Source organism: Narcine bancroftii, chromosome 9 (assembly GCF_036971445.1).
Source record: "Narcine bancroftii isolate sNarBan1 chromosome 9, sNarBan1.hap1, whole genome shotgun sequence".
NCBI lineage: Eukaryota > Metazoa > Chordata > Chondrichthyes > Torpediniformes > Narcinidae > Narcine > Narcine bancroftii.
The window spans coordinates 16,957,441-17,018,388 of record NC_091477.1 but is presented as its reverse complement, the minus strand read 5'-3'; the positions used below and the strand labels follow the sequence as shown (position 1 = coordinate 17,018,388).

Sequence of the window (60,948 nt, the reverse complement as noted above, 5' to 3'; positions counted from 1 at the left end):
GATCATAATTAGGCATCCATTGTATCAAACTAGTAAGTTTTACCAATTTAATTTTCATACCAGTTTTTCTATGTGTATTTTAGTTCTAGATGTATTTGTTTGAATGTTATGCAGTAAAACTGCTGTGTTTCAGCCTAACTAAAACTAATCTACAATAACATCATTATTTTAAAGAAATGGGTCATTGTTTGAAGGTGACCATTATCATGTGTTATATTCAGAGCCAGCTCTTCAGCGCTTGACGTCCTGCTTTGCGGAAACTGCCAAAATGTTTGGCCTGGAAGTCAGCCTGAAGAAAACTGAGGTCCTCCATCAGCCAGCTCCCCACCATGACTACCAGCCCCCCCACATCTCCATCGGGCACACAAAACTCAAAACGGTCAACCAGTTTACCTATCTCGGCTGCACCATTTCATCAGATGCAAGGATCGACAATGAGATAGACAACAGACTCGCCAAGGCAAATAGCGCCTTTGGAAGACTACACAAAAGAGTCTGGAAAAACAACCAACTGAAAAACCTCACAAAGATAAGCGTATACAGAGCCGTTGTCATACCCACACTCCTGTTCGGCTCCGAATCATGGGTCCTCTACCGGCACCACCTACGGCTCCTAGAACGCTTCCACCAGCGTTGTCTCCGCTCCATCCTCAACATCCATTGGAGCGCTCACACCCCTAACGTCGAGGTACTCGAGATGGCAGAGGTCGACAGCATCGAGTCCACGCTGCTGAAGATCCAGCTGCGCTGGATGGGTCACGTCTCCAGAATGGAGGACCATCGCCTTCCCAAGATCGTATTATATGGCGAGCTCTCCACTGGCCACCGTGACAGAGGTGCACCAAAGAAAAGGTACAAGGACTGCCTAAAGAAATCTCTTGGTGCCTGCCACATTGACCACCGCCAGTGGGCTGATAACGCCTCAAACCGTGCATCTTGGCGCCTCACAGTTTGGCGGGCAGCAGCCTCCTTTGAAGAAGACCGCAGAGCCCACCTCACTGACAAAAGGCAAAGGAGGAAAAACCCAACACCCAACCCCAACCAACCAATTTTCCCTTGCAACCGCTGCAATCGTGTCTGCCTGTCCCGCATCGGACTGGTCAGCCACAAACGAGCCTGCAGCTGACGTGGACTTTTTTACCCCCTCCATAAATCTTCGTCCGCGAAGCCAAGCCAAAGATTGGACCTTAAATCAATAAAGCGAGAAAATTAACAATGACAGATGTTATTTGGCTGTTCATCTGCTGATAATTCTTGACTGAAATTGACTGCTTTGCATCAGTCAATAAGTTAATAAGCCAATTTGTCATTAATTGAATGGACCTTCAAATTTAGATTCTAGATTAAGAACTTGTATGTAGGTAAATTTTGACAGATACATGGTCAGTTTGTGGAGGGAAAAAAAAGCATACTTATAATCAGGATTTGTAAAGATACCAGAACAGATGCAATTATTTAAAAATATTTGTTTCTCAGCCAATCCATCAATTCATTAATTTCTTCATTACCCAAGTATGATGCAGGTTATTTGATTATGAACCTATATTACAATCACAAGGTGTAATAATACAATATTTAATCTGAAAGGTAGGTTATTAACTTAGATGTCACTTGGAGTTGCATTTACAGTTCATATCTACGGAATACAAAATGGACATAGAAGTGAAGAATTTCAAGGATTATGCTAAAACAATGAAGCAACACTTATTTTTTTATTTTTGAATGAAATGCAGGTCAGCAAAAAAATTTAACTGGCTGGTGTGGGGTGGATCCTTACAAGCTTTTAAATCATTTCTGTGGAAGACTATGTCAGTTTTGGTCAGAGAGCCACATGCTATGCCGAGCCTTTCTAATCAGCTGTGAACCACTTCCAAGCAGAAGATTGCATTTGGGAGAACAGCTGCATGAAAGACATCTGAGGGATGTCTTTCTGGTTATTGGAAAATATTCCATCAATATTTCTTCACCCATAAAAGCCACAACAGATGCCTATCCTTTTATCCAGGATACAGAACACCAGCAACCTCCAAAAGCTGGCACTTTTTTCGGTAATAAAAACACCCGACTGCCTCACCCCACCCCAAGTCCCCCACCCCATCTGTCACCACCCCCATCTGTCACTACCCCATCTAACTCCAACACAGCACAGGGGTGCAGGCTTCCAAGCCCAGAGTTAACTCGCGGCGGCAGCTGGCGTTGGCTCACTGTGGGAGCAATGGCTGTCTTTGTTACCCACAAACCCCCATGTAGCTGGACCTGATCTACCAGTGCCAGAATGGTTCCAGCTGCATGAGGGATTATGGATAAGGAAGATAGCCATTGCTCCTGCATTTGGCCAACTGCTAACCACTGCCTGCTTCTCTCCCACCAGGTGCTCGGGGCCGGGAGTCACCTTTCCACCAAAAGTAAGAGAGGGCGGGATCGTGGACGGCAGGGCGGCAAAGGCAGGGATAGGGGTCTGAGCAGCCAGTTTTATTTTGAAGTTTTATTTTAAAATATAAAAAAAACATGCCAGTGATATTATGTTCTTTTATGGTCTTTTTTTCCTTATTCATTTAACACCCCGCACCCCCTGTTTTGTGCGATTTTGAAACATTGTATTTGCTTAAAGGGACCACCATTTTAAAATGATTCTGAAATCTGGAAGATTCCAAACAATGGCAGGTGTCCATTCTCAATGATCCTGGATAAAAGGTTAGGAACCTGTACCACAAATATGAAGCTCCCTCTTTTATGTACTTAAAGGAGGTGACATTATTGTCAGGCCAGCACTGTTTTATTTTTTTCCAGACCTTTCTCTTTTCTGATCTTTCCTGTCTATTTCTCCCTCTCACTTACTCCCTCTGCCCTCTCATGCCTTAACTGTTTTCCATCCCCCTCTTTTAATTGACATTTCCTGCAGAACAAAAAAATAAGCCCAGTTTAAATCAAATGATATTTGAAATATTAACCCCTTTAACATGAAAAGGGTGATATCAATCAAATGATTTTGTGAGGCTTTAACTCTTTCATTTAGAACTTCAGACAGAAATGCAAGCACAATTGCAGAGGAGAAAATGGACCGAAGTGGAACTTTGAAGGACATTAAGCTTAACCTTTCAACAAAATACTCAAAAGTAACAATAAAAGAATATTGAAGCAAATTTAATCTGGAAATAAAAATTAAATAATAAATGTAGCTTGCTATCATTTTTAAACAGATTACTGGTTTTAAAAAACTGTCTGTCATAGTGACTGACACAAAGTTCTCTCGACCACTTGCCTTGCAGTGATAAGGCTGTAGTGAGTGCTTTTCCCTTCATTTGTATGCGCTGTGTACACTTTCATCAGAATCTTCATTAGGCCACCAAAGCCAACCTAAAAAATATTAGAAGCCAGTTACTGAGCAGAATAATTAAGGAGCGATATAAGGTTAGTGCAGGCTTCACTAAGGTACCCATGTATAGCTAACGAAAACATTTCTGAATCTATTCATCTGTGCAGCAATAATAGTCATTGCTGCAATGAGCTTTTAATACACTGATAAAAGAGCATTTATTGTACATCTAGCCATTACTAAGACCTACAAATTGTAAAATATAATTCACATTTATTATCTCTGAAAAATTATATTACCTCTTCACAGCTTTAATTATCTTAACATGTTAAACACTGATTAATCTGCCAAGACCAAAGGCCTTATATTTACAAATAATTGAAGATGTTGTTGATGGACATGCACACAGGGTGTTACATTGGACATGCTAGGAGCAGGAGCCAAGTTTAATTGCAAGGCCAGGTTGCATTCTTTTATTTTGCTGTCCTTCTGGCAGCTAGATGGAAAAAAAAAGTGGTAGAAACCCGCGGCTGGGGATTGTGGATGTGAGTTTCCATCATCTGGAAAAATTTGCATCTTGACGAGGTAAAAATGGTGAATGTGATTTACTTTGATGAGTTTTTTTTGGGGGTAGAGAAAGATGGGAAGTATTTTTAAATTAATTTTTCAGAATGTGGACTTTGTTGTCTTCATTACTCATCTGTAATTACCCTTGAGAGGTAATGCTGGGCCACTTTCTTAAATTGCTGTTATCCATATGGTGAAGGCACTCCCACAATATTATTGGGTAGGGAATTAGATTCTGCAGTGAGACACAATTACAGTAAAATCCATGGTATCCAGTACTTAATAGGGATTGTGGATGCTGGATGTGCAAATTTTCTGGTTGACTGAGACACACAATGCCTAACTGATACATCTGCATTAGGAATAAACAGTTTAAAAGACAAAAGACAGCGTAAATTGTAAAGTATTTAGAAAAAAAATCAGTATTGTAGTCCTTAATTATGTAGTTTATTTTAATCAGGTAATTCCCATAACTTACAAAATTTAAATTTAAATTCAAACCGCTGCATAAACCATGCCACCATCATAATCAATATCTCTCCCCAAGTTTACGGATAAAGCCTGACTAATATACGTACTTAATACTAATAAATATAAAGATTCTTAATAAAAATTAAGATAAAGAAACAAAAACCCTTAAACTACTTGTTAAAAACTTTAAATTTGACTAAAACAAGTAAAAACAAGTTTTAAAAAAATGTTGCTTTAACACTCAAAACTATTTTAATCTGTATTAAAAGATGAAATCTCCCAAAGTCAAAATGAATCTGATGTAGATGGTTTGTGTGAACTTTCCAGTTCAAGTGCCAGTGAATTGTCTCAATTTTATACTCTAATTCTGGGTTCCATGATGAATAAAAGGCTCACCGTGGAACAGCTGTCTGCTAGCTCAGGATTTATGTATTTTTACAGAAATATTAAACTTGCTGGCAATTATCCAGGAAATTAGACCCATTATTTTTATGGCTAAATCATTTTGATGACTCATCTATTAGCAGGGGCTGAGCCTTTCCAATATACAGTAAATAGTGAGACAATAATTGAACACCATTTAAAACATGTTTATTACTTTCTACCATTTTTGCACATTAATATTATTATGGATGAAAGATGAAAATCAATTAAATGTAATGTATGTGCTATTGTATTGTGGGATATTGCTTGCATTTATATTGTGGATTTGGCAGTTATGCCATATGCATTGACGTGATTAAGCAAAATATAAATATTTCCATTAAGTGAAGGAAAATTGAAATAGCTAAAACATTTTTAATGCCCATCATGGCAATAACTTGTATTACCTCTATAATTTTGATTACCGTATATATTCATTAAAAGTTGATACCATGTAAAAGTACTTTAGGCCAAAAAAATATGGAATCTTCCATATATCTCATGTAAAAGTTGAACCTAGTCTCTTACCATGTCCAGGAAGCCTGCAGGCTGGAGTTCCTGATGCCTCAGTTGCGAACTCATGGTTCAGCCAGCTATCCTCCCATTGGAGATCCCGACGACACCAACATTGACTGAAACCTCATCACCAGTCGCCTGCCCATTGGAGCTCCCAATGCCTTGAATGGGGACTGTTGTCGTGGCCCCAGCTGATTGGAACTTGCGCCATCTCCGACAATGCAGATACTGGTACTTACCTCGTCCTGAGCCTCCTCCCCCCCACCTTGTGCTTTGATGTGCAGACACTGTATTACATTAATTCATTGAGTTTTTGTTCTTTATTCGTTTAGAGATCATTTGGAGTTCTGACACTGATCCTACTGATATGGTATTTGGGATTCTAGTGTGAATTTCAGCCCCTCAAAAGTAATATCCATGATAGTTGACCCCATAAATTTATCATCAAAAATGGTCTACAAAATTTGACTGTTTTACATGAGTACTGTATAACAGCTCTAACTGCCAAAATATTTGGCCTGGAAGTCAGCCTGAAGAAAACTGAAAACAGCTCCCCACCATGACTACCAGCCCCCCCCCCACATCTCCATCAGGCACACAAAACTCAAAACGGTCAACCAGTTTACCTATCTCGGCTGCACCATTTAATCGGATGCAAGGATCGACAACGAGATAGACAACAGACTCGCCAAGGCAAATAGCGCCTTTGGAAGACTACTCAAAAGAGTCTGGAAAAACATCCAACTGAAAAACCTCACAAAGATTAGCGTATACAGAGCCGTTGTCATACCAACACTCCTGTTTGGCTCCGAATCATAGGTCCTCTACTGGCATCACCTACGGCTCCTAGAACGCTTCCACCAGCGTTGTCTCCGCTCCAACCTCAACATTCATTGGAGCGACTTCATCTCCAACATCGAAGTACTCGAGATGGCTGCTGAAGACCCAACTGCGCTGGGTAGGTCACATCTCCAGAATGGAGGTCCATTGCCTTCCCAAGATCGTGTTATATGGCGAGCTCTCCACTGGCCACCGAGACAGAGGTGCACCAAAGAAGAGGTACAAGGACTGCCTAAAGAAATCTCTTGGTGCCTGCCACATTGACCACCGCCAGTGGGCTGATATCACCTCAAACCGTGCATCTTGGCGCCTCACAATTCGGCCGGCCGCAACCTCCTTTGAAGAAGACCACAGAGCCCACCTCACTGACAAAAGACAAAGGAGGAAAAACCCAACACCCAACCCCAACTCACCAATTTTCCCTTGCAACCGCTGCAACTGTGTCTGCTTGTCCCGCATCGGACTTGTGAGCCACAAACGAGCCTGCAGCTGCCGTGGACATTACCCCTCCATAAATCTTCGTCCGCGAAGCCAAGCCAAAGGAGTATATACAGTATGGGACTTAGATTTCTAAGTACATTTATATGATGGTGACTTTTTTTGATTTGCATAGAGTCAGAAATAATTAGTTTATCAGTTGATGCTAATATAAAGCTGACAACACATCATTTAAAATGTGGACATGACTCAGAAGATATTACAAAGAATCAGTTCATTTAAATACCGTACTATCTTTGCAGTTCTGATGAAGTTCACACATATTTATTTCTCATAGCCTATTGAGTATTTTTTTAAAAATCTGTTTATAAGTAGTTACTTCCATCTGAATGTTATTGTTATTCAACATTATTGTAATTGTTGTTGCCATAAATGAAAAAAAGTGTTCTGTAAGTGGGGGCTATTATATAAAAATGGAAAGTTCATAAGTGGAGTGAAACACGAAAGTCAGCAGGCTGCTGTAGAAAAAAAGAAAAAAATCAGCAGGTCTGACAGCATCTATAAGAGGTAAAGATATCTACCCAATATTTCAGGCTTGAGCCCTTCTTCAATGCAAAAGTAAAAGTAGGGAGATGCCTAAATAAAAAGGCTGGGGGAGAGGGGAAGAAAGGGCAGGGGGAAGAACACGGGCTAATGGATGAAAGGTGATAATCGGACATGGATTGGACAGGAGAGGAAAGATGAGAAATGATCGGGTGGTGGGGGGGGGAGAGGGTGGCTCTGTGAATGCAGATCTGGAGGAAAGAAGGCAGAGTGAATTGTGTCTGGTGGTGGGATCATATCATAGGTAGTGAAACTGGTGGAGGATGATATGTTGGATGTGGAGGCTGGTGGGGTGGTAGTGGTACTTGTTGTGCATGGGGGCAGAGGGAGGCCAGGGAAGATGTGCAGTTGAGGGCTGAGTTGATGGTAGTAGGGGGAAAGCCATGTTTTTTGAAGGAGGAGGAAAGCTTGGATGATCCCACATGGAAGCCCTTGTCCTGGGAACAGATGCGATTTAGACAGAGGAATTGCGAGAAAGGAATAGAATCTTAACAGGGGACAGGGTGTGGCTTAGTTGAGGTAGCTGTGGGAGATGGTGGGTTTGGAGAAAATATCTGATGATAGTTTGTTTCCCAAGATGGAAACAGACAGATGAAGATAAGCAGCATTTGTGAAGAAAAACATTTCAGATCTTTCACCAGAACAAGAAAATGGTAGCGATGTCATAGATTTAGATCAAGTACACTGTTGATAGATGTGAAGAGATAGGTGGGAAAGGGAGAAAAAAGGTGAATAAATGGTTAAAAGGGAAGGCCTCCGAAATGGTGGGACACTCAAATAATGATTGGGCATGGAAAAGATGTTGGTAATTGAGCAACTACAGAAGCCAATTTCCATTACAGTATTTGCATTGTTCTTCAGTTTTAATGTTACTGACATTTCCACACCAATACTACTCCATCCAATCCATCCAACAAGAACATTGATTTTCATGATAATCCAACAATTAATTTAGTACCATTCAGTTCATAAATTACTGAAATTATTTCTGCTAGCAATTACCAATCCTGCTCCATCCATGAGTCACTGTAATTACCATGACCATAACATTAATTTGATATTCTAACGACTAGTTCCCATCCACTTATGAGTTACTATTAATTACCAGAGCTTTACCAACCTTGAATTACTGTGATTGCTACTAATTACCAATCCCATACCATCCATTACTGACATTCCAACTGATAGTAAATGCAAATACTACTCCATCCAGAATCTCGGTACTTATCATAGCTCATCCAATTATAAACAACTACAATTCTTTCAACACTATTTATTTATCTCTCTATTTATTTATTTATGTAGTATTGGCTGAAAACTTGCAGCCATAAGAGCAGCACCTTCAGGCAATGTGCAAGTAATTATGATAAAAACATAAAAATGCCATTCTTGCAGCATCTGTAGGAGGTAAAGATATATTATGATGGGGAGGAGGGAGGGGAGAGAAGCAGTAACGTAATTCTATATGAAGATTGTTAATTGGTATCAGTTTACTTGTTGGTCTGAAAATCAACAATCACAAGTCTGTTTCCTTTAGATTTTAATTAAATGTTAGAGGTTTTGTTAAAAAGTGTTTTTCTTTCAGCTTCTTTTTAATTTGCATAATCAACTATATTTTTATTTCTAGTTATTCTTTTTCTGTATCAGATTTTATTAAATGGTTTTAAGATAATTCATTCACACCCTTTGTAACGTTTATTTCACCATGTTTCACACTGATTATTCACTCCATTAATTTTGTTTTTTATATGAATATAGAACAGCGAGCAATGCAACACGAGAGCATGCCCTTTGATCCCTGATATCTGCAGTGAACATAATGCCCAAATTAAACTAAAACTCTATTGTTTACAGATTATACATATTCTCTACACATTCTTTTATCCATCCAGATACTTCTTAAATGCTACTAACTGCATTTCCTTCCACTGACAGCCCCATCTAAGCATCTATCATTTCTGTATTAAATATAATGGCCTCGCACATCTCCTTTCTGCCTCTCACTTTCACCCTATATCCTATAGTGTGTGATACTTTTACTTCACGTAAAAGATTCCTAATGATCTATGGCTCTCATAACTTTATAAATTTATATCACATCTCTCCATTGCCTCCAATGCTTCAGAGAAAACAACCCCAGTTTTCCCAACCTCTTCTATAGCTCATATCTTCTAATCCAAGCAACATCCTGATAAAGTTATTGTTTATCCTTTCCAAAGCCTCCACTTCCTTCTATACAGGGGCAACCAGGATTGCACAAAGGACTCCAAATGTGACCTACCCAAAGTTTTATGTCACTGCAACAAGCTCGAGCTACTTAATGTTAAACTCAGTGGCCTGTCGAATGAAGGCAAGCATGTCATACTCCTTCTTTACCACCCCATCTACTTATGTGGCCACTTTCAAAGAAATATAGACCTGGAACCCCAGATCCCTCTGCACATCAATGCTTTAAAGCATCCTGTCATGAATTATATACTTTCCTCTTAAATTTGACCTCCCAAGTGAAAAACCTTACTATTGTTGGGTCAATATCCTGGAACTCTCTCCCTGAGAGCATTATAGGAATACTCAATTCTCAAGGACATCAGTGGTTCAAGAAGGCATCATTGAGCATGGAAGGCTGAGGGGAGACCTGATAGAAATATAAACTTATGAGAAAGATAGAGATAGAGATTTTTAAAAATCAAAATGTCAAATATTAGAGGATTTAGGTTAAAGATAAGAGTGGAACCGTAAAGGAGATTTGTGAGGCAAGTTTTTGCACAGAGAATAGTAGATGTCTGGAATGTGCTGTCAGGAGAGGTGGTACCAACAAATACAATAGCAATGTTTATGAGGCATTTAGGCAAGCACAGGAAAAAAAGCATGGAATAGAGAGATATAGACCATGTGCAGGCAAATGGGATTAGTTTAATTTAGCATCATGATCAACACAGACATGGTGGGCTTTAAGGCCAGTTCAGTATTTCTATAAAGTAGTTTGAGAAATGCTTTATACTTTTAAAGGCATTTGTGTAGATATTAATTTTACTCAGCTTCAGTTTGGATTCAATTTCCGAGGCCATTTGGAAAGTAAATTTTGTACCAGGTAGTGGTTGATCATGGTACACTGGAATAATGACAGAAACAAATTCATTCTGTTGTTTTTTTTCCTTAATGCTAGCAAATGAGAGTAGGGAAGAGACAGTGGCAAGCTCTTCTCATGAAAGGTGTGGTAAATAATAAAATGAATGATCAAAAGTGGAAGTTTATATTGATTAATATGTTATGAAATAAAGAGCAACTGTAAATTAGATCTGAAATTGATAGTCATTTTAAGATTATTTCCCTTCAGGTAATTAAATTCATTTATGCATATTTGCAAATAGCTAGAATTATTAAAAATCTTAAATAAGGTTAAGCAAAGGGCCAAGCTTTTAATTATGGACAGAACATTGTTATATGCTTCAATTATCATAATTACAACTGTGATCCATTTTACTTGGTGATCGAAGTGCCCCTTTTAACAGAAGTACTTTCTGAGATTTACTTTTGAATGCGTTGTTGAAGGGCAGCAGAGCATGACAGCCTTTAGCTAGTTCTGCAACAGTAGGAAAAAGGTTGCTATAGTGACTAAGGGGACTGAAATTAATTTTTGATTGAAATTACATCCAACACATTTTCTCATTTACTAGAATTGTTAAAAACTCATGTATTTATCCAATCTATTTGTGAGGCCTTTTCCTTGCATTTCACTATTTACATTGGGTAGAATTTTAAAAGGAGACCAGATGTGTGTTGACTGGAACAAAGCTTTTTCACTTTTGGGATCTTAGTTCAGTTGCAATTCACAGTACATTCCACAATTGCTTCAACAACAAATATTAAAAGTAAAATAAATCTGAGACAGTCAACATGGAAATTCAAGGATAGTTTGTATCCTACAGTGAATGTATGTTTGCATAAATACAGATATTAATCTGCATTTAATAATTCTTCGATCTTCTTCAACATATCTCATTGTTTCTTTGAAACATTTTCCTGATCTCCTTTCTTTTGCATATTAAAAAATCAAAGGATTTGATTTATATTGATCTATTATCCATTTAACATATCTGGTTAGACACAATAGGTTTCTTGGCAAAAAGAACTATAAATGTCTGTCAATTTTGACTGCAGCAAAATAAATAGCAGAGGCCTTTACCAAAAATTAATGTTAATGGTTCAATTCCACCTGATAATTCAATGCATTGTGATCACACACAGACATTTAAAAAAAACATCTGGATGAGCACTTGAATGAGCAATTGCTGGTAAGTGGGGTTGCAACGAGTCCCCTGGTTACCACAGGGTTCCAGTTCTGAGAATTGTTTATAACCTGAACTGTTCAGGATTTGTAAATGAGCAAAAAAAAAGAGAATTACAGAAACAGGCATGATGGGAAAACAAGCTGCTGCCAGCTGGCCTCACTGTCTCAATTACCGAGTCTCTCAGCCCTGCAATTATTGTAGCTCGGTGGAGGTGTGGAAAGGAGGCACATGAATGATCGGTTTCCACCTGGCATAAGATTCCTGTCAGCAAATCCATCCCTCGGATCTCCCAAGCTCTTATTTGTTTGTAGATGTCCTTTAGTCCGTTGTTCATAACTCGAGGAAGACCTTTAGTATAAATAGGTATCAGGTTGTTGTCATAGACATAACGGACTGAATGGCTGGTTTCTGTTCTCTATGACTGGTTTCAGCTCTGGAAAAAGCTTTGTGGTGTACCTTAGTACTTGCTCCTGAACTTGTAGCATTTCTTGCAGAACTGCAATACACGCAGCATTTTGTCGTGCGTATGCACCAGCTTTCTTTTATAGCCTAGTCCAAGAACATTTTAATGTAAGTTCTTTGTTGTAGGAGAATTAACCCTACTCTCTGGTGAATTGATACTTGCACTAACTTTGCTTACTTGCTTTGGCTACAGCATAATGATGTTTTTTTTTTCCTCTCTCTCACGTGCCAGATCCACTTCCATTCATTCAAGGCACGGTTAGCGTAGCAGCGCAACAGTGCCAGTGACTCGGAGTAGAATCTGGTGCTTTTCCTAAGAACATTCTTCCTGTGTCGGCGTAGAATTCCTCCAGGTGCTCCGGTTTCCTCTAAAATGCCAGGGGGTCTAAGTTAATTTGGATGCAATTGGGCGGCACATGCTTAATTAGCCGGAATTGCTTTCTACTGTGCTTTTTAAAAAAAAGTCATGAACAATGTTCTTTTGCTTATTGTAATTGTGTACCTTTATCATTGTTCTTTTTGTGCTCTTCTTCCATTGCCTGTATAGATTACATATTCTCTGTTCTTGAAAGGCAAAAAAAAATAGATTCTTGAATTAAATTTATAGATACAGTACAGAAACAGGCCCTTCCAGCCAATGAGTCTGCACAACCCAGATACAACCGTGTGACCAATTGGCTTACTAACGCTGGGAGAACGTGTAAAATTCCTTTCAAGCAGCAGTGGACTTGAACCTGAATCACTGGCGCTGTAGTGGTGAGTAGAGTTTATGAAGCCAAGATGAAACTTATGTTCTTCAGATGCAAGTCCAAATGAATAGAAATCACTATGGAGGAGTGTTGAGGATTGGTGATTTGAGCAATTGCTGAAGCTAGCCGGACAGTTGGTAGGTTCTGCCCCTTGGTGAAGTTACTGACCTGGATTGCCAGAATTGGGCTATTAATCTTATTGGGATTCTACCAATCTTGAGAGTCGAAGAACCCCATAGAAGTTCTTTTGGAGACCTGATCTAAGCACAACTTAATGTATTCAACTTATTCAACATTGTGGCACCCTAATTAGTGAGAAGCACCCTTTTACAAGAAAATGTTGTCCAAATCACATCTATCCATCTCCATCCTGTTTCAAATGATCAAATGTTTTGAAACCTGTTGTGCCATCTGTGCATAAGATAGAATATAATTGTAAATATGTTTACTTTCAGCATACTGGCAAAACTCTTGAATTACATTATTTATTCTGTCTGGCAGTTTATTTTCTGTGTTTGTGTAATTTGAAAATGTCTTGCTATGGATTTTTCCCAACAAGGACGAATCTAGAACAATTATAGTAAACTATAAAATGTATTGATGCCATTCTTAAATCAAAATGGACCTGCTTCACAAAGTTCATGAAGGATCATCATTTTGCAAAAAAAAGTACCTGCACTTTAATGTTTCATTGGTCTTTTAAAATCTGTAGACAGCATAATATAATAAAATACCTCTCAGATCACCAGCAGGAAATTTCTCTTGTTCAGACCTTATAACTGTTTATAAATAATAATTTAGCTTCATCTAGATTACATGTGTATTATACAATTGAAGATGATCAAAATGTTTAGTGGGGAATTTAAACAGTAACTGGCTTGAAGGCTGATATCTCATTAAATTGCATAGTCATGTGGTTGTTTATTCTCCAGAGTATGAACAAACCAGGAGAGCTCTTTGTAGTAAACAACCATACTCAGTTGAGCCCCTGATCTGAGAGATTGAATTCCTCATCCAGAAGGTGATCACTAACCTGGCAATTAAGATGTATGTCAGAAAATGTTAGTGAACAAGTTGGAAACCTCACAGGAACACAACTTAACCATGTCAAGTCAAAAGGATGGACAATGATTCCAGCAATTGGGTGAGAGCAATTTCAAGCAGACTCCAGGAAAGTCTGCTTCCTGGCAAAAAAATGCAACCAGGCTTGGAAAGCTGGGTATTGTGATAACAAGCAAGGAGTGTATGTGGCACAAATGTAGATATTATAACATGAACAAATGTTAAAAATAGCAGGAAATAATAACAAATGAGATGTAGCTTTTTGCAGATATCAGTAAATTATCCTTCTGGTGCCAATGGGATTGGATACCTACATAACACGAGTTAATTTTTAACTTCTTGGAGACCTGCTCAGTTTTTCCAGTATTTTTGTGTTTTTACTACAATTACAATGTCTGCAGACTTTTGTGTTTAATTTCCCTCATCATTTAATGAAATTTTAATCATTTTAATTTAGCATTTAAAATGAGCTATCAGTTCTTCAGAAATTTTTGGAAGGTATGTTTTAATATACACGTTAAGAAAAAGATTGGCAATTAAAATATTAAGGCAAATAATTTATTGTATTTCTGTAACTTTGAAATGTTTTCAAACCATGCATTATGGAATGTTCTGTCTATGGGCTTACAGATAATTGCACCTGACAGAGCTCATATTTGATAAAGCTTGTAAGATTGCTACAGCAATGGAACTGATAAAAATGCAAGGGAATCCCTTTTGCTGCAGCAGGCATATATCAATATTGCTAACAGAGGGCAGTATTGATGTCATCTTCTTTATCAAACCTTGCCCATGTGGCCACAAGAGGGAGTCTTGTTGGGAAACCTCAGATCAGATGTAAATGTGATGAAATGATATTTGAGTAGGCGACTAAAGCATAACTAGGACTTTCATGCTCCAGTTGTGCAGAAGTCATTAAATTTTTGGTCAACTCATTACTGGAAAGATGTGGAAACTATGGAGAGGATGCAGACAAGATTTACCAGGCTACTGTCTGAATTGGAAAATAAGTCTTATGAGGCAAGGTTAGCAGAGCTAGGGCTTTTCTCTTTGGAGAGAAGATGGATGCAAGGTGACTTATCAGAGGTCTTCAAGATTCTGAGTGGCATAGATAGCAATACAGGCTAGACAAAGGAGGTATAGTGGATGTTGCATTTTGGATTTCTAAAGGCCCCTGACTAGATCCCACACATGAGGCTGCTTAACAAGATGAGAGCCCATGGAATTACGGGACAGATAGTAGCATTGGTAGAGCATTGGCTGATTGGCAGGAAATGGAGATTGGAAATAAGGGATCCGATTCTGGTTGGCAACGGTTACCAGTGGCATTCTGCAGGGGTCAGTGTTGGGGCCATTTTTAAAAATGTTTTATGTTAATGATTTGTATTGAGGTATAAATGGTTTTGTGGCTAAATTTGCAGATGATTCCAAGTTAAATGGAGAGCTGGGTAGTGATGAGAAAATGGAGGGGCTGCCAGAGAAATGTACATAGATTAGGAGAATTTACAAATGAAGTACAATGTTAGAAAATGTTTGGTCATGCACATTGGTAGAAAGAATAAAAGGGCAGACTAACTTTTGGATGAGGAAAAAATTCAGAGGTGCCAAATGTGGCAAAGGGACTTGGGAGTCCTCATGAAAGATACCCTAAAGGTTAACCTCCAGGTTGAGTCAATGGTGATGAAGGTGGATGCAAGATTGGCATTCATATCTAGAGGAATTGGATATAAGAACAGGGATGTGATGTTAAAGTTTTGTAAGTAATGGGAGACCTCACTTGGAGTATAGAGTACAGTTTTTGACTCCTTATTTAAGAAAGAATGTGCCAGCTTTGGAGATTTTTCAGAGAAGACTCTCAAGAATAATTCCTGAAATGAAGGGATTAGCATATGAGGAACATTTGTCGGCCTTTGGGCTGTACTCCTTGGAGTTCAGAAGAATGAGGGGAGATCTTATAGAAGCATTTTGAATGTTGAAAGGCCTGAACTGAGTAGATATGGTAAGTTTTTCCCCATGGTAGGGAAGTCAGGGACAAGAGAGCACAACTTCAGGATTGAACGGTGCGCATTTAAAACAGAGATGCAAAGGAATTTCTTTAGCCAGAGAATGGTGAACCTCTGTACTTTGCTACTATAGGTGGCTGTGGAGGCCAAGTCATTGGATGTATTTTAAGACAGAGAATGACTGGTATTTGAATAGTCAGATATCAAAGGTAATGCAGAGAAGGCAGGGGATTGGGGCTGAGTAGGAGGATGGATCAGCTCATGATGGAATGGTTGAATGGTGGATGAACTTGATGGGCTGAATGGCTTATTTCTGCTTCTTTATGATCCTTGAAGAAATTTCAAGTAAGGTTTCTGAACATGAGAGAGACGAGAAGGCTCAGATGTTTGTGTGGAGTGATGAAGATAATATCAAAATGAGCAAAATACAAACAGGTCCAAAACAAAAACTCTAATCGTATGGTTACATTCAAAGAAAACCAAAAGAATTTTAAGAAAAATTCCAGAATAATAAACAAATGAGATGAAGTGAGAACAAGTATATGCACAGGCATCTTCGCTCTGTGGATCAACAGAATGAAGGCCATCATCCTCGTCTGAGGGATAGCCATGACAACGAATACAAGAGAGGAACTTGAAAAATAATATAATCAACCAAAGAAATTAATAATTTATAATCCACCACAGCAGTTCTGCTTAAATGAGAGAAGCAAAAAATTATTAATATCATAAATGCAATTAATTATATTTAAATGAAACTGATGTTAAATGCAGTGTGCAAGTGGCCTATAGCTACGTTGCACTGCCAAGCACACAAAAATTGACAGAATCTTGTTGGAAGCAGCTACAATTGGAATAAGTGATGGACAGAACAAATTGATATGCTTTATAAATACTTATTATGTATTCAGTCCTTATTTTGTATTCTCATCCATTCTCAATTGTATGCATTATCATCCAACTAAATTAAATCTTATTTACCTCAATCACATCTTATCCATGTTTTAAAAAAAAATGGACTCCAGGAGATTGATGCAGTTGAACTTGCTTTGTTGACTACACTGAATTCAAATAAAAATGATTATTTTGGAGCTGTTTGTAGAATTTGTAGCTCAGTTTTATTGATATAAAACATTTTTTGTTGAAAATAGTTTTAATTTTATTGAAATTAATTTGTTAAGTGAATGATTTGCAGGATATGGATGTTGACAGAAATTTGCCTTGAACTTAGAGAAATAATGATTTTGAGAACAATTGTGCCAAAATCAAATGTTGGCAATTCAGCATTAACACCATCTGCTTGTGCGAATGGATTATTTTCCACAAATAGAATCATTTATGTAATGGGGAAAAAAAATAAATAAACACTAATCTTTATGGAAGAATTGATAATTTCCTGAGTAAAAACATTCTTCACTTCTGTTTTATTTTAAGAAAATCTTCCCTCAACCTCATTTATTCCATTTTCATGAACATAAAATCCTTTGTTCCTCAAACTATTTCTCCTCTGCACTCAATTAGGGCCTTCCTATATTCTTACAGCATTGTCACAAGAACTTATTTGTGGTCTAACCAGAGCTCTAAAAGGGTTAAAACATAACTTTCTTGCACTTGTATCCATTACCTTTTGCTGTGGAATCCAGTTATACTATGCTAACATTTCTTTCAAGATATTCTGCTGTCCTCAAAGATCTATGTACATAAACCGAAGGTCTCTTTAGCTCTGCATGCTTTACACAGCTGTATCATAAAGTCTACATCACCTATCTCAATTCCTTCTCCAAGCGAGTATCACCTCATACCTCTCTTCATTAAATTGTATTTGCCATTTCTACAGCCCTGTTATAAACGCCAGTGTTCAAGTATGTAAGAGAAGGTATTGCAATTTATTTTTGTCATGAGCCTTTTTGAATAGCAAAGGCATACTGTGAAATGTAGGGGTGAGATTTTGTGTTGTGCTTTAGCTTCTGTCTCCTGCCACTGTTGTCTCAAGAGACGACTGGCTGGGCCCTGTGGATAGAGTCTGCTCCTCGCTACCTTGTCTGAAAAGCTCCCAGAGACTCAACTGAAAATTGGGATTCTGATCTTGCTTGTGTTTAACCTTTCCTTTCCTGAATCTGTGAAGATGTCTGGTAATCCTGTCTCCTTTGAGACAGGATCAGTGAAAACCAAATTTTACAACACAAAATAATTTTGTCAAAAGAATAATTTCCCACCAGCATTACATTTCTTCTGATATATTTTTTACCAATGCCATCATTACCATTGGGAAAGTAAAATATGAGTATGACATAAAGGGCAGATCAGCTCCACAGAGCAACATCACCCAATTGCAGTGCAAATGTCATGGAGTTCCACACAAATATGGAATATCAGAACATTAGAGATGGCATATAATTATTTATGATAGTACAGAAAGTGGCTATTCAAATTCATTATCTCAGCAGAACAATTCCGTCTCCCCCTGTCAACCTGCAACATATTCTCTCTCACATGTCCATCAATGCCCCTTTGATTTTTTTTGCCTCTTCCTTTCGATGGGAGCTATTTGCAGTTGGCAGTTAACCGGCATGACTTTGGGAACAAAAAATTGAGTAGCTGGAGGAACTCCTCAAAATCATGGTGAGAATGTATGAAGTTTACAGATTGTAAGATTAATATGTCATGAAAACCTTTCCAAAACAGCAATCCCTTTTGTTCATTTTGTGGGTATAATTGGGATTTTCCTGAGTGTGTGGTGGCTGTGAAATACAGATTAACAAATTTGCTCTTCCAGGATACTCATATTTTACTTTCCCAATGGTAATGATGGCATTGGTAAAAAATATATCAGAAGAAATGTAATGCTGGTGGGAAATTATTCTTTTGACAAAATTATTTTGTGTTGTAAAATTTGGTTTTCACTGATCCCTCCCATGGGTATGTAACCAATTCTCATATCATTGTCTTGACCATTGGCAGGCCATCTCTCCAGTAAATTCCATACTATGCTGGTCTCCTGTCTAACATTAGCACAATATTTTTGGTATCTTTCACTTGAGCTATCTCTTTCCTATCCTTCAGAATGGTACCAAACAAATACAGTAGGTATTTTTGCAGTTTGCTTATAGCGTACTTTATGTTCTAATATTTTCAGAACATGTAGTCCATTAATATTTGACATCACCTATATCCATGGAGTAGGTGAATCACATGACAATTTTCCACCCTTTCCATTCTTCCCATGATGCTACTCTACCTACAATGCTGGAGACCCCACTTTGAACCTAACTGTGGGTGCTGTTCACAGAGTTTGCACATTATCCCTGACTGTGTGTTTCCTTTTGGGTGCTCTGGTTTCCTCCCAAGCTGAAAAGAAATATTGGTAGGTTAATTGATGACCATAAATTTCTGGGTTATTGGCATAAAGAGAGCCACGTGTGATAAAGAATATATTGCCGTAAGACAAGAAAATAAGGAGAGTGGGTGGATCCAATACAATTGCTCCCCTGGAAGCTGAAAAGCCTCCATTATTGTTATATGCTTGTTTGAGATTGTGAAACTACTGTCTGGAAATTCTTGAGTGAATATCATTCATCAGTGAAGCAAAAAGCATTATCAGCAAACTGTGCCTGCCTCTTATCTTTCAATCAATGGAAGCAAATCTTGTCTTTCTGTGGTGATGTGACGAAACCAAGTTCTGCAAAGGAAACATACAGAGAAAGCTGACAGTTTTTACTGAACAAATAACAAACAATGTTAATTGAATAAAAACCATTCAAAGGCTACAAAGTTTAATTCCTGTTAAAAACAAATATCTATGCTTGCATACAAATTTATAACAGGCTTACAAAACTTAAATCACGAATAATATACATGAATGGTAACATTTTATTACACAGTGTTTAGCCATATTTTCATTTGTATTTTGTGTTGTAGAATTTGGTTTTCACTGATCCCTCCCATGGGTATGTAACCAATTCTCATATCATTGTCTTGACCATTGGCAGGCCATCTCTCCAGTAAATTCCATACTATGCTGGTCTCTTTGGTGTGTGCAGAAGCTCCTGTTACTGACCTCACTCTCAGCCGCAGCAACAACAACCAGGCAGCAGTTCCTCTAAAACAAAAGTACAGAAAAATAATCTATTTCTTTAAATTTAATGTATTTATGATTGTACTGTTCAGAAAGGGTTCCTGGTGACAACAATACATCTGATTCATGGTGGCCACTTGGAATACAATGTAATACAGATTTGTCTGGATGCAGAAATTTGATCTAACTTTCATTCAATTTGTTCAATGGGATACTTTTTCCCAACTTGAATTAATGGTCTGGTGCACTGACCTCTACCTTGCTGATGCCAGTCAGCAGCTCTTGGACACCTCCTCCTATTGTGTCCTCCCACAGGACCCCACCAGCACACATCAAGCCACTGTCTCCAATCTCATCACCTCTGGTCACCGCCCCTCCATGGCTGCTAACCTCATTATCTCCCACCCCTGCACTACCTTCTACCCAAGATACACAAACCCAACCATTCGGGTAAACCTATTGCTCCTGCCCCACAGAACTAGATTCATTCTACCTTGACTCTATCCTTTCTCCCTGGTCTAATCTCTCCCCACCTGCATCCGCAACATCTCACATGCCCTCTATCTCTTCAACGACTTAGATTCTCTGAACCAGACCGCCTCATCTTCACAATGGGCGCCCAATCATTTTATCCCCCATACAGAAGGTCTGGAATTCTTCCTGGACTAAAGACCTGACCAGTCACCCTCTATCACCACCCTCCTCTGCCTGGCAGAACTTGTCCTCATTCTAAATAATTTCTCTTTTAACTCATCCCACTTCCTCCAAATCAAAGGAGTAGCCATAGGTATCTGCATAGGTCTCAGGTATGCCTGCCTATTTGTGGGCTTTGTGGAGCAATCCATGCTGCAAGCCAACACAGGCAAGAGCCCTCAACTCTTCCTCCAGTACATCGGGGCTGCCTCATGCACCCACGATAAGCTTGTCAACTTCATCCACTTCGTGGACAACTTCCACCCTGATCTCAAACTCACCTGGTCTATCTCTGGCAACTTCCTTCCCTTCCTGGATCTCTCTGTCTCCATCTTGTGAGATAAGCTGGCCACTGACATATACTACAAGCCCTCAGATTCCCACAACTACCTGGGCTACACTTTCTCACACCCTGTCCCCGGCAAGGGTTCAATCTCCTTCTCTCAATTTCTCCATCTCCGCTGCATCTGTTCCTAAGATGAGGTCTTCTAGTCTAGATCTTCCAAAATGACTACCTTCTTTCACAATTGTGGCTTTCCCTCCATCACCATCAACTTAGCCCTCACCCACATCTCCTCCATCTCCTGCTCATCTGCCCTGGCCCCTTCTGCCCCCAGATGCAACAAAGATAGAATCCGCCTCATCCTCACCTACCACTCCATTAGCCTCCACATCCAACACATTATCTGCCAGAATTTCCTGCACTTGCAACAGAATCACCACCACCACCAGACAAATATTTCATTCTCCTCCCCTCTTGCCTTTCTGCATGGACCACTCCCTCAGCAATTCCCTCGTGCACTCATCCCTCCCCTGGCATCTTCCTCTATGTCTGCAGGAGGTGCAACATTTGTGCCCACCTCCTCCCTCACCACAGTCCCAGCCCCAAACAGGCCTTTCAAGTGAAGCAACACTTCATTTGTACATCCAGAGGACTTATTTACTGCATCCAGTGCACCCTTTGCGGCATTCTCTAAATCTGAGAGACCGGTCGCCGACTGGGAGCTTGGGACCTCTGCTCTGTTCACAACCACAGTGACCTCCCAGTGGCCAACCATTTCAATTCTGTCACACCCCCATTCTTGCATATCTGACCATGGCCTTATGTACTATCCCACCCTGACCACCTGCAGACTGGAGGAACAACACCTTATTTTTCGTCTGGGCACTCTCCAGCCAGATGGCATTAACATTGACTTTACTACCTTCCACTAAACCTGATTGTCTTTTCTTTCCTCTCCCACTATTCGTGTCTCTCAAGTTCATCCATTCTTCCAACCCTCCCTCCTCCCCCCCCTCCCCCATTGCTGCTGTCTGTTCTCTCTTTTCTCTACCTATCAATTCCTGTCTTCACCAGCCCCCCACCACCCTGACTCTTTTGTTTGGATACCTGCCGGCATTTTCTTATACCTTGATGAAGGGCTCAAGCCCAAAATGTGGGTTATGTATCTTTACCTTGGCAACATAAAGGACACTATTTAACCTGCATTGTATTTTTTTTAAAAAAATTGAATTAATTTATTGATTCTTCACGTTAAAAGGAATTATTTTTTTTCTGGAGTTATGCCAATGTTTTCTCTGCATTTCTCTCTCAAAATGCTCACCTTGAAGAGCGTCTGCTCCTCTCTGACAGCATTTTCATTTGTCACTTTGACCTTGTTTATACTCAATAGTTTCTGCGTCCCTTCTAAAAATGTTGAACAAATTTCTCTTCAACAGCCACATTTCTGAATCATTTTGACCTCCACCCATGCAGATATTTCCCCTGTTTTAGTAAAAACACAATACTGGAGAAACTTAGCAGGTCAGTGTACTTTCTATAGCAAAGGTAAAGATACAGTATTCTGTTCATTCAACCCTCTTCTTTGAAAATTAAGCACAATTATCTTATTTTTCTTTTTTCTAGTTCAGATGAATAGACATTAATCTGAAACATTAACTGTCTCTCAGCACTGCGCACTTCCAGCATATTCTATTTTTATTTCAGATTTCCAGTAACTGCAGTATTTTGTTTTCAACCAATGCCTGCTCAGCTCGTACACAAGATGATTCAACAGAAGAAGTTGTAAGGCTGGCCAGATGTGAGGAGCAACCCCACTGAAAATTATCTTTGATATTACTAATTCTAACTTCTCAAAAAATTTCAAGTTTTAAAAAAAAAAGTATTTGTTGCGAGAACAAATCCTGTCATGTTTGAAATCATTATTTCTGCATACCTTTGCATGGTCATTATGGGACATTGATCCCTGAAAAATCCCCCTGTGCTTTATGATTAAATATTAAGGATTGATAGATCTCAGTTAAATAATGGGTATTAACTGCATGGGTGAATTTTGTTACTTTTTTTGTTTGGTTTGACAGAAATTGTCAGAAAGAAATTCAACAAGAAAATCTGCAGAGGCTGTGATGGTCATTTAATGAACAAAAGTGTTGGAAAAACTCAGCAAGTCACACAGCATTTTTTTTGACAAAGGTACATAACCAACATTTTGGACGTGCACCCTTTGTCAAGGAAATGAGCAAAGAGCAAACAGGTCCTTGAATAAAATAATGGGGGAGATGCAAGGGGAGGAACACAAATCCACAGGCAAGAGGTCACAGGTAAATTCATACAGTTCTGGGGTGGGAATGGTTAAACCATGATTGACTGCCACTATGAATTCTCAATTGGGACAATTAGCTATCAACCCAAAGGAAGTAACATCTTGACTTCATATACATGATGGCAGTCTTTGGATCAATTTGGTCTCTTAAACAAAATGACAAGATTAATTAATCAAGCTGTTGTATTTATGGAAGGCACGAGGCAATAATCTGAATGACTGATATTATTCCACAATTGAGGCTGATTTTCTAATTTATGGTTGAATACATTATACAGGTCAGTTCAACATTGGTTTCAATGATGCGAGATAAGGGATTTACAAAATTGTCATTCATAGTCCATGAAGGAAAAGATGAAAAAAATTATTGGGGTGATTTAAGTTCATACATTAATTTTTTTTGCCATATGTTCTGGTTTCATCTTGAGCCTGTCAGTAGGAGGTTGGAAAAACAGCATCTGATGAAGTTATAATCCCAGAACTCTCTTTGCAGTTATTTATTAGTGTCCAAAGCATGAGGAACTTTTCAATGTTAAAGTACTGCACTCAACTATTATAAGAAAAACAACCCTCAAGATTGAAGACATGCTTGAATTGTTTTGTTATTGAAGCACCTGTGACCTGGCTGTACCTTTACCATGGCCTAGTCCCTCATTTGTTACATGGCTTCAGCGAAAGTGCTCACGGAGATTGATTTGCACCTTGCTTTTCTGAAGCCATTATAGTCATGACTTGTATTAAGTAGAGGTTCTCTTTTGGCATGATGAATAAAATGAGTGAGTTGGTAAAATGGAACTGGTTGGCCTCTGCTCAAGGTGGAAGTAGAAACCCCTCAGACCATCCTGATGGAAACATTAAGATCATTTATATTGTGATAGATTACATCATATTTCATATAATGTATAGAAATGTTTTTGGAAGACTTAGATTGGGGATTTTAGTGTAGGTCAGAAACAAACACAAACACTTCGTGAGTTCTGTGTTCAGCCTGTTGAAAAGCCTTGTGGTCCATACAAGAGGAAATAGCTGGCTAGAGTGTTTCACTTGAAATAAAGGAAACAAAAAGGGACTCTGTGGTGATCTGCAGGAAGAGGTTATCATTTCGAGAAGACACTGAAGTGGCTGATCAAAGGGAATCAGTTTGTGCGTGTCCAATCAGCAATGAATCTCTCTCTCTGAAACCAATGAGAACGTTTCTGAGTGGTAACCAATTGCTTTTAAACACCAGAGCTTGGTGAAAATTCATAAATGTTAAATTCTGTGCACAGTATAAGAATTGCCTGATACTGGTGAACTTGGAGGTGTGAGTTGGACTGTGAATCAAAGAACTTTTCTGAACTTGTACACATTACATACCCATGCACTTAGAATTAGAAGGGGGTTAAGTTAATAGTAATAAGTTAAAGTTTGATCCTGTTTTTATGTTTTAAAAAAAAAATTAAAATTTATTTTGTTTAAGTAACCATTTGTCTTGATGAATTTCTATTGCTGCTGGGTTTTGGAGTCCTCTGGGCCTGTAACAACATCCTGTTGGAACCAGGGGAATAGTGAAAATGGCAGAGGCATCAGAGCAGTCATGATTACTGGACCAGAAGAGCAGAGATAGTCGGAAGAAAGGTGGATAGATAGAATATGATCACAGCGGCATGGTTAGTGTAGTGGTCAACACAACTCCGTTACAGTGCCAGTGATCAGAACTAGGGTTTCAATCCCATGCAGTCTCCATGGAATTTGTATGTCCTCCCCTTGTCTGCATGGGTTTCCTCAAGGGACTCTGGTTTCCTCCCACCATTCAATTGGATGTAAATTGGGCAATGTGGGCTCATGTGCCAAAATTGCCTGTTACCATGTTGTATGTCTAATTTAAAAAAATTAATAAAATTGTGAATCATGGAGGAAGGCCAGACTGAAACAAGGGCAGTCAACCTTGTGGACTTTGAGCAGAAACTAGAGGTGGGCTGAGTCACTATTAAGGTATTCGCTCTGAGTGAAATCAAGAAGTTCACTGATTTCTTCCTGTGTGTAGCTCTATGACAGAAGAACTCTTTCTTCCTGAAGTTAAACAAGAAACTCTGCAGATGTTGTACTTGTCATTTACACTCAAATGGCAGAGAAACCCAGTCAGTCACACAGCATTCTTTATGTAGCAAAGATAAATGACCAATGTTTCAGGCCTGAGCCTTTTGTTTTGATATGAGCGAAAAGCTGGAAGATGATTGAGTAAAAATGATGAAGCAAGGAGCAATGGGAGGAGCTTGCGCCCACAGGGTGGATATGGGTGGGAGGGGACAAAGAAAAATGGTGAGATGTGATGGGGAGATGTTAGCGCTCTAAATGGAGAGGGAAGGTGGTGGGGAGCTGGAGGAAATGAAACAAGGGATGGGAAGAGCAAGAGACAGACTAGGGGTTTAACACAAACTGGATAATGCCATCCAGTTGGAGAGTGCCCAATCGGAATATTAAGGATTGATCCTCCAATTTGGGGGAGGCCTTGGTTCGGCAGTGAATGAGGCCATGGATAGTCATGTCAGTGTGGGAATGGGGTGAGGAGTTGAAATGGTTGGCCACTGGGAGATCCCTGCTATTGCAGCAGAGTGAAGGTACTCACCAAACTATCTCCTAGTCTCTGTCCAGTCTCTCTGATGTAGATGAGGCCATAATGGAGGCACTGGATGTGGTAGATGACCCCTGCAGATTCACAATTGAAAAGTGTTGCTTCACTGGGAAGGACCGACTGTTTCCATTATGTTGTGGACATGCATAGCACTTCCTTGGGTCACAGGGGTAGGTGGCAAGGGGGCATTTAGGGGAAGGGATATTTCTTTCTTCATGAATCTTCAAGAAGATTGCTCACTCCCAAAATGTTGCACCTTTGGCAGATTTCACAGGAACATGAATCAAATTGTATTTGCATGGTAGGACAATCTTGTCTTCTTAAATTCTATGCTCAATTCAAGTAATTCCTGTTGGCACACAGTTTGAGAAGATCCCTCCCATCCCTGAAATATATGAACAATTCTTGATAGAATTATTCAATCTCTGAAGATCATAGCCTCTTCCCTGCTAAGTAAGTATGAGGAAAACCAGTAGAGTTCGATCGATTACAATCATCAAACTTAACACACGTAGTCTACAAAATCAGCTCCCAGGGACTGTTCGTCTTTTTTGTATACACCAAATATCCTTTAAAGGATCTCAGTGTTTCAGCTTTTCTTTTTGATACAAGGAAATAAACCTTTTAAATAAGTTCAAAAGACAAACATAGACTTACAAAACATTGTATTTTTAATTGGCCTCTATTTACTCTGTAAAGTTCAAATTTCAAGTTTATTGCCTTTTTTTTCATGCTTTGCCCATTACAAAATTATTGGAAAAAAAATTAATGATACAGCCAGAGCCATTTCTGGCCCATGCTGCCCAATGGGACCCAATTTTCTCCTGTTGGTCAGGATTCCTCCCAAATATTTTGGAGGGTGGGAGAAAAGCTGAGCAACTGGAGAAAACCCATGTAGGTCTGTGGCACCCAAAATGCTTCTATTGCAGTATTCATGATGGTTAATTGGTCACGATGGTGCATTTGGGTGTTGTGGGCTCATGGGCCAAAAGGGCCTTTATGGTTGAATACATTATATAGGTCAGTTCAACATTGGTTTCAATGATGCGTGATAAAGCACTTTAAAAAAAAAAGTCATTAATCAGAATTGTTTCTTAAGGAATTCATAAAACAACTTGACACCAGAGGAGAAAAAAAGTACTAAAGACCTCAATATTATGCATAATGGCAACAAAAATCAGTATCCTTTTGAAACCACATAGAAACAAGTCCTTTGAAACACTAACAATGCACTGACCTTTAAGCAATCATTTAAACTAATTCTAATATCATTCTGTTCTTTTCACATTCTCATCAATTCTCCCAGGTTCTACTATGCACCAAGGAAACCTGCAGTGGCCATTTACCAACCCACACATTTTTGGGGTGTGAAAAGAAGCCAGGGGATGCATGCACTCACAGAATGAACCTGAAAACTCCACGCAGTTGGCCACAGACATCAGGTTCAAGCAGTTCAGCAGCAAACTCAGCCGGTCCTGCCATGAACTCCAGGACCACTTGAGCTTCAATTCACGGTAATGTTGAAACATTCTTCTTTGGCTTGGCTTTGCGGATGAAGATTTATGGAGGGGTATGTCCACGTCTGCTGCAGGCTCGTTGGTGACTGACAAGTCCGATGCGGGACAGGCAGGCACGGTTGCAGCGGTTGCAAGGGAAAATTGGTGGGTTGGGGTTGGGTGTTGGGTTAAAACACCAGCAACTACCCAATAGGCTGGAAATTTGCCCTGTTCTGTTGGCAAAAAGCAGAATGAATCAGAATTTGTGATTTTATTCTCCTCAGATTAATAATTAAAATTGATGTAAATGGGTCATTGTCAAGTAATTTTTACTCATGAATAACTTGTGGAACGATGCCCACTTTGTTTCACCATGATCTGAAAGCTCAAAACCTCATTGAATAATTTTATTCCAAATATAACCAAGGAATTAATTTCCAGAGGCGGGGTCAGAGTGACCACTTTAAAATCAAGGCATTATTTGATTGGCAAGGTGCCATGGACCCTAATGTAATAGAGGTCAATATGAATCAGCGTAAAAGTTTTAACCAACTAGAGTCAGTTGTAGGTGGTGGTTGTTTTTAGAGGCCAGTCCTTTCTGTCCTGTGACAACCTGACAGTTCTTCAGAGGAATGGCCTGCACTCATCCATGCTTCATCAGTGAATTTCTGTACAGGTGTTCCTCAACCTATGATGGGGTTACATCCTGGCAAACCCAGCGCCTTAAAAAAAAATCCTAAGCCAAATAAAAAAATCGCACCTACCAATTTTTTAATAATTAAATTTTGAATACCTTTATTCCACACTGGGGAAAAAATAATGTACACAGCTGAAAGCACACTGGGCATGAAGAACGTTTGAAGCATTGAACAAAAATTAATTGCTGGATGGTGGGGATGCTAAAACAATAGGGTCATCAATTTCACTCTCTTCTGATGATGTTCGAGAACAGCTCATTGAATGCACTATGTCATCGGCACTGGTGCATTGACACTTGTTAATGGTTTAACAGGCATAGTCTTCAGGAAGATATCAATTTTTGACTGGATGGATTCTTTCTTCTTTTCATTGCATCTTCTTTTCATCCTGTATCTGTCTGTCAGCTCTTGCAAATCTCTCGTAATTGGCGTCCATTTCTTCTAACATCCGTACACCACTATTGATAGTAATGAAGTGCCTCAGCCAGTTTCTTTGCTGTGAACTTTATTGCTCTATAACTTCTGCTTCCTCTGCCTCATTTTCTTCACTGCAAGCATGGTCGAGTCAGCATTGCGAAAGAGTATGCTGTACAATACTTTCGTGTGATGCTGCCATTCGCCCAGCGTCGGGGGAGAGAATAGCATACCGCATATCGTCAGCGCAGGAACAGATCAGAATTCGAAATTGAAAGTACGGATTTGAACCATTGTAACTTCAAAAAATCATAAGTTGGACTATCGTAAGTAGAGGATCACCTGTAATAAGGTCAGGTGGGTATGTTTGCTAATAAATGTTCCATTCCATTTGCTCACTTGCACCGCTTCGGGAAATCTTCCAAGCTGTCTTCAACAAGACCTAATCCCATAATCTTGGTCTTAACATTTCAATGGCATTTTCACCAGCAAATCCCTTGCCATCAACTGAGGGAAATAAGGGACCACTATTGATCTAAAACTACGTGAAATAATGACATGAAGGCAGAGAATTTCCTGTTAACTGACACATTTCTTGACTTCTCAAAGGCTTTGCATGATTTACGATGTATTAGGAGTGCGATTAAAAATTCATTTTGCTTCGAAGAGTATACTCGCAGGGCTTTCACAACATGACAGTCTTTGACCTGTTCCTGCAGACCCTTTGTGTTGCCTGTCCAGTAAGTTTTTAGTTAAACTGGGCATTTAGTTGGCACCCCCCTCTGGGATGCAAAACATTCACTCAGGCTATCATTCATACAATTTAGCTGCAATGTGTAAAAGGACTTGTTGCATTTCTTTCTTTGCCAGAACTCCCTACACTTGTAACCACTTCTACAAAAGAAGGCAAGGAAGAAGAAGAAAGGAAACACTACTATCTCCCAGGCTTCTCCAAGTTTCTTGTCTGTCTGGAAGCAGACTAATCGTCATTGGTTTAAAGCTTGGAAAATCCTAACCATGAGTATGCCTTAAACACTGCAATTAAAATTGGAGGCTTATCACTACCTTTTCAAGGTCAACTAGCAAAAGACAATAAATGCTGGTCTTGTGAGTGGTGCATACGTTCCAAAAGTGATTAAATAAAACATAGCAAGCTGCTTTTCTTTTGATTTGGAGGGTACAAAGCCCAACAGATAATATTAATTTGATCTTTTGTTGAAAACTCAAAACAAAAGAAACTTGGAAAGATTTCATTTAGAATATGTGCTAAAGCCCCTGGAATGTTAGAACTCTTTTATTTGCCACTTAAATTGATTATAAGTCTAGAATTTTGACTCCAACTGCAAATTGTTCTTGCACCAGTAAGCAAAATGCAACATTGTTAACTTTCATGAACAGTCAACACATAATTGTTTCAGTGTATTCTTTTGCATTTTAACTGTTTGTGGAATTAATGGATATTTTTCTTCAATCAGTTTATGCATATGCATAATGCAATCGTAAACTAATTTCAAAGACATTGGGGGGGAAAAAATCAAAGTTTTTGTTTCCTTCTCCCAAGAGTATATAAAATTTGTTTAATTGTCGAAATTGAAACATGATTAGCAAGCAAGATAAAATAAGGAATAATATTTATAAGAAACACATTGTAATTTTGTGTTGATTTCTGATTGGATTGAATTCAAGTTGAATTTTGTCTTTGTTGTGGCTTTCTTTCTAATAAAGGGTGCTGGAGGAACATTTCACTGCCTGTCTCAGTCTGTTACTGAACAGTGACAGCCTTCCAAGATTGCATTGGCCAAACAGATAAAGGTTGATGTAATTGGAAACATTTGTTCAGAAGGGAGATAACCGCTGACTTTGTGCAAATTGGGCTGTATTTTACATATCTTTATGTGTTTCTAAGTATAGAACTCTCGATGAAGCAGATTTTTTTCATTCTCTGCTAAAAATATGCATTGAGGTTATGTAAAAAAAAATCTTTACATTCAATACTCTGTGTGTTGGACCATTAGATTTCCCATTGCCCTGACAGTTCTTGGCTGGTATATTCATTTTATCAATTCAAAGGCAAATCCAAAGGTGGGATTCTAATTAAACTGAATGATTATTCTGCTACATTGTTAAATGTGAATTATTTGATTTCCTAATATTAAAGGAGAATATTATTACCTGCATAGAGAGAGTGGGTGGTCCAATTGGTCCTTTTCATGAAAGGATTCAGAAAGTAGAACAACTGATAAGAGTAAAGCTTTGAGGTTTATTTAAAATACTTGAAGTGTAAAATGAGATTTCAGGGTTATAATCGATTCTGTTTATCAATTGGCGTTGATAAGAGAAAGAACATCATCAAACACCATTGTTCTGGAGTCACCTGGGCAACAGCTTTGAGTACAGTTAAATGCAAACATTTTATGATTGTTGTTAGGAATACCTTGCTCTTTCCTATCCTAGGCTGTAATAATTCATGCTTATCTACTCAGCATTGAACTTAGTGTAATGATACTTGCTTGCCTCTGACCTGGCACTCCTGAAAGCCATGGATCTCAGCATACACTGATACATCAGGTAAACAAGAAGTCTCCATCTGTTGAAAAACTGAATAAGTACACAAAGAAGGAGCTGGGTGTCTGGAATGCCTTGGCGGGGATGGTGGTGGAGGCTGAAACATGTAGGATGTTTAAGAGACTCTTAGACAGGCACATGGTTGGAAGAGAAGGGAGGGTTTAGTATATTTTTAAAAGTAAGATATGGGCCAGCACAGCAAAGGCTGAAGGGCCTGCACTGCACTGTTGTGTTCTATGTTCCCATGCAGTTTTTTTTTATCGGGGTTGGGGGTGTTGGTGTGGGAAGGTGAGATCTTAATTAGATAGGCAGGGGGATCATGATGCCCAACTTATTCATACCCATTATTTCAATAACAGGCAACATGCAAACTTTCAAAGAGTTGAATTCTAGAAATGAAAAGGGAGTAACTGTCCTTGATATCAAGGGAACATTTGACTGGATATAACTTAAAGGAGCCCTGGTAAATATAAAGTCAACAGACATAAGGAAAACACTCCAGTAGTTGAAGTGTGCTAGTTAGAGGGCATTCATCCCAGTTGCAGGATGTCACCATGGGAATTCCTCAGGGATGTAATTCCAATTGGTCCAATTGGTTTCAGCTTCTTCCTCAATGGATTCTGTTCATCACCCTGTAAGTACACATGGATATTTGCTTCTATTACAAGCTCCTGTTTCTCTTTGGGGGTTTGGTGCAGGCTGCAAACATTCACAGGTTTCACAACATGCACAGAATGACACTGTTGAGTATTGACTATAAACAAAGTGATGCTCTGACAGAAGAACCAAGAACATGGCTGTTTATTCAGGGAAAAAAAAAACAGATTGTGAGAGAAAATCATGTGATTATGAATCATGTAATTTGGAATTGACTTTCCAGAATTGTGGGGGTTAAGTTAATTAAGGTGTTATATTATCAGTAGTTATTAATAAATACCAGAAATTTAACCAGTAAAGCAACATGCTGCACCATTATGAATGTGGACAGTCCCCCCTCCCCACTTACAATCACCATCATCTGAGAGGTCTTACTTTTAAGTTTAAAAGCAGTGTTATTAAGATCTAAAATTGTAGATTCCTCTTTGATCTTGCATTCACTTCATTCACCATCTTCCCCTTGAATAGGGCAAACAGCTCTTTTCTGCCTCCAATCTGAGTCAGCCATTTGAAATAATTTATAATCGGCATAATTTTCAATTGCATGTCAGTGGTAATAGACAATTTCATTAGTTACAGTAGGGTTACAGTTATGACGGAGTTTCACTTCAGTGAGGTTTCAGCTTGAAAGTAGATATAAATTCACAGTGATGATACATTTCAGGTGGGAACATGCAAACTTGGAAACTACTGTCTGGGTTGCTGTTATTGCAACTGGCTAACTGAAGATTGACATGAAACACCACATACAAACAGATCTTTTGGATGCACAGCATGTGGCAGATTTAATCAAATACACACCTCCTCCCACCCTCCCCATGTAATTGCCTCTCTTTTTGTGTAAGTTACATTTACAGAAGCTTTTGGTTTTCTAATATATTTCTGGTGAATATCAGGACTTTGGGGCCTTCAACTAGTTAATAGCTGCGCAGAGTCCTTTCATGGAGATGTTATCAATCACTTCAAAGAGATTTGACCACAACCCTCGCAACAACCTCTCAGGTCCCCTGATGCACCAAATACTGTGTGTTGAACCATCAAACTCTTAACAAGTTTGCACAACTAGATTTACCCTTCCAAACATTCACCAAAAACTTGCAAGTAACTGATGGAATGATTTGATGAGGTATGGATGGAAGGATCCCATACCTTTCTGGGCTGAAAATCACAAACCCTAATAAAGTTGCAATAAACAATTTTTTTTTTGTCTCCAGCAGTAAGAAAATGTTACATTTCTTACTCAATTAAAATTAACAAAATTATTAGAAATTTGTATGTATCCAATTAAAATCCAATCTGACCTGACCACTTAAATTTGGAGGTAAAACACAGGATACTGTTGACACCGTGGTGAAATGAAAAAAAACACAATTGCTGGAGAAACTCAGCAGGTCAATCAGAGCCTTGATGTAACAAAGATAAAGATGCATCACCCATGTTTTGGGCTTGAGCCCCTTCATCAAGGTGCAGAAAATATTCAGACACGTTGATGAAAGGCTCAAGCCCGAAACGTTGATGATGCATCTTTACCTCTGTTACATCAAGGCACTGTTTGACCTGCTGAGTTTCTCCAGCATTTGTGTTTTTTTTTTCTTCACTTATATTTGGATCTGATTGAGCCTAGGGACTTGAGGTTTGGATAGAAATGTGACTGTATAATGATTAAGATGACTGACCTTTTGTCTGTGATTACCTGGACTGTGTCCACAACATTTTGCAGGATTTTCCTCTCAGGGGTATTGGTGTTCCTATACCAGACCATGATGCAGTCGGTCAACACACTTTCCACCACACATCAGTGGAAATTTTCCAGGGTTTCTGTTGCCATACCAAAGCTCTGCAAACTCCTAAGGAAGTGCCATGAGTGTTGGGACCAGGAAAGATCCCCTGAAATAGCGACTCCCAAGAGCTTAAATTTGCTTATCCTTTCTACCTCTGATCCCCCAATGATCACTGGATTGTACACCCATCATCTCCATGGTTTTGGTGACATTGAGTGCAATTTGTTTTGGTGCACCATTCAGCCAAGTTTTCAATCTCCTTCCTGTATGCTGATTCAATGCCTCTTTTTATACAACCCACTACTGTGGTATCATCAGTGAATTTGTAAATGATGTTATTGTCATACTGAGCCTCACAGACAGAGGTGTATAGTGAGCAGGGCAGTGAGCTAAGAAAGCAGCCCTGTGGTGCTCTGGTACTGATGGAGATTGTAGAGGAGATGTTCTTACCAATCGTCACTGATTGTGGTCTGGAGTTGAGGAAATCCAGGATACAATTACACAGCGGGGTTATGAGGCCCAGATCTTGGAGTTTGCTGACAAATTTTTAGAGGTTAATAGTGTTGAATGCTGAAGTATAGTCAATAAATATGCATGTATGAACACTATCCAGGTGTTCCAGGGCTTTTAATAGAGCGGTGAGATGGCATCCACTGTAGATCTGTTGCGACAGTAGGTAATTGGAACTGATGCATGTCGTCGCTCAGATAGGAGCTTTAGCTGCATTTCCTAAGTAGTACCATTATGTCCTTGGCATTGCTGAATTCTGATAGTATCAATACTGAAATAAGTAGCAAATGAATCAAAATGTGTTATGCTCCCAGTATGTTCTTTAAAATAAAGTTATTATTATTGACAAGCTCAGAGCAATTCTATCTCTGAAAGGCAGCAAGGTGACATAAAATATCAACAGCCCAACTGATACCTAGGTACAAGAAAGCCTGAGTGTTTCATTTAGAGAAACTGACATTCAATTTATTTTCCATTTCCTATCTGTCACAAGCACAATCTGCCGTACTGATTCGGACTAAATTCTAAGTGATGTTCATTTGATACCTCAGACATACCAAAGCTAACGAACAGATTAACTTGAAAGAAAGATAAAGGTCGCGAGATTTAACAGGTAATGATATCTCTACACATGTAACCTTAATGGGCATTGCTGATGTATCAAGGAATTACAGGTTGAGTACCCCTTATCCGAAATGCCTGGGACCAGAAATGATTTGGATTTTGGATTTTTTTTTTTCAGAATTTGGAACAATGTGTACTAAAGTAGGATCAGCCGAATACCTGCATCAGCAGTTAATTGACAACAACAAACTACAGCAGACTTTTTGAGTGCCAACGTGATACCACAAAATTCACATGAAAATGATGTTTAGTGCTTAACAAAAACAAGCTTGATCTCTCCTTACAAAAGATAAATGCAGCACCAAATACAGTACTAGAAATTCTGCTGGATGGCCTTTCCTCCAGTCATCTGCTTCATTGACAATCTGTTTTGTCTGAGAAATCTCTCTTTGATTTGACAAACTGATATGATTTCTTGTTCTGTTCTGAATGCACGCTGCTCTAGTCCTTCAACGAGTCCATCACATTTTCACCACGTCATCTATAGGCACTTTTTCTGCAGTGTTAACAAAGTCATCTTTATCAAGATCACCTTGATTCAGAACTATTTCAGTTAATTCACCATTGGCCAGTGAATGAACAACTGGAGCCTCATTATCGACTTCTTCAATACCCACTTGCAGCTAAATGACAGACTCTGAAGGACTATTTTTTGGCATATGGAAGGAGAATTGACAACATTTCTTTTCTCACTTGACTTACAGAATCCTTCAAAATCACCATCTTCTTCTTCATCATCACTGAACATAGTTGGAGGCCAGAGGTTGTGCCAGGCACGTACCTTCAGTGTCTTTAGTCACTGTGTTCCAAGTGTTGGAAACCATATATACTGTGATCCTTTCTGCTATACTTTAAGAAACCTGCTACACCCAAGCCTCTCTTCATTGCTGCCAGCATGCTGTTCAAGAAAGTGTTTTTTATATTCATTCTTCATTGATCTAAGGATACCTTGATCACATGTCTGAATTAGTGAAATCACATTTTGGGGAAAATGCATGACATAAACATGATTTTTGATGAGAATTTCAGCTGGAGGGTGAGCAGAACAGTTGTCGAGGAATAACAGAATCTTGCAGTTGTCATCCGTCCCGCTTCCCTGCAGCGAGCATGACCCACTGCTACAAAATGTTTGTGAAACCACTCAGAAAATATGTCCCTGGAGATCCATGCCTTTTTGTTGGCATACTGGTAAGAAATTCACTCCTTTAAAACCATGTATGTGTGCCTGCTGCATTAACACATCCCAGCACAGTTATTCTGTCCTTGGCATCCTAAATTCATCCAGGGGCTGTCTCATCAGCTGAAGTCAGTGCCATTCTGGGATAATATTGCCAAAACAGTGATTTTCATTAGCATTATAGATTTGTTCTGGCTTTGTGACCAGCAGATGCTTTATCACCACACATCTTTAAAAATTTAATGCTGTGTCTTAAATTTATTCAACCAGCCTGTTGTACCTTCAATTTTCAGTTAATCATGATAGCACTTTGCTTATGATCTGCAAACCATTAAGTGTTCACTGTGATGCTGACAGATCCACTCCTTTAATGCACGATCGAGATCTTCACTTTTAGCTTTGTGCAGTGTTTTTTCTATTTTTCAATTACATCTGTTCATCACTTTTAACATAGAACCTCAACAGTGTATCCTTCTGTTTCTTCAGGTCATAAATGGTGATCATTCCAATACCATTCTCTTCTGTAAGACATTTCACACTTTCACCACTGTCCAGTTTCTCCACCAGCTTGATGTTCTATGCTATAGATAAACATAAACACTTCCTCTTTACCTTATCCCTGTTACCCATAGGGGTATCTTGCAGGCCTTTTTGACATTTTCAACAATATCTTTGTACCACAGAGCTCTGTTGTTACCAAACTGGAGCGTCAGAGCCCCACATGGGCAAGTGAGGTCAGGGGTGGAATTTTTTTTCCACTTGTGATATCATATGGGTGCTCAAAAAGTTTCAGAGTTTGGATCATTTTGGATTTTGGGTATTTGGATAAGGGGTACTCAACCTGTATTTACAATACCCAGACTGACAAGGTGTGATGCAGGTGGTTAACTGTATTTATCCACATTTGGATGGAGGAGTTTTGTCAGCCATTGAATTTCATCCATTGAATCTATTTTGTAAAATAATGACTTGCACGAGTTAGGTACCTGGTGAAGTTTTCTACAGGCCAGGGAGAGAAAGCAGAAAATTAGGTAGAAATTCATCCTCTGCTACATGCACTAATGATTTAACGCAGTCACTGTTGCATGTTGTACTCAGCATCTGACATTCAGATACATTCAAATCAATGTTACTCTGTATATGGAGCAAGCAAATGAAGATAACATTTTAAAAACTAATCACTTTTTTTTTACTTTTGAGAATTTTCAATCAACATGCTGTCAAAACGAGCAATAATAAAAAAGTAAAATATCAATATCAATAATATTAACAAAAATAAAAATATAAATATTGACAGCATGTTGATATTAAAGAAGTGCTGGAAGTAATATTCAGTTTCCTTATTAAACTGTATGTGCAGAAATCCAAAAGTTTTTATCAGTTTGGGAAATAATTCTAACTTGCTGAGGACAAGAACATTGGCGGAGTTGTGGACAGAGGAGAAGGCTGGCAAAGGATACAGCAAGATATTCTGAAGATCAACTGGAAATCTGGACAAAATGACTGATGGAGTTTAATCTGTACATGAATGAGGTGATGCATTTAGGATTGAATGCAAGAGGAAAGAATATGAAAGGAGCCTTAGGACTGTTAATGGACAGAAACAAAAAAGTCTGCAGATACTGTGATTGTAGTTTAAAAAAAAAACACACGAAAATGCTGGAGGAACTCAGCCGGTCTTTCAGTATCTATAGGGGATGAAGGTATATCACTGATGTTTCAGGCCTGAGGCCTTCTTCAAGGAATAAGCAGAATGAGCAAAAACAGGAAATCTTAGAATACAGATGGTGCTGGCTGGGGAGGAATCCAGACCAACAAAGAGTGTTCATTGGATATGATAAGGGGAAAGGTCAGAATTATTTGTCTGTGTAAAAGGAGACAGGGAAAAAGGGAGAGTCAGAGCTGGGAGAAGGCAACAGGGGAAGAAGTGACGGGAAGGGTTTTACACAAGCCAGAGAAGTCACTATTAATGGGGACAGACATGTCAGCAAGGGAATGGGATGGGGAATTGAACTCCACATGCGACTCTACTTGTTACTTTGTTTTGTCTACCATGTATACTCATCATCCCTTTTCCAGGCCATGTAAGTCAGAAGCTTTCAAATCGCCCAATGATCTTGCCCTACTCAATATTGTAACAGTTCTATAAGCATATGACATACCTGAACACTTCCAGTTAAAGCCTCTTTTATATCTCCAAATTTAATAGCTTCACCAGTGGCTGTCATGCTTTTTGCATGCAGGACCTCAGCATGCATTGCAAGTCAGTGACTCATCCAGTTGTAACTCTGTCAAATATGCTTTTGTTCAGAAATATCTTCCAGATCTAAATCATGACTGGTGTTATGTTCCTTATTTGGATGAATAGTTTGGCATAGTATTAATAAAAAATCTCATACAAAAAAATAGCTGCCAAACTATTCCTCTATCTTTTTTTGATTTTCATGGACCCTCTGTGCAGTTTAAGTGATTTCTATTTCTTTTCAGGTATTGTACTCTTCTTCTTCAGGCACATTAATTGGTTCTGATAATGCATCATGCATTAATTGTATCACTCACCCAGAAGCTCCTTCAGACTCTTCCAATTTTCATTAATTTCCAATGCAAATTATAAAACACAAATTGGAAAATCAAATATCCAGCCAAACTGATCTTGCCTCATTTGTTTCAAAAATGACTAACCACTAAAGACCTGACAAATAGGGCAGAAATAATTTTCACAGTCACTCAACTATTAAATTTACAGATGGTTAATAATAGATTAAAATCAAATTTTGGTACCTCAGTTCAATGCTGAGTGTCATGTGTGTAAGAAAATGCAGTGTCTCTCCTGTTCTATGCTTTATGGTTCTGACTTTAATAAGATTACTTCAAGTAAGTATGTAGTGAGACCAGAAAACTTATCTCTGCATTGAATTCTCAGAGTTTTCTTTGATTGAGGCAATAGAATTGATTTTGGAGTTTCTTAACCATGCAGCATGTGTGATCTGCAGCTCCATTTGAAGGAATCCTGGTCAAAATGAGACCTATGGGATCTTGGAGGTGTTTATGATGACTACCGAGAGAGAAATGAAGCATCAATAGGGTTGAGATAATATACTGAATGTCTTGAATGTGTGGATTAATAATCCAAACTGGTCTGAAAAATTGAGAATGTTTTTGAGTGCCCTGAATCCTCCTTGAGCAGCTTTATCTTTCTTAGCCTAGTTCAATGTACTGCTCATTACACTCCCTCGCACACAACAGCATAATAGGTTCTGCCTGTCAATAAATAGGAAATGATCATTGACCTCAGGAGAAGGAGCAGAGTCCACACCCCTGTCCATATTAATGGTGCTGAAGATTCAAGACTTTCAAATTCTCAGGAATAAATAAATAATCTCCAATAATCTGACCTGGGACAAGCATATTGATTTGACGATCAAAAAAGCACACCAATGCTACAGTTAACAGGACACTGTTAAAGCACCAATGACTGGGGTTTGAATCCAGTGCATCTGTAGGAGTTTGTACATTTTCCCCATAACCTTCATGGGATTGCTCTCGGTGCTCTGGTTCCTTCCCACCCTTCAAAAAGGGTTTGTGGGCCAGAAGTGCCTGTTACAGAGCTATATTTTTCAATTTAAATTGAAACGCCTCTAATTAAAACCCTAAGGAAGTCTAGTCTGTCTTCCCTGCCCCTCAACATCTTTCCAGGCACACACATAAAAATCAGACTTGCTGCATGCATCACAGCATGGTATGGGAGCTACTCATCTCAAAGTCGGAAAAAACTACAGAAGGTAGTGAATATAGCTCAGAACATAATGAAAACTTTCCTCCCTCCATGGACTCCATCTACATCTCCCCACTGCTAAGAAATGCAGCCAATGTACTGAAAGGCCCATCCCACCCTCGACATATTGTTTTCTCCCTCCTCCCATCGCGGAGAAGGCTTAAGAAGGTCAAAGCATGCACCAACAGGCTTGAAGACAGTTTTCCCCGCAGCCATCAGGCTCTTGAATTTACCTCATTACTGTGTTCTTATGCCTTCCTTGCCTAGTGCTTATTGATTTTTCTTTTCATTGTAATCGTAATCTCTGTAAATTGTACTCTTGAATGGCTGTATGTCATGCTCGAGATTGCATGATGCTCTGCTAGCAGAAGAACCCTTCTCACTATACCAGATATTTTGTGACTTTAAAAAAAAACTTAAAGAGAAGTGCAGCTCTGCCAACATTCAAGGTACTGCTCGCATCTAGGAAAATGATAGCTGCTTCGTTTGTATTCCATCAATCATATCAAGCATTAATTTCTTCCATTTTGGGATGTGCACCATCTATCAAATGCATTGCAGTGACTCCCCAAAGTCTCTCATTAAAAAAAAAGATGAGGTGATGAGGTGAGCTGACATCAATAGTCTTGTGGAGGTGGGATGGGGAGGAGAGTGGCGACACAGAAAATAATGCGCCCATCTCCTCTCATGGGATATCGATGGAGGGAATTTGCAGACAGCTGATGACAGAATTACAAGTGTTTTCAACACACAAATTGATTTAATCAATTGTAGAGATATGAAAGGATGAGTATAGAGGCTGCCTCAGCTAATTAATATCACTTCTTCTGTCCTTCAAGATCTTCATGTATACATGACTAGTGATTGGACATGCATCGAGATGGCCGCTCAGAGAATCTAATTTCTTTGCAGGGTGCACTGTCACAGAAAGTAGACTTGAGGACCTGTGTAACTACATGCACTTTCATGGATCTAGTTAGACTCTGATGGAATTTAACAGGCCAGAAATATACAGGAGCCAATTCTTGAAGCAGAGAGTGTTTTAGAGGATGCATTTCTCTCTCATCATGTGAGCTGGACATTAATGCTGGACACTGAATCTCAGGCACTGTCACGAACAAAGGAAATGGGAGAGGTGAATCATAATCCAAGCCTAGTACAGACAGGTATGCCATGCCCTGCAATGACAGAGGGGATAGCAGCATGTGAGTCATTTGTCTTGAGTAGGATCTCTCAAACCTGTGGTCAGAGAACAACTGATGGTCCACAAGTTTGTTAGACGTGGCCCATGGTTATAGGGCAAAGACAAATATTACTGATATAATAAACATTTAATATTAAGATGCAAGGTTGAAAAATTTTTGATGAACAAAGAAAGCCTTCCAAAACATTTCCCACCAAAACATAACTAAAATATCATGGGTGGTCTGGGAAGGGGTTCAAGCTCACCACCACACCCTGATTCTCTGGTAGGTAAAGGAAGACTTAAGGTTGTTTGGCGGGGGGCGGGGGCGGGTGAAAGAAAATTGAGAACCACTGATCTGGAGGCAAATGTATGAAGGTGGCTTGATGTATAGGTCTCAAATGATTCCTAAATGTTAGTAACACGATAATAAAAAAATAAATTAGACATACAACCGGTAAACAGGAGTCTGTGCCCCAATTTATGCCCCATTAACCTACACTCCTTGTACATTTTGAATTGTGGGAGGAAACTTGAGCCCCTGGAGAAAACCTATGCAGACACTGGGAGAATGTACAAGCTTCTTACAGACAGTAGCTGCTATCAGGTGGAGTCACCTGGAGAATGCGGCTCTGGAGTAGGCTGTGGGTGTCTGCTAAGGGATGTTTAGGTGGCAGCGCTAAAAGAGGTGTTCTGGCACCTGAAAGGTCTGACGCGGGGAGAGGGGCCGCAGAGCAAACGCCGGCTCCTCAGTCTGGGCAGGGGTAGCCACCTGACAGCCTGCCTCGCCGCTGCCCCACAGCCCCCGGTGGGGGACTACGAGTTTCAACTGTCCATTGTGTTCGGCGCTGATGTGGGGGCTGAGTTGCCTGAACCTGTGCTGAACTGCACTACTTTAAAACCAAATTTTCAAACAATCCAGCGTGGCTGCTTTTGGAGAGGTCAGCGTCCAATTGCTGAAACGTGATGGAAATCTGTGACCTTGTTTTTCGTGCTGAAGCGAATCCATGGAGGTTGGCATTTCCCTTCCACTGTCTTCTCCCAGCCCCGTAGTCACCCGCCAGGGGACTGTCAGGCAGCGAGGAGTTGGATCACCAGTTGACTATCATCAGCCTGCCCCCTGCTAGGCACCTGAAAGCTGCTGGGAGCTTTGCCTGGTGCTGCTTTCAGGTGCAACAGGAGATTCTTGGAGCAGGATATTACTACAGGAGAAGGGTTAGGTAGGTAAATCTCCATGCTGGGTTCTCCACTTTCAGCTGTATAGGAGTACAATAGGTGGCTTTACAGTCAGATATTGTGGCCACCTGAAAGTGGCTAGTGAGGGACTTGAGCCCCTGTCTGGACACAATTGCTGGCACTGTAAAGGTACTGTGCTAACCTCCACGCCAACAGCGCTGCCCAAATAATGGCAAGGTAATGTAGATTTCCAATGCCACCATTCTGCCACCTGAAGAAGCATGGCCAGGCAGAGTGAGAGAGTGAGAAAAGGGTGGTGCTGCTGTGATGGCCACGCTGCCTCAGACCTGCAGTGAGTGGAGACACAGTGCTCCCGCGGGGCCCAACTCCCCAATCTGACTGCCGTCAGCTCGACACAGGCTTTAAACGGCATGTTAATGGAGTTGATGGTGGTTTTATTTAAAAATTATGTGACTGCCATGTCTATGTTTGGTGGCAGCCACAAGGGGTTGCAGACTTCATGGAAGCACCACGGGACAGTGACCATGGCAGCAGACCAGTGAGAGATTCTGTGACTACTAAACCCACAGGCAGTGGGCTGTTGGCAACTCAAGGCAAAGAACCCGCGCACGCTGTGGGCTGCTGGCAACTGAGGTTGAGGTATTCATACAGGGTCCACACCAAGGAGGGGGGTGGGAATCGTGGGCATTTCCCCCCAACCCATATGGTCACGGCTATCACTTGCCATCAGACACTCCCTCACACCCTTTGGTGTCACTAGCGTGCATCAACCATCACTAACATGCAATAAAAGCAGCACTCTCAACACATATATCAGAGGGGCAGATGATGTTAAAAGCACCCACCTCCCCCTTACCAGCTGAACACATTTTAGTGTTGCACTGTACCCCCCAACATGAGAATGCCCCCCCCCCTCTAAAATTCATTTTGGTGCCGACCCTGGATTCACACCAGGCGGCAGACTCAAGACTGGGTGAAGGGGTACTAGGTATTGAAACAGGGATGCGAGAGGGTGCCGAGGGCACTGAAGGTTTCCTGATTGTGTCAGAGGTTCAGATTTGGAGCTCATAAGTGTATGAGCCGGGGGGTGGGGGGGCAACCACATCCCCCCCTCCCCAAATTCAGTTAAGACAGTGGGGAAAATTCGGGCAAAGGTGGGGTGACGGAGACCTGAACGATTCAGGTCTTTATTTCTTGGCTTTGCCCAATCTCACCTTTCCTCTTTCTCTCACAGCCACAGCTGGCTGGCTGGGCTTTAGTCTTTTGCAAATGTGCAAGTATGGCTAGTGTGTTTATGATGGATTTGAGTACCGGGGAAGGCAGGCACCTATGCGGTGGGCCCACAGACAAGAGGAATGTTTAGTGCAGCCAATGTGCAAGTGTGAATGGCAGCACCCACAGTGTTTCAGTTGACTGACCCACTTGAAGAACCGCATCAAGGCTGAGCCCAGAAGTCGGTTGGACATGCCCCAGCTCACCAAGACCGCCTCTACTTTCCTACTCAGTCTGGGTTCCCGCTCAACAATGTGATGAAGCTCTTCAAGACGTGCCTGGACAGTGTGGTGGGCCTGCAGGCCACGTTGGGCGGTCTGGAGGCAGTGGACTAAAAGGTTTAGGATGCCATGAATCAGGAGACCTAGTCTGCTCTCCAGGGCCTGCTGAGCGAGATCCTCCTCCAAGAGCTGAGCCCGGCAGGCTCCAGGCCATCTTCAAGTACATTGAGAGCTGGGTCATCTCCCCCAAGGTTTTTGAGTGGGCCATGGAAGTTATCTGCAGGCTGCTGGTGCTTTACCTGGAGAAGGTGAGTGGCCAGCGGCAGGTGCAGTTCGGCCACGTGGGCTCCATGATGGGTCATCTGGTTCTGCTCCTCGCCGACGGTGCCAGGATGAACGAGGGCCTTGGCGATGGCTGCCCCAGTTGGCTGCTGGCTCAGCCCCATTCAGCACCTTCCCCCCACCCCCACTCAGCCCATTCAGCACATTCCCCCCACTCAGCCCATTCAGCACCTCTTTTCCTCTCCTCCCCCCCCCCCCACCCCACTCAGCTCATTCAGTATGCCAGCAGCCAGTTCATGAAGGAGGCAGCGACCTGTGTCCAGGCTCAGAGGTGAGATGTGAGGTGGCCTGGGTACATTGTGGTCCCCATTGTAAAATTATGGGCATATCAACCCCTCTGCCACCCTTTACCAAAGAGTCCCCATACGCCTATGCTGGATCTTGGGCTGCTGATGGTTTGGACTTTGTAAGGCTATGGGGGCTGCGACAGTGTAGGAGGCAGATCGACAGACACCCGGTGACTCTAGGGTGGGGGGGTGGGGGGGGGGGCGGACCTCTCTTTTGCTTCTCTTTCTCTGACTTAAGAAATGCTTTCTGCCAATGGCAAATCTGTCTGCCTTCTGGCAGAAGAAAGCAGATTCTGTGTAATATTGCATTGTCTTAATTACATGACAATAAAAGAATCTTGAGATGGCATTTATCCAGAAGAATAATTAAGACAAATAGAACGTGGAAGAGGGAGTTCCACTCAAAGCATTCCCTCAGTAACCACCCCTTAGTCAACACTCATATACTTTTGTCTCCCTTTACATCCCTCTGGAACTCCAAAACCCAGAGGAAGAACATTAAACCTTTCACAATGATTATAGAAAGCAGCCTGCTTCTGCCTCCGCTGGAGAAAGTTATTGCAATTGACTGATGATAAACAGTGACAAAATGGTATTTTGTTAAACTTTCTTCAAGCAATACAAAAAAGTACAATTTCGCTCTGGAATGGATTCAATTCAAAATTAAAATTTGCTACCCTTTCCCATAATCTACTTACATTTGAATTTTTGAGAAAACAGAATATGACTGATAAAAGGTCTTATTCTAGCAATAATTTAAAGTTTACATGTAGCAATTTAAGAACAAAACATCTTATGGAATTGCAATTCTCTTCTATTCCAGTTCCCCATAATCCTTAATTCCTTGATGTTTGTCTTTTTCCAACTTAAATATATTCAATGATCTGGTCTCCATATTCTCAGAGGATACCAAAGACTCGAGACTTTCTGAGAGAAAAAAAAATTCCTGTGCACCTCAGTTCAAAGTGAATAGCCCTTTATTTTGTAGGTAACTCTGCTTGTTTGTGACTCTTCCTTGGGGTATTTTGCTTATGGTGTCAGTTGTGAATTTAACAATTTAAAACAGGCAGATGCACTCAGAGAGGATAAATGAGCTGATTAAGTTAGATTGTCTCAGGGGATTATGGAGAGGAGGGGTAAATGTGAATATTTATGAAGAGAAGCCTTGGGTTGCAACAGAGTACAAGAGTACCTTGGTTATTTTTATATTGTTTTTGAAATGATAAGGATACATAGAGGTTGAGCACTTGTTTGCATTTTAAAGGGGTGCAGCACTTGAATTAGACAGAGCATGCAGAGCCATTGGAACAACAACAACAAAATCTGCTGGAAGAATTCACCAGATTGAATAGCATCAATTGGAAAAGGAATTGTCTATGTGTTGGTTTGAAAACCCTCATCAAATGCAGAAGATTTTATTTTGCCTCAGACCCCAGCATTTACAGTCTCGAGTGTATGCAGAGCCATTGTTGTGGGTTCTTTTAAAATCATTCTAGCTGCAGCGACAAGGTCAATATGGCAGAAAACCAGCTCAACCCACTCTGGAGCTGTGACTCTGTCCTTGGCATCAAGTGAAATAAATCGACATTGACTATCAAGGGCCAGTGTGTAACTTAGTGAACATGTACTCGTTAAAGCCTTGCCAATATTTTAACTTCTGTTCACTGCACTGAAAGCAAATTATTATATTTCTGGATGTGCTGCAGGCAGAATTTCTGGAAATCTGTTTCAATTTCATTCCAATCACATACAGAGCAAGATTATTTTTTTCTCTGATCGACTAATAGTCACATCATTGCAGGATATCCCATCAAGGTGCCCTTTCCTACATAAGTCGGAGTGAAATCAGCCAATTGATACTTTTCTTATCTTTAATAATTCATAATGCTTGATTTATTTTCAAAGGTGAAGTTACTCCTTTGAATAGGTCACACTGTCATTTCTACCTGAATTTGCATCAATGAAAGAATTGATAAAATTACAAGGTATTTTAAATAGCCTCTTATTTTTTTTAAAAAGTGCAAATTAAAGAAACAATTTCTTTAACTTTTAATGATGCACCTTAAAAGATCAGTCTTGATTTTAACCCTATTCTGATTGGTGGGAGAGTCAAAGTGGCAGATGCGAGGGAACTTGTATATTTGGGTTCAAACAACTTTGCCCCATTTAAAAGGAGAATCAGACTATGGTTAAGGGCCTTCTTAAATGTATTTGGGACATTGTTAATATGCAAAAATGGTTTGTTTGATGATGTTAGATTAGAATGGTTATTGGTTATTGGAAAATTCCTTCCTTTCTTTTTCAAACTTTTTATTAATCGTAAGTAAAAAATACATGAGGAGAATAGAATTCAGAATCAATAATAAAAGCAGAAACATCAATATATTACAATATATTATACAATATATAACATTTTAACATATTGAACAACATTATCCCTTTCTCCTCAATTTGGTGTATTCAAAAAAGAGAGGAAAAAATTATTGTTATAACCCCAACTAATCTACCAAAATAAACAAAAAAAAAGGCTGAGCAGCTTAAACTGAGAGTTCATTACAACAGATCAATACAAACAATTCATTTGGTCCTTGCAGATTAAAAAAAAAACAGAAATTAAAAATTGATAATTAGAAGACATTTTAGGGATATTGAATCATTGCTGGAATCTATCCATGTTATCAGGAAATTGAGATTTATATCAATCAGAATAGAAATCCTGAAATGCCGTTAATTTAATCATGATCATATACAATAGTGCCATCTCCTTTATGAATCTTAGCCATAGCTGCCTTCAATTGTCCAGTCAATAATTTACCTGAATTATCATCATGTACATAAAACTAGCCTTTTGATTTAATCAATTGTCTCTCAATAGGATATGTTAATAATAAATTATTGTGCATTTGGAGTCCTACTCTTTCCTTATAGAGATCCATATTCGATTTACTCCAGTATTCTCTATCAATTTCTTTAATTAAAAAAAAAGTCAGTAATAAATCTGTACTTTTGTACATTTCCTTAACCCTGCTGAATAAGGAATTACTTGTCCTTGCAGGTATGCCTTAAATGAATCCCAAACAGTTAGGCTGAACATTGCCTTAGGTGAATTTGTTTAAAAAGTTTGAGAAGTTTTTCCTTAATAAAGCCTACACACTTCTCATCTTGAAGTAAAGTCAAATTGAACTGCTATGGCGGAGTTCTGGAAATTACATCAGAAAATTTAAGAGAGTTTTAAGGGTACATGATGGGATCATATACACAGTCCATAACCAAAGGAACCAAACAAGTATCAATAAAGAAAGAATTAATCCTAGAATAACTATGATAAACATGAAAAAAAGAGAAGTCCTTGTCCTTAGGATGCAAAAGCCTCCATATATAAACCAATTCATAATCAATCAAAAAAGAGTTAATAAAAGTGGCAGATTTATTTGGAAGTGTCTGATTAGAGTAAGACCTGACAATCATTGGATTAAGACAACAGTTTAAAATCTCCACCCATATCATTATATATTCATTTAAATTCAATAAAGAAGCAAATACCTTCTTAAAAAAATCCAGATCGTCAAAATTAGGAGCATATATATTAACCAATGTGACCTTTTTATTATTATTCACCATAACAATCTACCCATGGGATCCACAGTCATTTTAAAATGCACAAAGTGAACTTTAGAGTCAATAAAGATTGATGGAGTATCAACACCTTTAATTTTAAACTGAGATAGGGAATAAAATTGCAAACCTCTCCAGAACTTGAAAAACTGACTTTTGTTCCCTTAAGGAGTGTGTGTCTTGTGCAAAGATAATATCAGCTTGAAACATTTTAAACATTAAAAAATTTTTTTTTTCATTTAATGGGATGGTTCAAGCTGTTAACATTCAGATAAACTAAATTATAATTTTTTTTAGCATCCATTATTTAAAAATTGTTAAAATAAAGATTTCTCTGCCTGCATAGTCCACATTTGGAAGAGGAGCCCAAAAAATGGCAAAGACCAAAATACGTAACAAATTTATATTTAAGAGAGAACTCTCACAACTACCCAGATACAATGAAACTATTCTAGCAAAGCCCCCACCCTCCTCCCACCACTGAACAGTTCCACAATGGAGTTGCATGCTAACTACACCTAATCTAATCCACAGTCTCAAACGGGCTCTCACAGCAGAGAAGAAAAATATAGAAAAGCATTCTGCCATTTTAATATCTCTATAAACTTACATAAAGAATAACCTTTTTCAACATGAGACCATAAGTTAGGAGAACATTAGGCCATTTGGCCTGTCTAATCTACTCTGCCTTTTGAACATGAGCTGATGCATTCTGCCACTCAATCCAATTCCCTACCTTCTCCCCATAACCTTTGATACACCTGTCTATTCTGATACATATCAATCTATGTTGTAAGGGTTAAAATGTGCGTGTATTTTCCAATCTGCAATAAAATTGCAACTTTGCCTACATTCCTGTCTGTTCTGTCGCTTGGCAACAACTAGTTACAAGGTCAAAGGCAGTATGCCTTTGATTTAGGCACTAAGTCAATGTGTGCCCCTGGATCTAATAGTATGGACACAGAAACTAAACAATTTTTGGACTGATATTCATAAACACTGGAAGAAAATAAAATAAAGGGGTAAAACAGTTTATAAAAAACAAAAGGTATCTCGTTTCAAATCCTATTTAAAAAAAATACACAGACTAACATATATATATCAACTAGCATCCATAAATTACATTAATTGTAAATAACACCAAGGAAGGGTAAAATTAAAAAAAAGAGAAAGGATGATATATGTTTAAAAAAAAAGTTATATTAAATCAAACAGCTCAATTCAAGCTGGCAGCAGAACCTCTGTTTAATGGTACCAGCTTATTAATTATAACAGATGAAACAGCCAAGTCAATAGATTTAGGTTGCTTGTAAAGCAAATTTTGCTTGGAGGAACTTCCATCCAGCCTCTGGGGAATTCAACCACATAGGTTGACCATCATGTGGAAAGATCTTCAAATGTACAGTAAAGGCAGTGAAGGTCTTCATTTCCATTTGTAGAGCTCAGTCATTACTTCTTTTGTATTTGCTTCTTTCGTTAAGAATATCTTGCAGATAATCTTCCACAAATTGAGTAGCAGCTCTTTTATACTTTATAGTCCCACGCTTTCAAGCTTCACTGATGACTTCCTCCTTGGTCTGAAAATAATGAAAACATAATAACTTGTCATGGTCTCTCTTCAGAAAATGGTTTTCATTTCAGTGCATGGTGTACTCAGTCCAATGTCGGGGGATTCTTCAAAATTCCCTTAAGTATCTCTCTTGGCATGTGGGGAAAAAAAAAATTCTAGCTGCTTGTCTAAATCCAGTTTTTCTGGCAGACCAAAGATTCTCAAATTCAGTTTTCAATTTCTGCTTTTCAAATCCATATATTTTTGTCTGTATTTCTCCAGCAACGCTGTAACTTCCTTTAAATTCTTAACTTCTTTGAAATTGTTACAATGTATATCAGATACTTTTTCCAGTTTTTGCACTCTGTCATCCAAACCTTCAAGATTCTTTTTGATATCAAAAATATGGATAAAATCACGTACATTTTTTTTCCAAATTAAAGTTGACAGCTTCCACTCTAGACATCCATTTCATAATAGAAAGATATTGTTACTTGGTGTGTTATGAGCCCAAAGGACCCAAAAACCCAGCAGTAATAGATATTCAACATGACAAATAGTTACTTTAACAAAAGTTGTTTTTAATCATCTTTAAACATGAAAACAGAATCACACTTTAACTTATCACTATTGACTTAACTAACCTAACTTAATCCCCTTTTAATTCTAAGTGCATGTGTATGTAATGTGTGTGTAAATTTAAGAAAATTTCTTTGGTTCACAGTTCAATCTCACTTTCTTATTCTTCCAAGTTGACTGGTTTCAGGCAATTCTTATACTGTACACAGAATTTAACCTGTATAAAGTTCACCAGGCTTTGGTGCTCAAAAGGTAAATGGTTACCACTCAGGAAGGTTCTTGTTGATTTGCAGTGAGAGATGTGCTGTTCCAGGATTTCCGCAACTGAGGTACCACCATTAGTCACTCACCTCAATGTCTTGCTGATGAAACTTTCCCCATCAGGGTTCTCCCGATGATAACCTCTTTTTTTCCAGGCGATCACAGAGTTCCTTTCTGTTCCCTTATTCCAAGAGAAACATCAGACAGATAACACTTCCAGTCTTCCGCCACTCTAGAGCTTCTGTTTCAGTTCCAACAAGCTTCTCCTGACTTGTTACTGCTTTCTATGTCACACACAGTCAAAGACTCCCTTCTGTCTCTCTCTCTCTCTATCTGAGATTCAAACTGCAAACAGCATGTCCTTCTCTCTGTCACTTGCAAAACCTCTCACTTTCTTCAGCAAACAAGAAGAGATGGTCTTCTTGTCCATCTGTTGTTTTAGGTAAGCAATAACCTCTGAGTGAGCACTTTGCACAGAAGTCAAAAGCCTTGCAAAAAGGTCCATAATTGAAAACCTGGCTCTGGTTGTTCTTCCAAGACAATAGTCCATTCAATTTATGACATCATTTCAATTAGCACCTACTTGCAAAATGTCCATTGCATTCTCCATAGTTTCTGTAAAGTCACTGAATATGAATTCATCAGTATTTCAAATAAGATCTGTTTTAAAGTGTGTGCATATAACCTACTCTAATTGTATCAATTTATCATAATAATAATAATAACATAACAATTACAGCACGGAAACAGGCCATTAGGCCCTTCTAGTCTGCACCGAACCAAACACCCCTTTCTAATCCCACCTCCCTGCACAATGCCCATAACCCTCCATCTTCCTCTCATCCATATACCTGTCCAACCTTTTCTTAAATAATACAATTGACTCCGCCGCCACTATTTCTCCCGGAAGATCATTCCACACAGCTACCACTCTCTGAGTAAAGAAGTTCCCCCTCATGTTACCTCTAAACCTCTGCCCCTTAATTCTTAACTCATGTCCTCTTGTTTTAATCTTTCCTCCTCTTAACGGAAATAGTCTATCCACATCCACTCTGTCTATCCCTTTCATAATCTTAAATACTTCTATCAAATCCCCTCTCAACCTTCTACGCTCCAAAGAATAAAGACCCAATCTGTCCAATCTCTCCCCATACTCCAGATGCTTAAACCCAGGCAACATTCTGGTAAACCTTCTCTGCACTCTCTCCACTCTGTTTATATCCTTCCTATAATTAGGCGACCAAAAATATTCCCAAATATTCCATCACATCACAGATGCCCTTTGATTCTTCATCTTTCCATTTTTCCCCTTCTGCAAAAGGTACACCACCTCTTATAACAGACATCTTCAGATGTTGAATAAAAGGTCCCCTTTCTTTTTTTTGGAATATGAGTTACACAGCTGTTCAAAAGTGAGATGTAGTTAAAAAGGTTGGAGCAGGGCCTAAAAACAACTTGCTCTGCCAATAGGAGACTCGGCGAATTCCTAATCAACTGGTCTACTTGTTCCCTTTTCGTCTTCCGAATGTATAAATGTAAAAACTCTTCAAAATTGTAGAGAGTACTGTCATGAAAAAATTGGGTACTAAACGTTAGTAGAAGAAAAATAATACTTGCTTCATAAATCTCATTTACCTAACCTATTATTTGTAGACATTAAAAGAGGTCATTAATTTTCTGCCTGTTGGGAGATTATCTGATGAGAGTGGGTATGTAATTAAGTTTAATTGATACTCAATACATCAGTATCTTTTCTTTGAAGTGCTAATACAGGAATTGGTACAGAATGAAATATTAATTAATTATTTTTTTAAATGTCAAGATAAAGGGAGAGAATTTGATGGCTCATCGACAAGATCCGGATGAGGACTAACATGTCAAATGTGAATTTGATAATGAAATAACAAATTCTAGACAGATCACAAATTTTCTGAGCATATCAAAGCATTGTCTTGTTGCCACTATTTTTGGCCTCTTTTTCATCTATTTTATTATAGGTGCTTTAACATTAAGCATCAGGAAACTATTAACTCTGAACAATAAGGAATAATATATCAAGGCATATCCTGAAATAAAAGCATTATAAATTGGATTGCTGACGTTTATTTTAACAACAGGGTTGCTTGAACTCTGAGTGTTGTCAGCTCTCACTCAAAAGCATGAAGCGGTTGTCTCAGCCTTGATTGGAGGTTACAGTTTCATATTTCATTATGACATAAAAGGAGGGAATTAAGGCCTTCTCATGTAATCAGGCTGTCAGAGCAATCCCCTTTCCCCACTTATTTCCCTGTAATTTGTCTCTCAAACATATATATGAATACCCTCCAGATTCTCCCACCAGCCACCTGCTTTCTGGATAATTTACAGGAGTCAGTTACTTACCAGTTCGTTCTTGTGATGGGGAAGGAAACAGAGCACCACTGATTCAACCTAGTTTGTGTAATTCACTGGCTCTAAAATTTCATGCGGCAGATTTGAATACCTGTACAACTGAGTTAGAAACATAATGCTGGTTATTGATTTGAGTCTGATTGGAAGCAGCTGTTCTGTGACACAGATCTCGAGGTTCCCTCTGAACCCACATTATATTCATCTTTCTTACTTGCTCCAGAAGTAGTTCAGTGTCATGAAATTTATTAATCTTCTCTTGTACAGATTGTCTTTGGGCTTTTACTAGGCTGAGGGTGAAGTAATGATTCACGCTGTGTTCTTCTGGCATGGAGGAGGAGGGGAGAAGGGCAGGTTATTCAGAAGCCTGTGTGGCTTTTTCATGAATATAATTTCAAGAGTGGAAATCCAATTCATGTTCTCTTCCAATTTCCCATTAAGGTTTTGCTGTCCTTTTCTTCTGAAATTTCAGGGCTAATATGTACATGTATATTTTATATATATTACACAGTGTGGGAGCCCTGAGTATTGAAACCCTTTATTTACTGATTCTCCATGAACAGTCCTGGATGAGACAAAGATCATCATATTTGATATTGGCACTACAGTTGTGGGCTGGGTATCAAATAAGAGGAGTCAGAATACAGAAACAAGATTGAAAAACTCATGGCATGGAGCCAAGAACCACTCTTGATATCAGTAAGACAAAAGAGATGATCACTGACTTCAAGAGAGGTGGCAAAGTCCATATGAATGGTGCTGAAGTTGAAAGAGTAGATTTGAATAAATATCTCCAATTATCTGATCTGAGACAAGAATATCGATGCAATGATCAAGAAAGTGCACCAACACTTCTTCTATCTCAGAAGACTTAGAAATTCTAGAGATGTGCCATTAAAGTTATGCTTACTCTATGGCATCAAAATGGCATCAAAGCTGGCCAACTCATGATCAGAAGAAACTGCAGAAGGTAGTGAATGCAGCTCAGAAAGTAAAAAAAAACTTGCGTCCCCTCCAAACACTCCATCTACATTTCCTGATGCCTGGAAAAGGCAGCCAATGAAAGACTGATCACACCAAAACACTCTCTTCTGCCTCCTCCCATTGAGGAGAAGGCTCAAAAGTGTGAAAGCAGGTTTAAAGACAATTATTTCCTTGCAGCTATTAGGCTCCTGAATGAATCCCATGACAGTGCTCTCATGCTACTCTTGCTTGGTGCTAACTGATCTTCCTTCTTAGTTTAATGCCCTACTCTGTAAACATCTGTGTGTCATCCCAGAGGTGACCTGTTGGTCTGTTTACAGAAGAACTCTTCTCACTGTACTAGGTATTCTTTAACAAATAAACAGAGTTAAAAATCCTTCCAGTTAAGTGTTGAGATGGCTGAAGGTATCCCCTTCTGCTGCATTAAACATTCACTTCCATCACCATGAATTACATCCCACCCTCTAGGGTTGAAATAAACAATTTCCAGCTTCCTATGTGATGCCAGCCTCAATGTCCAAACACGTGCTTTTTCATAATTCATAATTGATGTGAAAGCGACAAGACAAAAAGTTCCCAGAAATTGAAAACCACAGATGAATGGTTAATTCATGAGATTGCATGGAAGTGAAAATCTCTTGCTTTCTAATTACCAAGAGTAATTACATTAATTTTCTTCCTTCCTAAATGACTAAATGAAGTTAATGAAACAGAATTTAAGTTTAAATTAAATTCCCGTATTTTGAAACATATCAGGAATTCAGCTGCTTGAGGCAGCCTCTAATCATTTTGTAGGATATTGAAATAAGATTACATGTATATTAAAAAAAGACTGGTAACGGGTATGCTGCAGAGAAAAATCATATCACCATTTCAGGGATTGTTAATAAAGTAACATCATTTGTTAAAAAAGCTGGATTGGAAAACCAAAACATCTTATGCTGTTGATTTAAATTTAAAAATGATCGAATAAATGAATGGAATTAAAATATTTTTAGGTTAATTCAGACTGATTAAAGTTGGTCTGATTCCAAATCACTTATTAACCACCTGCTGTGAAACGTCTCTTTGATATTTGCCGAATTGGATTAAAGACGCATATTTACATACTTGGCTTTACTCTTGAATTAAATGGTTGTAAGCAACATGATGTGTAATAAAGACACTTCATTAATGTTATTAGTGTAATGACAATAATAATGCATTTTTTAAACTGGTTTTGTCTTCCTTTGGGTACTGTCAAGCTGAAGGATTAACCTATCTATGTTGCGATGGATGGCAACATTTAGACTGTGCTCATGTAGCATTACAGAAAGAGAGAGCAAGAAAATGGATACATTGGGCCACAGAATCCGTGCTGACTATCAACCACCCATTGACACTGATCTTACACTAATCCCATATTTCATTCTTCCAACCTTCTTACTTGCTATCCCCAGGCACAATCTATATGCAGGAGTTCAACAGGAAAGTATGCAGTCTCTGTGACTGTAGTACAATACACAAAAGTGCTGAAGAAACTTAACAGATCATGCACCATCCATAGGTACAGTATTCCTTGACTTTACTTCCCGTAGATGCTGCGTGATCTGCTGTTTCTCGAACACTTTTGTGTATTGCACATCCTCAATGTTTGGGACAGACATTTTACCTTATTTTATTTGCCCCTGTGCACCACAGTTTGTGAATAATTTCAGGTGATTAAGGTGTACATTTCAGATTTTATTCAAGGTTATTTGTATACATTTTGATTTGACCATGTGGAAATGACAACCCTTTTTACACGTAGCTCCCCCATTTCAGGGCACCATAATGTTTGGGAATTTTGGCTTCACAGGTGTTTGTGAGTACTGAGGGATGTTTAATTGCTTTACTGGTGCAGGTATAAGAGAGCTAGGCTTGGTTTGAAGCTTTTAATCACCTTTGGAGTCTGTAGTGGCCATTTTTCAACATGAAGACCAGAGTTGTGCCAATGAAAGTCAAAGAACCCATGATGAGGATGGAAAACAAGAATAAAGCAGTAAGAGACATTACCCAAACCTTAAGATTATCAAAATCAGCTGTTTGGAACATCATTAAGAAGAAGAGCATACCAATGAGCTCAACAATTGCAAAGGGACTGGTCTTCCAAGGAAGATCTCCACTGCTGATGACAGAAGAATTCTCATCATAACGAAGAAAAATCCCCAAACATAGGTCCAACAGATCAGAAATACACTTCAGGAGGCAAGCGAGGACATTTAAATGACCACTCCCGACAGAAGACTTCATGAACGGATTTACAGAGGCTACTATGTAAGATGCAAACCATTAGTTAGCCACAGAGGCAGGATGGGCAAATTACAACTTCCAAGAATATTTAAAAGAGCCTGCAGATGTCTGGAAAAAGGTCTTGCAGGCAGATGAGATCAAGATTAATCTTTATCAGAGTGATGGCAAGATTCATTTGTGGAGGAATAGAGGAACTGGCCAAGATCCAAAGTATCTAAAACATGGTGGCGGGGGTTATGACCTGGGCATGTATGGCTGCCCTAGGTACTGGTGCACTTATCTTCATTGATGACGTAACTGCTGATGGCTGTGGCAAAGTGAATTCTGAGCTGTATATAAACATCTTATCTGCTTAAGTTCTAGTAAATGTCTCCAAACTCATTGGACGACACTTCAATTTACAGCAAGGCAATGATCACAAACATACTTCTAAAGCAACAGTGGAGGTTTTCAAAGCTAAAACTGGAAAATTCTTAAATGGCCAAGTCAGACACCAAATCTAAATCCTGTTGAGCATGCCTTCAATATGCTGAAGAGAAAACCTAAGGGACAAGTCCCAGAAACAAGCAGGAACTGAAAATGGCTGCAGTGGAGGCCTGGCAGAGCATCACCAGAGAAGATACTCAGCAACTGATGATGTCTGTGAACCACAGACTTCATGCAGTCATTGCATGCAAGGAATCTGCAACAATGACTAATCTATATACCATTGCTATGTCCCAAAAATTATGGTGCCCTAAAAAAAGAGGGGACTGTGTATATAGAGTCCTGTAATTTTTACATGGTCAACCAAAATGTTTTCAAATAATCTTGAAATGTGCACTTTAATTAATTTACAATGACGGTTTAACCCAATAATCACTCATCTTTAGATTGTGGCAAAAATCTTGTGCCCTTGGAGGTAACCCACATGATCACTGGGAGATGTTGCAAACTCCACACCATCAGCATTCAAGGCCATGGTTGAACTTGTGGCAGGAACTCTACTAGCTGTGCCAGCCACTTTCATCATCATCTAAGGTGCTATTAATGATCTGTGCAATCAATGTGCCCCCTTCTCTAATCTAGCACCTTCACTTTGAAAATCATATGGAATGTTAGATTTTTAAAAGACTGAAGAATAGAGGACACAATGCTTAATGTGGCATAGAACTATTCAAACTTTACTCTTTTTTTGTTGAGTGTCGTCAAGGAAGCTGTTTCTATTTATATTCATTAATGTACTCATCATCCAGAAGATGGATCATTCAATGTTCCATCTCTGGTGTTTTCTACAAACAATTACCTACATGTCTACCGTAATTCCAAGATGTTAAGAGGGAAATTGACACTGGTTTGAAGGTAAAAACACAATGCTGAAGAAACCCAGCAGGTCAAACAGAGTACTTTATATAGCAAAGATAAAGGTACATAACCAATGTTTCACGCTTGAGCCCTTCATCGCGTTATGGAAAAATGTTGGTCGACATCCGAATAAAAAGGTAAGGAGCTGGGATGGGGGCTTTACAGATGGAGAGCAGTGAGAGAGAATCCCACAGAATTCCCTTTGGAGAGCAAAGGAGAACCTCTTCAAGGCAGGCATCCCTCAAAGAGATTTCACAGAGTTTAATAGTAGACGGAAGTAAAACGTAAAAGCTTGTTGACACCTTGGTTGAAGTAAAACCACTAATGTTATGTGAAGATACATTACGGACTGAAAATGAAATGGGGATAAACAATTGCTGCATTATTATACGTGAGAGCATCAGAATAGAAGGTTTGCTGCTGGAAAAGGTCCCTAACTGCAAATTCTATTATGCAAATAGCCTTTCCTCTATTAGTCCCTTTACAGAACAAAAATTGGAAGTTATAGGGAGGCAAGGAGAGGGGTTTGGGAAATAACTAGATTGGAGGAGAAATAGAGAATAGGTAACTATAGTAAGGTAAAAGCAAAGGGCACCAGGAGTAGTATCATGACCTAATGAAGTATCAGAGGACATTGCAGTATTAACCAGTAGAGATTGGGTACTTTGTGCAGTGGTGAGGTGTCACAAGTTGGATTTGGGATAGAGTTGTGTTGGTGATGATGGGGTTAGATTGGACATAGGACCAGGTGGTAGAGCACTAGGCTGGGATCCTGGGAGGTGAATAGGATGGCTAGGGTAGGGATGGGGGTGGGGGTTGTTAGGAGAGGGAGGATGAATAGGAAACAGAACAGATGTTCTCCACACACTTTGGTGTCTGATAAGTGGGGAGGGAGCTGGAGCTAAGGATATTACCTTGCTGCTAGAAGCTTTACATTTCTGATTTCTTGGCCGATGAGCAAATACATTCGGCATGTTTTATTTCACACTGAAGCAGGAGTTAGCTCTTCAGTTAATCACCATTCCAGTATGAATGGCCCCTGCTTTTACTGGCCCTCAAATGGTATCACCCATCTGAACCTACTGCATGTGTTGGCAACCAATAAGGAGAACATATAAGCACTGGGAACAGGATTACATTGTTTACCTCGAGTCATTCAATAAGATCATGACTAATCTGATCTTGGTGTCAGCACCTCTTTCCTAGCTGTTCCCCATAAGCCCAGATATTTCCATGTTCAAATCTCCAACTGTACTAGCCCTGAATATATTAAACATCATAGTCACATAAAATATTCATATATGCACATATATCTGGAACAAATTTATGGAAATAATAAACCTGTACTCAAAGGACCTGATTGCATTTAGCAATCAAATTTAAATTAGCAAATTTACACAGTGGAAGAAGTGCTGGTGTTCACAGACTTTTCATCCCTCTAGCTTATCATAGCTTTTTAAAAAGTGTTCATATAAAATTGTTTTGTAAATTTGTTCTATAAAATGGGTGTAAACTTTATAAGAAATAAAAACATTAGTAAGAAGTCCTGCTTCCTTCAGCTGCAATATTTACCTTTGGTACCTTGGTTCTCAGTGTTTTTTTTTGTCTTTTTGTATATTATGACCAGAGATGTTTTCTGCTGTATGGGTGTTCACAATCAGTAGAAGAGCTATCTCTTCAGAATCAAATTGGAAAAGGACTTGGAGGTCAGACTGCAATTTTTCATGCAAGTTGTTAGGTTGGGAAAGGGAACTTAGCTCTCCATTTTAAAAAAAAAATTTCAAACTGATTTTTAAACAGGATAGAGAATGGACTGGGCAGAGATATAATGAAGTTTGATTTCTCTGACTAAATTGCATGTGAATTTGTCCACGGAAAGTAAAATAGGATAAAAAAAAAAGAGGGCACAAAGTGCAAATGCAGAAAATTAATTTTCAATGATATGTTGTACCTCATGGTTTTGTATGGTTAAAGTAGACATAAAATATGACAGGAAATCACTAAACTAGGTTAAAAGAACGGTCCGTGATAGGAACATTTTCAGGTAATTTTCATGATCAACAGCCCAAAATCCATAAAATACACCCAACAGAGTTCAGGAAGCAAAATCTTGATTGCCCAGTGTTATTGATTTTGGTAGAAGCCATTGCACAGGTTTATAATCCAAAATGTTAAAATAGTTACTGTGTTTTTGTTATTTCTTGTATTATCTGAAGTATTTGACACACAATAAATAGTTTGTGGTCAATTGCTCACAGCTATTAAAGTATAAGTCAATTCTTCCTCAACAAGACCACTCCTGAGGTATACAATTAATAATGGAGTAATAAATTCTGTTTCAGACAGAATTAAGACAAGGGGAACCAGTCCTGTGAGGCACAATAAGTACTGGGAAAGTTAACTTTCAACTTATTTGATATTTTAATATAATGTTTTAATTGCAGTCAATGGACACACTGATGTGCTGTCAATAACTCCAAAGACGAGAAGTTACCTGACTGATAGGTTTTATTACCATAAACTGATGGCACATCTGATGTTGCTGACCTGAGACCCAAGCTTGTTCTGGGGAGGGGTTATGACATTGTAACTTCATTAGGGGAATCAAGGGTGAGGAGCCACAGGTACAATCAGCTATATATGTACAAAGAGTCATACAGTGGTTCCACCACACACACACACACACACACACACACACACACACACACACACACACACACACACACGAAGACAATAATTGTACACGATTCTGTGTTTCTTTCATCTATGAAGCACCTTCCAAAGTCTTTCAATATAAGAGCGCAATGTGTATATTTGGGATGTGGGCGCTGCTGATAGGATTGATACTTATTGTGTGTGTGACCAGTTGCTCTCTGGATATTTTACAGTCTGGCTTTTGAAGAAAGGTTCAGAAAGTCTCTTGTCCATCTAGAAAGTTATTCCTGTGCTGAGTGCATGCAGAAGAGGGAGGACCATCTCTCTGTCAGTTACGTTGTTTATTAAAACACTTTGTCCAATTAATTTGACAACCATTCTCATAGAATGATATGTGGCGTCAGGAGTACAGGTTAATCAGACTTTGAAATTTGAACTCTGGGCTTAAAAATTATGATGTCATATGAACTTACACTGAAAGACAATTGGACATGTTGAGCTGTTGAATGAGATGCTGCAACCTGGAACAAATAAAGACACTTGATTGATTGGATTTTCAGACAAGTATCCTAACTTGAAATGGCCATGCAAGATAAACTAGTGCAGATGAAAAACCAAATGCCATTGTTTTTCACTGGTAACAAGGGTAGAATGTACCAAGAAGCTCTCAAATGAAACCTTGGAGAATGCACAATGCCGCCAACTAAAAAGGAAACATTGACTGCAATTTGTTAGAAAAGGATCTTTGTTTTGACATTTTCCTGATGTAGCTAGTAGGTAACAAATTTGTAAATTTGAAGGACATGTTCAACAGAGATTGATTATTTTGGGGTGGAATGATAGTGTACTGCTTAGCACAATGCTATTACAGAGCCAGCTACTGGGGTTCAAACCCAATCCCTCTGTGTCCATCCAACCCCAAAGTATTTTGCGTGGATTGATGTCAATTCCAAATCCAAACCAACACATCCACCCACTCTCCACCCCATATTCCATTGCTCTATGAATCCCTGGGCACTTACTTCGTTCACCTCCTCCAGAGTGACGCCTTCAAAGAAGGAAGGTCTGTGGGCAAATATGCAGTCTCCTTTGGCTTCGCCATGACAGCACCTTAACTACCCTCCTGCTAGTCTTCAGGGTCATTGGTCTGATCTTTTCACCAATTCATAGCAGATTTTTAGAGATGACCTCCAAATCACCGGTAAAAAAAATAGCTGGAAATGCTTTAATGAATAATTTGATAAATATCACCGGAAACCTTTGGCTGAATTAAAAGGAATGGAATTGCAGTTCCTAATACAAGTACACACTCAAAATATTTAGATTACTATGCAATAAAATGAATCTGGGGTATTTAGTCAAAATGAATTTTGTTC

General features: G+C 39.2%; 1 long non-coding RNA gene across 2 annotated transcripts; it reads left to right on the top strand.

Annotated features, from left to right (window-relative positions):
* The first annotated feature begins 12,541 nt into the window (after positions 1-12,541).
* Positions 12,542-30,397, top strand: LOC138742831 (uncharacterized). 2 transcript variants are annotated; one of them, XR_011344440.1, is made up of 3 exons: positions 12,542-12,684; positions 27,034-27,241; positions 29,206-30,397. It is a non-coding gene; the product is annotated as an uncharacterized lncRNA (long non-coding RNA). The 2 variants fall into 2 exon arrangements; XR_011344441.1 differs by lacking the exon at positions 12,542-12,684 and adding an exon at positions 22,878-22,983.
* Positions 30,398-60,948: the final 30,551 nt, after the last annotated feature.